We start from the raw sequence: 72,089 nt of genomic DNA, 5'->3' as shown, positions 1-72,089 counted from the left end.
GCAATTGAACACAGTGCAGGTAAACATAAGAGTGAAAGTTCTCCTGCTGCTAGCTAGCGGATATATTTGTAAACATGGGTTCAAAGTTGCGCTAACCAGGACAAATAAATACTGTACATCTTGAAAGAAATTAAAACCTATGGCTTGTCAACTTTAAAAGTGCTGTTTGAAAGGGATCATATAATGTTCCATGCAGCCTCATTAAATATATAGTAAAGTACTTTGTAAGTCATTAAACCTCACTTACGTTTAGGATAAGGTGCAAATTAAGACTTGCATCCGGGATCCCATTTTCATGCAATGGATTGGCTGCTTAAAACAGCCAATCATAGGCAGGTAAGTGCTCCCAATTAAATAAACAGGAGTTCTTTCTGCGCACGTGCACAAGGGTCTCAGTCCCCTGGCACCCTCACCAAGCAAATGCTGAATGGGAGTATACCATGTGGGTGCAGGCAGCTACAGAGTAGTTCAGCAAAAAAAGGTCTTATGCAAGCCAAGGAGCTGAGGGTTGAGGAAAGAGGCAAAGCTATTGCCCATATAATTCCCTTTAAAATATAAATTCACAAAACAACCCCTCAAACCCACCATTGTAATAAATAATGAATGTCAATAATGGATTTTTAAGATATGAAAATATAAAGGGTCCACTAAGCTATATTAAAGCATTAAACGGCATATGATGGGTGGAATGTACACGCCGATTAACCTTGCAGATATGTCCTTTTATCCTTAAAAGATTTTTAGTTACTATGGCAACAATACAACAGTGCCTGCTTCTGTATCACACGTCTGGCAAAAATTATGAACACAAACGATTATGTGATTACTTCTGGATGGGGTTTGGGCATCCATTTGTAGTAGGAATGCTGTTTCTAATGTAGCATGTACTTATAGAATTGTTACATTCAGCAAAGTTCAAATAAAAAAGCCTACAGGCAACTTCATTAACAACTGTGAGAATGATAGGCTAGAGGGTGCCACATAAAGAAACTGATAATTGTTCAGATACTTTATTTTTAGAGCAATTAAATTAGATATATCTCGGACTTCCCCTCCTGGAAAGCATTCGTTGTCTATGCAAAAGTAGACTGGCATATTAATGACAGCCTCATTATCAAAATTAGACATTTAAAACACACACACACAATTTATGCACAGATCTTGACAAGGAAACCAACACCTGGATACCGAGCAATGCTATGCAAATCAACATATTCGGATGTGGAAATATTCAGAGAATCCTTTACAAAACCCCACTGGGGGATTATTGGTTTGATGGAATTCTTTATTAATTAAAAGCCTAAGGCTCGTATTGTCCCCTGAATTTCAAACAGATGCAAGAAGGAAGCCTTATGCGTGAATGGCATGGGGCGAGCCCAACAACACAGAATTGTGCGACTGGCACATCTGTTATCAGTACATTTGGAAAGCATACCCTTGTATGCTCTCAAAATCTGACAAAAGACAGATCTGTCTCAGGAAAGTGAGGTGCAAATTAGAATCACACCTCCTTTTCTCATTTTGCCATCACCTCAAGCTTTAAAAACACTTAAAAAGCCTCCTTACCCAGTTTCTCATTTTCCATAGTCAATGAGAGCTTGGGTGCAGTAGTTTAAATACAATTGCAAATGGTAAAAGTTTCTGGATGATAACAATATTCCCATGGATACAATACATAGTTTTACTAGAATACAGGTTTCTAAATCTAGTAATGTTGTATTTAAAGCTATACTGATAAATTATTTTTTTTATGCTGGTGTGTGGCAGGTTAAACAGCCCTGCTAGGCTATACATCAAGATAATAAAACTTTGAAACAAGATACAATTCCATCTACACACTTGTAGATTTATAAAACAATGTCTCATTTATATAGCATTCCATATAGCTTTAGCCTTGATGCACAATACTAAAAGGGATAGTTTGGTGTCCCATACAGCCCTATCAATGAAGTATACATATTAAAGTACTATGAAAGTAATGAAGGGAAAAAAAAAAACCCAAAACGACTTACATTTTTGGGAGAAGCTGCAGCACACTTCCCCCTCTGTGGTCCTATTTTCACATGGGGTTCTCATTACTCTGGAACACTTGTGCAAGCCAGCATTGGATATGCCTGTGAAAAAGAATATAGAACACAAACACTTTGGCAGTCCCGCAGAGCACATCTTCAGCACCTCTGGGAGCTAGGGAAAGAGACAAATGTATGGGTGGGGGATTTTGCACAATACTTTTATGGATTTCCAAGGGAAGAAAATCATAATTTAAAGGCAACACTTCAAGAGATTTAGAAACTCTTCTTTTAGACAACACTATTAAGAGCAATTGTGTGACTGGTACACATGAAACAGAAGACAGTAGATGGATTAATACGTATAAGAAGAAATAATTTGTAAATTCCCCCTAGTTCTTACAGTGTTAATATCCAGGTAGTTTAGGGACATGAACGGCTAATGCTGGCAGCTCTGTCAGTCAATGAAGTTATGTCCTCAATAAGCTAAAACTGGAGTTTAGAGAAGAAGCTGAGGAGGTCAAGAGTCCACTTGGTTGAGAATGATTAGTAAATGGACAAGCATTGTTCTAGGAAAGAATAAAAAAAAAAAAGGCATTAAGCTGTCAAGGCAGCATGTTTGATGGTATCTTAAAATAGACACAGGTTTCTTATTTTTACATTTCCATTAACTGTTACTGTTAGATTATCATTCTTTCCTTCATCTAACTGAAAATGCCATTGTACAAGCAGTGGGGATCTTTTTCATTTCCTATGAAGCGATTAAGATTTAAAAACAGATATTGTGTATAATCAGCATATAATAAAAAACCTGCTCAAAATTAAGAAAGTTTAGTAAGAAGGGATAATCATAAAAGCATTTTAGGAAGTGAATCTACATTGATTTTGTTGTGGGGAAAGTAAACATTATTGTAAAAGTATATTGACACAGTAATTATAAAATGGGTAATATTTTAAAAGGTGCAGCACAATAATCTGACCAAGAGCTGGTATTAAGGCATGGTTTCTTGTAGGTAATGTGATGTACACAATACTTCAGTAAAAAAGTGATTCTGGTGCAAATTTAGAAAAGCAGTCTAACATTGGTTGATACCATAAGACCGTTTTAGAGGTGCATGTAGTTGACAGTGCTAAAAATGTTAATACTTTGAAAAGAACATGTTAAGGTATCCAGAAGTGCTCGAAACTCCATCAAACTGATGTGTTTTCAGTCCAGCGCAAACAGCAACCTCATGTGTATAGGTTTACAGATGTGCATAATTAGTTATACAATTCATTGCTCTCTTATGCCTCCTAATTCTTTTAGGCCCCTGGGTTTTACATACCATAATTACTGGAGTTTTTAATGTGTTTGTCAAACCATGATTGCCCTTTTCCATATTTTAAGAAGCCGCACAATCCGCAACATCCCGGTTACAGTAATACCCCACAAATATAGTTTTGTTTTATATACATAAAATGTATATATTTTTATGCACTCTTCCCAGTGCAATACAGACAGAGATTCCTTTGAAAGTCTCTCATACCTTAAGAATGAAAGTGAAGCGTCTCTTCCAGTGAGTGCATTGACATATCGGCACACTTATTTTAATGGGGTACCGGTTCCCGCACCGAGAGCAGTTACAGACGGTTGCTCGGCAGGGAGAGGCTTTTGTATAGATATGTTCAGCTACATCATAAGGGGCATCTTGACCGTTTTGTGGGCTTCCCTGTGTCTACATGGGAGTCAAGGGGTTACATTACTTAAACTCTACCCTGCTTACCCATTCATTTTAAACTTGAACGTCCACATCCCAATTTGGGCGAACTTTATGGCAACATTGATTATATTTTGTAGCAGTGCCTGCCCACAGTAGATGCCTGTGCCATGCTAAAATAATCTACAGACTAGTTTGATTTGAGATCTATGGAGTGGGAGACTATTTTCTTATTTGTAGTGTCCAATTCTATTATTTTTTTTTTTTTTTTTTAATAAAGTAGGAATCATGGGGTCTAACAACGGGGTAGGTGGGGACCATTTTTCAACACCCGTTGAGGTGTGACCACTGTACGAGTGTTATTGGTATGGTCATAATCAACTTTTGTGCAGGCACAAACATTCTTAACCAAGGGAAAAAAAAAATCCCATTCATTCAGCGTAAAATACTTTTGAAAGGATTAGCGGAGGTAAAATATTTTATCAAAACTAAATAAGGGCTATTGTTAAGACTACAAAAACAGTTCTATGGTATGTTGTACTATAAAAGTCCACTATACTGCCAAAGAGAGAGTTTATATATGACATGGAAATGACTATTTTCATTTTTAATCAACAAGTGCTACTGGTTTGTTACAATGAAATCTCTAAGGTAGCCAATAAGATCTCAATTTAATTTGTGCATTTCCCCCCTTCTGCTTTTTTCCCCTTGTCTGGAAGAGAAAATGGCCAAGTAGAAAAGAAGCCTTTTAAAATGTGTCTGCCTGAGTGTGTCTGAATGCAATCACAGCCTTTTATGTGCTGGAGCAGTGTGTAACAGCTGGGCCTGTTCACGCTAATTGCTTTCAGCATCAGAAAGAATGAACATGAACACTATAGGAAGAACTCTCTTTGGCAGCTAAATATTAATGAATTCTCCGAACAGTTGGCATATAGTGATATCCTAAGAAGTTTGATTTAAAGGCAATTAATGTTGCTGGTCAAAAATGACATGTGTTTTTCTACAGGTATGACATTTATAAACCACTCTTTCATCTATGGTTTAATAACTCTGTAGCTCTGGAATGACTACAAAAGGGCATCGCTTAAAAGCAAAGAAGTAGATTATTTTGTGAGTTTATACATTCTTCCAAAGTGGTGTAAAAACACTTATCTGAAACAATTTGCAGCCATTGTGCAAAATCTTCCTTCCTCCACGATCTGAAATTTCTTCCTACTGATTGGCTACTTCATTGGCATAAAAGTTTTGACTTCGCGCACACACATTGGGTCTAAACAAAACCTGTTTGTCTATTAGATTTGGTTAGACTAAGAGCTTCAATACATGCAAAAGAAACTTTTAGCTGTTTTAAACCTTTATAATTAGGAATACTAGAATATTTTTTTAAATTGTACATGTGATACTAACATTAAAAAATGTTGGAGTACCCCTTTATCATTGACATTGAAGGTGTGCGATCTATAAATTTCATGTTGTGAATCATCAACAATGGCTATAAAATAAGGAGAAGTTAATGTAATAATTTCATTGAAATTGCATTAAAGCTTTGTTGAAATTGACACTCGACACCGCAGCAACACCGAGATTGGCATCAGGGGCCATGTCTGAGGAATCAACGTCCGCCATACACTGTATGACGGCGGACACTTGTTTTAAACTTCAGCTGTGTCTTGACACTGAACACCCACCCCAGGATGCGCTGTGACTGTAGGTCTGAGTTTCGAGATGGCAGAACAAAATCTGTGAATCCAAGGATGTTCCGCTAGTTTAACAACCATAGCTGCGCTGAGGGACGAAATTTGGACCTTTTAATGTAACGGACTAAGGTCCGATTCAAAACTTTTTCCAAGAAGTCCAAAATCAGCATGACAGATGAGAGATAGTCCGTAATTAACACCATACCGAGAATGATTTCCAGATTTTATTGTATCACAGAATGGTGGCTGTCTTTCTACTAGCCATTAGAGTATCAATAACCAATGATGATAAACCTTTAGCGGCTAAGGTGTGCCTCTCAGAAGCCAGGCTGAAAGGACTGGATGGCAAATTGGTCCTTGTTGAAGGTCTTTCCTTGCTGTAAGATGCAATGGTTGATCGAGTGAAAGATGGAGGAGTCCTGGGAAAGATACCCTTTTTGGCCAAAAGGGGGCTATAAGGATCACCAGGGCTTTTTTGATTTGTATCTTCCTGATGACCCTTCCAATAAGTGGAACTGGTGGAAAGGCATTGTCAGACTCATCATATCTCAGCCCTTAACTGGATGTTGGAGTCCAGAGCACAGGAGTGTAAGAACGCATATAGTGACAGAAACACTTCACAAATGACACAAGCGGAATATTTGGTTATAGGTATATTAAACAAAGCAAAGTAGGAGGCATATCATGTATACAGACTACTGGGGAGTATGAAGGTAGAAAAGTCCAGGTAAGTATCCAAAAGGGTCTGGGACAGGTAGCAATCAAAAAGGGGAAATCCAGTAGGCAGTCCAGGTCAAACAGGTAACAGGCAGGCCAAAGGGCAAATCCAAAAGGCAGTCCGGGTCAAAAAGGTAACAGGCAGGTAAATCCTGCAAAAGGTGAAACCAAACCATTTATCACATTTCATATAATTTAATCAATTTACATGAGCACTTGCACTTTAAAAAATATCTATACTGGAACATTAAAGAAACATCTTCGTTGGACCCAGGGGTCCAGTACGACCATACCAGGAACTTCGTTTTGGAAACCAAGATCGCTTCAGGACAACTAATAAGATGCGCTTGATATTCTTCATCCAAATGTGAGTGCATTAGTTTATTGCGTAAACACTGGTTTTAAAGATATTACCCTATTTGGATATTTCTAGTCTTCCATGCACCTGAGGTCAAGGAACCAACATACATACTGAAGGGTGGTTAAATATACACGCTAAAGATTGATGGATATTGTGAGTGCAACCATTGAAGTCTTGTGTTAAAAACTCCAGGAACATTTTTTACTGTATCACACTTTTTTTCTTGTTCTTTATTTTTTATTTTTGAGAGATTTGCGATCGTGTGTTTTCAAGCACCCCTAGACGGAAGTCAATTTTGGTAGGCAGGTAAATCCAATAGACAGATCCAGAGTCTGGCATGAACTGTAGCTCCAAAAAACTTAATGAACTCACAACTCTGTTACTGGGAAGCAGGGACATAAAGCCTGTTCATTAGGTCAGGTGTGAATAGTCTAGGCTTCAGGTGAGGGAGGCAGGGTAATAGCATAACCAAGCACAGCTGAACAAAAATACACAGAACATTGATTATACATAGCCAGATAATACAAACATGGCACAGGATGCCACAAAGGACAGGGACGAAGGCAAGGAACACAGGGGATGGAGTGAGGAGCTGAGATCCTCAGATGTATAAGGGAAAGAGGGCAAAGGTACATAAAATAGACACAAATAAACAAGACAGCAAGCTGTGGAGAAGAGTTCAACTCAAGGCAGAACTCTTAAAGAGGAGGCCACGACTGGCAGTTTGCAGGGTTGGGGCTGAATCCTGACAGGCGTAGGCCAGAGAAAAGTCCCACCTCAGTAAGGGCATCCAGTGCAAGGGGTCGTCTCTTCTGGATGTTTCATGTGAGAACAGATCCACCTGGGGAACACCCCATTTGTAAGTAATCTGCTAGAACACTTCTGGATGAAGATGCACTTCTCCTTGGTGAATGTTTTTTTTCCCGACTGCGGAAATCTGCTTCCGATTTGGGTGTACCTTTGTTGTGAACTGCTGAAACATCCAGAAAGTGTTCCTTTCCCCATAAGCTCATCCGAGCTGTAGGATCTTGTAACTGCTTGCTCCTGGTGCAACCATTTTTGTTTAATTGTCTGAAAGGATTCTGACTGTGGCTTGATGGCTTTCCCAATGCCAGTGTCAGTGTTCTCCAGACTGCCAGAAGTTTGAGAACATTTATGTGGCATTTCGACTCTGGATCTGTCCAAGTTCCCTGGCCAATCATCTTTCCCAGCCTTGGTGGCTGGCGTCTGTGTAGAAAACAGTCCAATTTAGAGATTCCCAAGGCTGACCTTTCATGATCCACCATCTTAGGGACCAAAGAACTGTAGGGGAGAGGAGAATAGACCTCATGGAGCTCTGTTCCAAGCACGCAGGAGAAAATTCTACAGAGGGCAAATTCTGGCCAGGGTCCCAAAACGGACAGGCAGTCATAAGGCCCAGGAGAGACATGGGGGATTTGATGGAGAGAACCCGGTTACTCAAAACTAGATATATGAAGGTCTTCACCTTGATGAACTTTTCTCTGTGAAGGAAAATCTTCTGTATGGACAAATCCAGGATCATGCCTAGAAGCAGTTTTTCTCTTGTTGTGAATTGTTACTTCTTTAGGTTTATGAGCCATCCTAATTCTCTAAAGGATTCTGGTAGTAAAGGCCAGATGATCTAAAAGCAGTTCTGTTGAAGAGGCTACAATTAGCCAACTGTCCAGGAAAGCCATGATTCTGACACCTTGCAATCCTTTAGGCCGTGACAGCAGACAGTTTTATTGTACCGTATTTGCTCGATTATAAGACGACTCCCCCAAAATCTGTTTTTATTTTCCAACCTGCCCCCCCCAGTTATGGACATCTGCCCCCAGGCTTGCCACTCAGCCCCAGAAATGCCTTATACTCCCTATATGCCACTGTTCCCCATGATACGCCTCTTAACCCTCTATATGCCACTGTGCCCCATGATATGCCTTTTGACCTCCGTGCATTTAGGGGGTTAAAAGGCATATTATGGGGCAGAGTGGCATATAGGGAGGTATAAGGCATTTCAGGAGGCAGAGTGGAGTATAGAGGATTAAAAGGCATTTCTGGAGGCAGAGTGGCGTATTGAGGGTTAAAAGGCATTTCTGGAGGCAGTGGCATAAAGGGGGTTAAAAGGCATATCAGAGCACTCTTCCTACAGAAATGCCTTATGCCCCCATTTAACACTCACCCCCCCCCCCCACAAAGCTTACTGGCGCTTCTGACTCCCTAGCGTGTAGTGCTTTATGCCCCCCCCATTTAACACTCACCCCCCCAAAAACTTACCGGCGCTTCTGACTCCCTAGTGTGTAGTCGGGGCAGCGGGTAGACGTCTACGCGATTCGCGTAGGCAACTTCCACTGCAGCCGGGAGGAGGTGCCGTCAGCAGCGGGGGTTGTCTGCGTCCATCGCACAGACCTTCCCCGACTGTCAGAGGAGAGTTCCCTGCAGCGGTGCAGGGAATTCTCTGACAGCTGGAGGGTGTATGCGCGATTTTTGAAAGCAACGTCCACAGATCAAGACTAATCATAATGCGTGTCTGGAGACACCTAAAAGGGCAGTAGAGCATGCTGTTGCCCTCACACATTTAATAGCCACATCAAAGTCTACCACCAAGCAGCAATGTTTCTGGCTATATGATCAGTGCCTGGTATTGCAAGATCTTCCAGGGTGTGTTGAAGCCATAACCACTGCCCTAGATGTGGAGGCATAGCCATCTCTGGATAAAAGTTAGCTGCTTAAGCTTCAAATGCCCTCTTGACCACGGATTCCACAGAATGAGAGCAAATGGAATTGCTGTTTTTCGTGTAGCTTTAGCCACTAAAGCATCCACTCTCGGAACCTTACAAGTTTCTGAATCTTTAGTGCTGAAGGAAAAGTGCCTCTTGACCCTGTTAGATGTATTAAGGCGCTTTTCTGGATGACACCACTAATCAGACAATAGCAGCCAATGTACACTTGCTGGCCACTTTATTAGGTACCCCTGTTCAATTGCTTGTTAACACAAAAAGCTAATCAGCCAATCACATGGCAGCAAACAAATGCATTTAGGCATGTAGACATGGTCAAGACAACTTGCTGAAGTTCAAACCAAGCATCAGAATGGCGATTTAAGGGACTTTGAACGTGGCATGGTTGTTGATGCCAGGCGGGCTGGTCTGATTATTTCATAAACTGCTGACCTACTGAGATTTTCATGCAACCATCTCTAGGGTTTACAGAGAATGGTCTGAAAAAGAGAAAATATCCAGTGAGCGGCAGCTGTGTGGATGAAAATGCCTTGTTGTCAGAGGAGAATGGGCAGACTGATCCGAGATAACACAAAGGCAACAGTAACTCAAACAACCACTTGTTACAACCAAGGTATGTAGAATACCATCAATGAACGCACAACAGGTTCAACCTTGAAGCAAATGGACTACAACCGCAGAAGACCACACCGGGTGCCACTCCTGTCAGCTAAGAACAGAAAACTGAGGCTACATTTCGCAGATTCACCAAAATAAGACAGTGGTCTGATGAGTCGATTTCAGCTGTCACATTCAGATAGCAGGGTGAAAATTTGGTGTAAACAAGAAAGCATGGATCCATCCTGCCTTGTATCAACGGTTCAGGCTGGTGGTGGTGGTATAATGGTGTGGGAGACATTTTCTTGGCACACTTTGGGCCCCTTAGTACCAATTCAGCATCCTTTAAACGCGTCAGCCTGAGTATTCTTGCTGACCATCTCCATCCCTTTATGACCACAGTGTAGTCATCTTTTGACAGCTACTTCCAGTAGGATAATGCACCATGTCACAAAGCTCACATTTCAAACTGGTTTCTTTTACATGACAATGAGTTCACTGTACTCCAATGGCCTTCACAGTCACCAGATCGCAATCCAATAGAGTAAGCTTTAGGACGTGGTGACACGGGAGATTCACATTATGGATGTGCATGTCCATATGGACCAACATCTCTGAGGAATGTCTCCAGCACCTTGTGGAAAGCATGCCACAAAGCATGAACACAGTTCTGAAGGCAAAAGCGGGTACAACCCGGTACTACCAAGGTGTACCTAATAAAGTGGCCAGTGAGTATCAGACAGGAAATGTCAGTCTTTCGGCATGTCCCTGAAAGGTAGTTTCTTCTTCCATTTCCAGGGCAGCCCTAGCCACTGAGATGAGGCAACCGACTACTTCCACAGGAAAAAAATCCTCTTTAATTTCCCCTTCCTCTTTAGATCTGATTTGATGTAGAAACCGTTTCTGTTGATCCGGGTTCGAAGGCAGGAATCTTTGGAAGGGATAGGTCAATAGATCAGGCAGGTTAGTAATAGGAGAAGCTTGAGATGTTACGAAAATGCTGAAATGTTCTCTTCTTTCAACCACAAAGTAAACACTGCAGCAAAGTCCTGTTTGGCTTTAGTACAGGAGCAGCATACTTTCTGAGATGGATTCCTTAAAAAGTATTTTTACAGACTGCTCAGGCTTGATGCTTGACTTTATGGGGGTCTGTTCCTTCTCAGCAGGGAACTCGGCACCCTCATCCATCAAACTCAAATAAACAAGGAACAGGAGTAAAGGAATATCATGTATATTTAGTACCTTCTATATACAGGAGAGGATACTGGCAGAACAGGATATACATACTTGTAAGACAAGGAAATGTATCCTAGGCAAAACAGGTAACCAGAGCTTTCCTAGTAATCAAAGAGGCAAAATTGTACTCACCAGCTATATGCCCAAAGTAAATCTTAAATAAATCTTTAAATAAAGCGACTTCGACACTAGGGAACTCCCTTGCTCCAGAAAAAAAGGCTGATTGGAAGCCTTTATGCTTAGCTTAACTGTTTCAGGGCTAGAGATGCACACCTTAAGACAAATTCAGTGCATGTGTCCGGAATTGCCTCCTAGCACTCCGGAAGTGTGTACTTAACCCCTTGACGAGAAAAGTCATGGCACGTCATGACTTTAAACAGGTGTAGCAAGTGGGCTACGATCACTTTCTTCACTCAAGACCGGTATCAGGTGCCATGCCTGGCCCCTCCCTTGGGTGTCAGCATCCACCATACAGCACCTCCCAAGCTTCAATGGCGTCGCTGAAATGCCTCGATAGCGAGGCATTCGGCGACACAGAACACCCACCCCCAGGACGCACTGAGATATTTTGCCTCTCACAAGATGGTGGCGTCAAAAAAAAATATATATGCACATATATACACACACATATATATGTACACACATGTATAAAAAAAGTTTATTTCTATGAGTAAGTCCTAAAATTAGTGCTATTTCTTAAAACCATGTTAAATGTCCATGGGGTTTCTACTTTTAAAAAATGTATGATTTGATGGGGTTAATTGAATTGGCCAGGTTAAACAATGTCCCAAATAACACCTGGGGTGCATGTCAGAATTCCAGTTTGAAAAATGCACATGTCCCAAATGCAGCCATTTAGCCCCCAAACTGCCCAACAGACCCATGCATGGTTGGTATCACTGTACAAACACATATTGGTGTGTTTGACTGTGACTTATACCAAGAGCTATAAATTTATACCTGAAGCACAAATTGTGTGTGGGGGTACAAAAATAATTACTACCGTAAACTTTGGCAAAGGCTGATGGTAGAATCTTGTGCATGGGAAGCATTTGAAATAACTTGGGGTGCGTAGTTTTCAAAAATATATGATTTGATGGGGTAAATTGAGTTAGCCAGCTTCAAAGATGTTCCAAACAGCACATGAGGCAGAATGACCAGATTTGAGAAAAAATGGTTTTGAAATAGCAAAACGCTACTTGTACGTATTGTCCGATAACTTGCAGAAAAAATCATTAACACATTGGGTATTTCTGAACTCAGCACAAATAGAATCTATTTAGTGAGTTTTTTCATTAGCTTTTTTAGATGACAAATATTTTTCAAATAAAAGTGATAAATTTTATTAGCAATTTTTCATCATTTTATTTTTTGTAGGAAATTAGTTGATATGATCTAAAAAATAGATCATAAAAAATATCTGAAGAAAGCCCTTCTTGTCCTGAAGAAAAACAATATATAACTTGTGTGGGTTCACTTAATGGGAGAGGTGAAAGTTACAGCTAATCACAACCACTGCAAAAGTGTTAAAGTGCCTTGGTCAAAAAGGGTACAAAAATGAAAAAAAAACAAAACCCAGCCTGATCATTAAAGGGTTAAATTTTGTATGCTGGGTTTGCAACTAATTTTCAACAAAAATAAAAAGCAGACCCTTGTGTGATCTTGCTAGAGGCAACATGCGACCTGAAGTGGGTTTTTGGTGTTGCTGAATGCCTCGGCAATGGGGCATTTCAGTAACACTGTTTGGGAGAAGAAAGCAATCATTCATATCACAGAGGTTAAATGACTCCTACTAGATTAGTTCTGCTAATTTATTTAAAAAGGGAAAAAAAAACTAGCAGAATTTCCACTTTTTTTTATTCAACACAAAAAACCCTACTCTGATTTATGTAGGTTAGCCATTTCTGCTTTTGTTTAATGATGTTATCTGTTGTGTTTCAGGCACCAAGGGTTTAATTAACATAAAACTGGCACTTGCAATGCTTATTGTGTTTCAAAGCAAACTGGTGTTTAAAGGCACAACAAAATTAAATGCTAACTACCATAAATATATATTGTGGATGTCCTTAAAATATGTAATTTTAGTTTCAGGGAGTAAAAAGGTTTCTACAGTGAAGACCCCCCAAAGTCTCTGAACATTTGTGTATGTTTATGCTTTTGAGTGTGTTTTTTAATCTTGTCCCTACTTTTTCAGTAAGTAGTGTTCATTCACAAATGCAGGTTCCTATTTACCGACTCTTCAAATTTACATAGATGCTTCAGAACAGGTGTTGCAGCTAGAGGGTTCCTATACCATCCAAATCCAGTACAACATAAAAAGCATGCAGAAAAGATGTGTGACATGTGTTAATCACACAAAGTATTTAAACAAGTCGGATGAAATATAAAAGATCAATCTTTGTAAATATCTCCTTTTGCACTTACTAATTTAACTACGGTTTACAGGGTAACAACTCACCTGGCTGGCACTTCAGGTTGTGAAGAAATGGTCCCACTGAGTGTTTCACTAGAGAGAGGAAGTAATTAATATAGCGCCTTTCTCCTAGTGGGTCTGCTTTTTTTTTTTTCCCTTCTCCCACTATCTGTTTTCCTTCCCTTGACTGACAGTTGCTCTTTAACACATACAGAGCCCCCACCTGGGCAGAGACAGTTTGCATGCTGCAGACACAAGGTACTTTATTTAAAACATGCAATGCAGCTAGGGTTAGTTAACACTCCAGCTGTTAAGGCTACATTTCCAATGACAGAGTCAGTCTGGTAGGCTAAGCATCACGGGAAACAGTACTCAACTGTAGTGTCAGTTAGCTTTTATAGCATTATTGATTCGTACTTTGGCTGCTGTGGAATGTGCATCTCAGGTTTCTTAGCCATCCATTTGGTTGGCTGAACATGAGAAATGTAACAGCACTTACGAGTGTCAGATGCAATTCCCAACTATTGCAAAGCTACCAAGTGTCCTATTTTGGTTAGAAGCCTCTATGTGCTTTTTTACTAATCTTTTCTTGACTGCAACTCCCATGATGTTGAGCAGGCAACAATGCTAGTTTATAATTATTACTATTATAAAGTTCTCATGTTGTGCAGGTATACATGCCGGTCTGTTAGCTGCTACTACTACCATGGTCATATAATTTTCCCTATTAACGGATATCATTTGCCTCCCACCAGGAAACCCCATCTCCTGAGCCACCAAAGGAACACAATTGGGAGGTGGTAAGGCGCTACCGGCGTGGTAGAAAGGTGGGAAGGATACTTTGCCCCCCTCTCCCCAGGAAAAAAATCCTGTGGATACGGTTTACAGTATGATCACTAAAAAGTCCTTGCCATCACCATGCATTTGACAGCACACAATGTTCCACAGCCACATTCCATGTTCAAAAGATATCTCTGAAAAAGTCCTTGTTGACTCAGTCTAGAAAAGATTACAAAGCCATTTCTGAGGCAATGGGGCACCACCACTGCAGCAGAGCCAAGTGGTTTTGGGCAATGCTGACTGAATGCACTGAATTCCTTATTAAGAACCGGATATCATTTGTCAAGCAAAGAGAGGCAGTGTCATGTCTAGGTATTCTGAAGGACTTACTGGCCAACTATGCATGAAGTAATGAGCAATTGGCCCATGCTGCAAGACAATGATCAAACACAATTAAGCCTACATCAGAATGGTTGAACATGAAATTGAATGTTTTGGAACAGCCGTAAAGGAGGTCTGCATGGAGGAGTGGGTCAAAATTCCTTCACGCCGTAACCTGATCAATAACTGCAAGACATTTTTGATTGCAGATTTTTTTATTTTAATTATTTTTTTTTTTTTTAAACAGCAACATTGGGTGTTACATAAAGGGAACTTGGATTTTCGTTGTTATTATTTTCCACAAATTCATTAAAAAAATTTGTTTAGACCTAATAAACTGTTAAATTCAAATTCAGAAAATCAAGGGGTAATTAGGCACTAATTAAGCGCTCCTTTTTACTTTGTAGTCATGCAAACAGAGGAAAGCATGACTGTTAAAGATGTTTGTGTAATTGAGGGCAGAATAAAATAAAACCGTCTTGAAACACTCAGACATTCAACATTTTGTCGATGAGAAGGAATACCTTTATTTTGGTGTATATTAGCAGGCAACCTCCCATGCAATCAGGATTGGCTAAGGGGAACAAGTAGACTTGTGCACAAGGACCAAAACAATATGGACAAATTAATTTGTTTCAGTCTATTTAATTTCTGGCCCTTTTGGTTTGGATGAAATGCAGACAGTTTTATTAATTTGGAAATGAAATGTGTTGTCACACACACAGTCAACGTCTCCCTACATACTCCAACAACTTCCATGTCCCTGTCTTTTTCCACAGCTGTGCTGGTCTTGCCTCTCCTTGTTCTTTGCTAATGTCTTTCTTTCTCTGCTTCTCCCACCTATCCTCTGCAGATGGATTTGCGTAGAGGTGTAGAAACTTTTCTCCACATATCTGCATTATTCTGGCCTTTTGGAGTACTTCAGCAAAAAGATGGAACCACAGCACTCACCCAGAGGGACAGCATATGCCATCAGGGGAAGTGTGCACTGAGGAATCGCCTTTTTGTGGGAGCGCTCAAGGAGGACACGTTAAAGTGAATAGTGGGCAGAAGCGGACCAAGAAAGAACAAACAAGAAGCGGCAAGACAAGCACCAGAGTTGCAGAAAAGACACAGAAGCAGTTGGCGGAGAAGGTAGGGAGTGACAAAACCAACAAAATGCAAATTAAAATTATGAAAACTTTGTTTTGGGGAGGGGGGTTTCTCCGCTTTTTCAGACATACAACCAAAATTGCCAAATTTAGTTGAAATTTTAATTTGCACGAATGCACAAACCTAGGGAACAATCACCTGCGCACCCAACACTTGTGCTTTTTGTCAATTGCCTGGCCTGAGGTTCTTTTTTGCTTACCTTTAAAAGATTCCGGAAACAACTGCCTACAGCTTAATGCGATAAAGGGAGGGAATCATGTAGCTCATAACAAATTAAGGTGCCCTAGGTGGGTTTCTAACACATCGCCTGTTTAAATATTTAAACAGTGTTAAATAGATTTAGTGTACTGAACTGGGAAATGTAGGATTTAAGTGATAATAAATCAGCTTTAAATAAGGATCTGATCATCCTAAAATAATTTTCAAGTATAGTTTCAAAAGCAAGTTTGTATTCCTCTAGAAAATGCCTTTATGTTTAGTTTGAGTTTATGATCCACTGATTTGATACTTGCAATTGTACTAAAAGCCCTCTAAGTAGCTGCTCAGAAAAGGAAATAGATAGATAAGCAATAAAAAGTCAAACCACTCATTCCCTTCAACTTTGTTTATTGATGTACCGAACATGGAAAAGTACAAAGGATCCAAACACAAAATAAAACATGTACAATCTGTTAAATACTCAACAGAATATATATTCTAGGTCAACAGATGTGTTTAATAAAGTCATACAGTACAACTTCAAATAAATACCAGCCTCACATTTTATTAAGTGCTCTTAGAAAACACTGCAAAGTGAGGCCCAATTTTCATGCTCTTGGCCATGCTTGCTTAGTAGGATTGTTGTCGGTAAGGACAACTTTCAAAACTGCTAAAAATCAATGTATACATATACCTATATATGTCTTTGGATAAACACTTGTCCGATATCAGCCTGGAAGCGATCAACCTCGTAAGGTAGTAGCAGAGGAAAACTTCAATTTTATATACTAGCATTGGAAACTGAGCATGGAAATTTGCCAATACACTTTGACACGCACTTTCACAGGATATGTACTGGACTACCATAAAAAAGGTATATATTAGATTAACTACAGTTTAGAAAGTAAACAAAACAAAGTAAATAGCATTTGCAAAGGTAATTTACAGATGTGTAATGCATAGCACTTTGCTTATTCTAAGGGGAAGCATCTTAATGTGTTCCAAAGCACAGGATGTAATTACAGTTCTCAATGCATCCTGAGGAAGGCACAAGGCCCTCAGTTTGTGAGTCGGATGCTAATCCAGACTATGTGGAGTCTTTCATTTCAACCTTTTGATTTTCCCCCAACAGTGATTTATGCATCATACAAAAGTTGAATTTTGTAGCATACAGGTTATGTTTTTTTGTTTTTTACTTTCAATAAAATAAATAAAATGGACAACAAAATTGTACACATACTCAGTTTATACCACAAACATACCGAAAACAAATGTAACATCACAAAGCTTTTGAAGCGAAATTTATCTACATACTCAAAGCAAAATCAAGAACTGACAAAAGCCGATGCATTTTAATTCAAGTCCTCAGGACCAAAACAAAAACAAAAAAATACATACCAGTGACAAAGTAATTACACAGAGAGGAAAAAAAAAAAAAAAAGAAAAATAACCAAGACAAAAACTCTCAAAGTTAACATCACTTAGTATAAGTAAGCAAAAATAATCTGGAAATGTATACAAATGAGGCCTTTCAAATGACAAAGCTAAGAGACTTTTAATAGCAACCTAGTTAGTCCAAAGCTGAAGACGCTTAGCTTGGCCATTTTCAAATTCTCCCAGTGTCTTATTTACAAAACCAAAAGCTAGCCTTAACAAAACCATCAATATTCCTTCATTTATAGACAAATTTTCCAACTTTGCAGCTCCTTTTTTGGCAAATATTATTGCAAATATATATAAAAAAAAAAAGTCAACAAAATGAAATTTTCAAACAATACTGCAAGTACATCACTAAACACTATGAGCGCCTTCTGAAGGGAACGCTTTAGGAAGAACAGATTTCTTTTCCCCCAAAACCTTTTGGCAATTTCAATCTCTTGCCAGCTCATACGTTTACACCGTTTTCTCCCCCCACCCATGCCATTTGTTCCAAAATCACAAATTTATGTGAGCTACTTTATCACATAATAACCAGGATGACTAGTTTATCCATAATCCTTTATACACTAGAACCAAAATGGTCCTGTTAATTCTGAATCTTAATATAAAGACCAAGAAAAAAAAAAATTAAAATTGAACATAAAACTGAAAATAAAACTCATTCCTTTTATCTGAAATCTCTCTTCATAGCTAAACCATTGTCCCAACCCACAAAAATACTGATCACGCACAAATATCCTGGTAAGTTTTAAAAGCTCACAAGGTTGTCATATGAAGTAGATTTTGCAAAGTATTCAAGTCAAAATATTTTGTTCCAGGACCAGTAAAAAGTTTCTCCAAATTTTTTTATTTTTATTTTTTATAAAAATAGACGCTTTTTTTCTCATTTGAAACCCACATCAAAGAGGTTCTTATCTCTTTGGCAAGGTACTGCTTTATGAAAAGTTTCCAGTATTCTTACAATAGGCTTTTATAACTGAGCCCCACCCCGACTTTTAACCCAAACAATAGTTACAAAATAAATATGGTTCCGCACTTCATAAATAACGAACAAGATACATTAACTCCCAAATAAATAACACTTTTGGTAGATCAAAACAGCAGTATATCACCATGGAATGCATTATTCCAGAAAAAAAAAAAAAGAAAAAAAAAAAGCCTTTAACTTGCAGGTCTGAAGGCAAATATGTAAAAACAAAATTAAGTATATCCCCATCACTGAAATAAAATTTAAAAAGGTACCACTCTTTAATAGAAGGCATTACAATGCATTGAGACAGGTAACAAACCTGTTGCCTAGAGTCCATACGCAAACATAAAATAAGAAATTCAGACCAGCAACAACAAAACGTCACTTGTTCTAAGGATGCCAAACCATTTTGTTACTTTACCTATTACCTCACCCTAACACACACTTCACTTCCAAACGGACAAAAGACAGTTCCCAAGATATAAAGTTTCTCAACTTGCCTTTGCCGCTTGTGTGTGTTACTGGGAATGAGTGTTACTTTAAGCTTTGTGCGTTTTGCTCGTTTTGAAAGACACCTGCAAAACCCGGTCCCCCAAGCGATACCCGTTGAGGCTGGCGATAGCCATTGCAGCCTCATCATAGTTTGTCATAGTCACAAAGCCGAATCCTTTGCACTTGTTGGTGTTGAAGTCACGGATGACCTTCACGTTGGTGACAGCTCCAAACGGACCAAACATCTGCCACAGGATGCTCTCATCTGCGTCGGGCGCTAGGTTGTAAACAAATATGCACCATCCCGTGCCTGCATGCCCAGGGAAGTTAATCCCAGCCAAACTTGTCATGCCGTCAATAGTCATAGGAGAGAATCTACTACAAAAAAAAAAATATTAAACAAAACCAGTGTTAGTGGGAAGGGCGCAAATCACATATGAAAAATTGCAGGATGGCATTCTGATGTACTCTTCAAAATAAAAGGTCTCAGGACAATACAACAAAATCGCTCTAGTATTAGATATCTATGCAAGGATGTGATGGAATACACAAGGAAAAAGCACTGTTTGGGCAAAAACATAATACGAGACAAAAAAAACACTGTACACTGAACATGCATAGAAAGTGCAGTACTATCACCTCGTAAGAAATACCACTTAATGTTTGTATTTATAAATCGTCCTTGACAAAAAGCACATACCTTATAATAACAAAACAAACACCAGGTGAGTACGTAATAACATTGTGTTGAGGGGAGAACTTATAGAACATTTTAAATTATGCTCTCAGAGAACACATTCTGTTTCCATACTACAGAATATTTTTGTGACATTTTAAGTTTATTTACATAATTATATAATACAAACTATTGCAGCATAATGATAAATTGATAAATTCCGGTATCCCACCAAGCGGCTCTTAGTCCAAGATGTTGGAATAGGCCACCCGTATTACCTAAAGCAGGGGTCCTCAAACTACGGCCCGCGGGCCACATGCGGCCCGCGGAGCGCATTTACCCGGCCCGCCGGGTGTTTTTGCCTGAGGACATCCATGTGTTCCGAAAGATGCTTTCGGAACACAAGGATGCCTCTGAAGTCCCTGCGGCACGCGTTTACTTTAAAAACGCGGGGACCGCCGGGAGCAGGCGCACGCAGGGACGTCACTGACGTCCCATGCGTGCACTCATGGCAACCGAGTGAAACAGCAGGCACCAGCAAGCGGCTTTTAAACACTGATGCGGAGGAGAGAGAGGGGCGCCGAGCGGTTGCTTGTTCTCCCCCGCATCAAAAAAAAGAAGACAGCCTTTAAAAGCCGCTCGCTGGTGCCCGCTGCTTCACTGCTGGGTGCCGAAATATGACGTCATATTACGGCGCTCAGCAGTGAAGCAGCGGGCACCAGCGAGCGGTGCAGGAAGGAAGAAGCATCGTGCTCCCGTCGCTGGACTTCAAGGTGAGGGGGGGTATATAATGGCTAGGGGGGAGAGGGTATATAGTGGGTAGGGGGAAGGATATATAATGGGTAAGGGGGGAGAGGATATATAATGGGTAAGGGGGGAGAGGATATATAATGGGTAAGGGGGGAGAGGATATATAGTGGGTGGGGGGGAGAGGATATATAGTGGGTGGGGGGGAGAGGATATATAGTGGGTAAGGGGGGGGGATATATAGTGGGTAAGGGGGGGGATATATAGTGGGTAAGGGGGGAGAGGATATATAGTGGGTAAGGGGGGAGAGGATATATAGTGGGTGGGGGGATATATAGTGGCTAGGGGGGGAGGGTATATTTGTTGATTTAACTTTACTTGTTCTTCATTTTAAATATTGTATTTATTCCCGTTTTGTTTCTTCACTTCAAAATAAGATATATGCAGTGTGCATAGGTATTTGTTCATAGTTTTTTATTTTTTTTATTTTTTATTTTTTTTTTTTAACTATAGTCCGGCCCTCCAACGGTCTGAGGGACCGTGAACTGGCCCCCTGTTTAAAAAGTTTGAGGACCCCTGACCTAAAGGATACTTTCACAATATATATATATATATATATATATATATATATATATATATATATCGACGCGGAAAGACATGCACACAAACAAGCAAGCGTAGCATGCAGACAAGATACATTTTCCAACTGAAATATCCAGTGTGACGACTTGACCACAAAAAAAAAATAGAGGGGGGAAAATAAATTTGAGAAGGGAGGCGAAAATCTATTGTGGTTTTACCTCTTTATTCCTCCATAAGCCATATTGAGCAGATTATCCAACCTGCAAAACACATTTAGCAGATTGTTCAGCCTCAGAAAACGTTGCCCCTTTCCAATTGAGATAGGAGCAAGAGCTTTTATTGCAGTTTGATAACCCGTGATATTCATGGGCAACCGAATATAGTTTAGGGGTTCGAAATAAACCATCGATCCATATGTAAAAAGCAGGGACACAAACACAATGTAAGAAACATGTACGAAAACTCTCTGAAACGCCAAAGTGAATAATGCCAAGACAACCAAGCCAAATAACTAAATGTACCAACTTTAGAAGAAAAAGCCAAGCACAATGCAAACGCGTGGATTCGTAAAAGAGTTTAAGTCCCTGAACCTATCCAGCGCTCTGGTGTCGTGCCATAACATAAACCAAGGTTTATCAAAATTTATGTAAACACATTAGCGGAAATTGGTTAAAGAGATTGAGAACTTTTTCAAAGCCAAAAAAAACTGCTGCATTGCATTCACCCAAAAATGCTAAATGATACAAATTTGAGCAGAGTAAAGGCATTGATGAAAATGTACAAGTTTCAAACAGGTGCAAGCCACAAGCCCTAAAGAAAATATATCCGAGTTAACATTTGTGGAAATGCATACAAACAAGCTGCGTAACCATAAATACAATATACACAAATTATATCAAAAGGTAAATACGCATACCAAAGGCAAAATCATCCAATAAGTTAAGGCTAGCATACAAGTCCCAACAGACTAGTCAAAAATAGTATAGCTACAGAGAACCAAAACGTTAGTTTTTTTGTTGTTGTTTCAGTATATGCACTTCTCTCTGCTCAGTAAGTGATTGCTTTGTTTTTATTTTTGATGCTTTTGTACATGCGTTTTTTATTATTATTCATACTGTTTGTATGCTATTGTTAACTTACTGCTTTGGGAGCTGGCTTTAACATTGTGTCTTTACATTTTAATATTTGTAGTAAACTGGTTTGACAGGCACACACACTATAATATATATATATAAAAATTTACAGCACTACGGAATTTGAAGGCTCTATATAAAACAAATAGTATATTGTTCAGCACCCTGGTCTGACAAGCTTAGGGCTCTTGCCAGCACTGTTGTAAACTGTCCTGCTGTCAATACGTTAATGGGCAAACCAAGGTATATGATGTCATTAAAATGAACCCTGACAAAACTGTAGACACTGCATATTTTAAAATATTTGGGCTGCATTCTTATACTATGTCATTTATGTATTTAAGAATGGAAAATAAATACAAGATTGTGCAAAAGAAGCTATGTTACATATTTGGTAGGTGTAGCTCTAGCTTTCTGATGTGGCCAAGTCACAAATCCTGCTGACTGAAGCAGGTGATGAGATGCTGCGCACACATTGAGTGTTTATTGATGGGGGGGGGGGGTGACCGCACCCTACATTGCATCATGAACACAGAACAAAGTTCTAAAAAACAGCACAAACTAGATTTAGGATTTCAGCTTGGAACCTTACTCCGGACCTTTTTCAACCATGCGTAGGCCCAGAAAGACTGGAGATACGAAACCATGCTTTAAACAAAGTGCTTTTTAAATGAAAAGTATGCATATGAACAATGGAAGCTGCTTGTTCACACCTCAACACCTTTACAGATATCAAACCATGCATCTATTCTGTATACAAAGTCAACCAGAGGTAATCTGAAAACAGGGGCCAATGATCAGGGTCAGCTGCCCCAAAAAGCTGTGCTAAAATCAGCCGTTTCCTTACGCATTCTGCCCACTGCCTACTTTAGGCGCTGTTTCACCTCTAGAATCGTAAGCAAAGCTGCAGCCCTTTCAGTTTATATGGCAACAACCTATCATCTACTTCTGTCACAAGTGTTACTGGAAGACATTGTTCAAGAAATAATCAAGCTCTGTTATGGAAGGGTATGGGCAGTATAATGAATCGTGTTTAATACATTTAGTTTCATTAAATTGAGCAGAGTAGGTGGAACAGCACCTTAGATATTTTTAGGGCTGAAACTAATCGATAAAATCGATAATCGATAATGAAAATCGTTGTCAACGATTTTCATTATCGATTAATCGAATCGATTTTTATCAATTATAAAAATTATAATCCGACCTCAAACAGAGATGGGATTATAACACTAGAATCCAGATCCCCACAACGCTGCAGGGGACCTGGATTCCCCTCACTGTCGGCCGGTCTCTCACTTCCGTCTCTCTCCCCCTCCAATACACCCCTCTGACTCCTCCCCCCTCCCATACATCACTCTGCCTCTCTACCCGGCTCAGTTACTGACTTCATAGAAGCCTCAGCGTAAATGAAGGGGAGTAACGGAGGCTGTCTGTGCGCATCGTTTAGACCCCCACCGGCTGACAGAGGATCATCCTCTGACAGCCAGTGGGGGTCTGCATCGCACAGACAGCCTCCTTTACTCACCTTCATTTACGCTGAGGCTTCTATGAAGTCAGTAACGGAGCCGGGTAGAGAGGCAGAGCGGTGAATGGGAGGGGGGAGGAGTCAGAGGGGTGTATGGGAGCCACCCTCCCATACACCACTCTGGCTCCTCCCCCTCCCATACAGCACTCTGCCTCTCTACCCGGCTCCCTGGTGTCTTGTGAACCTCCGTGGCTGACAGGAGGCAGAGTGGAGTATGGGAGGGGGGAGGAGGCAGAGTGGAGTATGGGAGGGGGAGGAGCCAGAGTGGTGTATGGGAGGGGGAGGAGGCAAAGTGATGTATGGGAGGGGGAGGAGGCAAAGTGATGTATGGGAGGGGGAGGAGCCAGAGTGGAGTATGGGAGGGGGCGGAGGCAGAGTGGAGTATGGGAGGGGGGAGGAGTCAAAGTGGTGTATGGGAGGGGGAGAAGCCAGGGTGGTGTATTGGAGGGGGGGGAGCCAGAGTGGTGTATGGGTGAGTTATAGTGGTGTATGGGGGGTATTATGAATTTCAGGGCATATAGGGGGTATAAGGCATATCGATATTAGGCATATCAGGTGGGCATAAAACATATCTGGGGGTAAAAGGTATATCAGGGGGCTCAGTTGCATATCACTGGCATATAAGAGGTATAAGGCATATATGGGGCAGAGTGGCAAGCTGGGGGTCAGATGTGCATAACCGGGGGCAGTTTGGTAAATAAAAAAAATTTAAACAAGGCTTTTTTCTCAGTTTTTATTAAATATGAAAGAGTTAACATGAATTAATATTTACTAATAACTTTGTATTAAAACCTAGTTTGAGAAACACTGTTTGGGTTCTTGTAGGTCTTATTATGTCAGTAAAATAAGAAGGTGAATAGCGAGAGGCCATTGCAATAAAGAGATGAAAGTGTAAATTGTACGTTTTTTATTACATTATTTTAAATTGGAATTTTTTTAAAATAATCGTTAGTTGCAGCCCTAGATATTTTACAGTGCTACAAATCTGCACCTTATAATATATACCCTCCTGCATCTCGTAATTGTCAATGTGTCACATTAACTACAGTGCCATTAAATACTGCTTTGTTACGCACCTCTACATGACATTTTGAGAACTCTGTTATTGAAAATGTACTTTATAATACAATTTGAGTTAATACAAGCATACTACTATATTTCACTTATCTTCCCAATGCAGAATATAGACTGTTAAATGGACAGCAGATATTCATTAATACTTACAATATGGGGTGGGTTTATTTTTTAGACTGAAAAATGAAATTACAAGATCTAGTAAACGATATCTGTCTTTTCCAATCCATTATTCTTCACATAGCCAGCTAGAAGGATTGCCTGTGTTCTTACATTGCCCAACTGTACCTGGGCCGACCAGCAAATAGACAAACAGTGGCTAGATCAGATGCATCAGGGAAACTTGTTCAAGTCTCTTTAGGAAAGTCTACCTCCGGTGCAATCTGCACCACTAAAATGTCTCCTCTGCATTTAACTAATATACATAACACCGCTGAAAAATATATCAAGCGGTAGGATCATCATTTATGATTGCATTGTAGGGCTGCAACAACTAATAGATAAAATCAATAATGAATCATTTTATCATCAATTAGTTGAATAGATTTTATCGAATATAAGATGAGGGTTTTTTCAGAGCAAATGCTGGGGGGGGCAGTGACATCTCAGGGGGTATAAGGCATATCAGGTGGGGCAGAGTGGCATATCTAGGGTATAAGGCATATCTGGGGAATGTAAGGCATATCTGGGGAGGGCGGAGTGGCATAACTGGGGGGTATAATATCTGGAGGTATAATGCATATCTGGGAGGCAGTGTGGCAAGCCAAGCCTGGGCTCAAATATGCCTAACTGGGGGGGGGGGGGGCAGGTCGGGGAACAAAAAAATGCATTTCTCAAAGTTTTTTTATTCTGCTGTTTTCAACATCCTGTTCATTAAATTATTTTAAACGGGAAAAAAAATTGGCCAACTAATCGATTATGAAAATAGTTTTAGCCCTATTGCATTGTTCACTCAAGTTAGTTATATTTCCTCCAGCAGCAGAAACGAATGATGTTTTGATACTGCTGGCACAAACAAGCTTAGAAGATCTTTCTGGAAAGACACTGCCTTTTCGCTACAACTATTGTCTGTCATAAAAAGCCCACAGTAATTCCAACAAATTTGCATAAAATTTGGTCCCTCTCCATCTGATACACTGAAGTGGCACAGAATAAATTGCACTATATTACGTTGCCCACTGATCCATGAGTGGGGAAAAACAAAACATTTATATCTGAAAATTATGGATGCATCTATCAAGACATAATGCTCAATATATCACTCCAGCCCTGTGGAAAGCACATATTGTAGTCCATTGTGCAGAGTCCAGTGTATTACTGCAGTAGGATCCTTCACAGTTAAGTTAACTCCTCTGCTACCGAAAGCAGTCTCCATTGAAAACATTTTTAGCATCAACAGATTGATAAGCAAAATGTTAATAACTCAGACAAGATGTTTCATGTTACAAAATAGAAGACAAGAAAATGAATCTACAGCCTTTCAACCTGCAACAAACATAAAAGCTCTAACAGGCAATACAGGTTTGGGGAAGGCGAGGTTGACACGCTTTCTCAATGTAGAAACAAGGCCAGAGCCATTTGGGACAGTTTGTTACACTGGTGATCAAACATTCTAATACCAACCTAAAACGTTGAGCCTGCTGAGCAAGTGGTCCAGGGTATCTCCTGTTTGGGGACTGGTATAACTGGGAAAGAATGGTGTGATTCACTTTTTGGCTTGGGTTGTTTGCAAACTTAACAGTGATGGGCTCTGTTGCTCCTGGAGGCTTTTGTCCATTGAGGCCTTTGATTGCTTCCTCTGCCTCAATCCTTTTGTCAAAACGAATGAAGCCAACTCCTCTTGATACACCTATATATAAAAATAATTAAAAGTGGCAGGTAAACTAAAATTATTCACACAATGTTTCCTTAGCAATTTTACACTTTTAAAACTGAAACATGATATTTTCAAAACGGGGAGTTGCTTGCAAGCAAAGTCATTGCTGGAGCCAGTATCTTTCGTCAAAACTTTTAGACTCCTATAAAATAGTTCACAGAACAAAACATAATGGCAGTGAAAACGTAACCCTTTGACGACAATTGACAGTCCAGGCACGTCACACAAAAACAGTTACACAATTGACGTGCCTGGCACGTCATGACTTTAAACGGGTGTAGCGGTTGCTTTCTTCACCCAAACGGTGTTGCTGTAATGCCTCGAGGGATTCAGCAACACCAAGATCGGCGTCAGGGCCATATCTGGGCCCCTCCCCGGGGCGTCATCATCCGCCATACATTGTTTGGCGGCGGACACCCGTTTTAGAAGAGCTTCAATGGTGTCGAGGAAAAAGGGATTGAGCGACACCGAAAACCCACCCGAGGACGCACTGGAGAATGGTCACAACTGCCACTGCAAGAGATTTTGTCACTGGCAAGATGGCGGCGTCCTTTACATTTTTTTTTTTTCCACGTTTCCAAGAGGGTCTCTCCTGAACCTCCTAAGAACTCTGGCTCCCCTTGCAGGTTGAATACAGGTACTGCATACAAGCCAATGGAGCCCAGCTTTCTAGTGAATTTAACCTTCCAGTTTATATTTAAAAAAAATAAATAAGTACATCCTTAACCCCTTCGTGACAAAGGCTGATTTTACTTTTTGTACCCTTCGTGACAATGGGCGTTTTAACATTTCTGCGCTGCTTGTGTTTAGCTGTAATTTTCTTCTTTCGCGTTTACTGAACCCACACAAGTTAGATTTTTTTTTCAGGACAAGGGCTTTAGATGACATTGTTTTGATTGCATCATATTATTTACTATTAAAAAAAGTATAAAATATGGTGAAAAATTGAGAAAAAATGTTTTCTAACTTTTAGTTGAAAAATCTTTTACTCATCTATAAAAGGTAACGAAAAAACCTGCTAAATAGATTCTACTATTTGTCCTGAGTTTAGAAATACCCAATGTTTTTATGTTTTTTTGCTTTTTTTCTACACGTTATGGGGCAATAAGTACAGGTAGAGTTTTGCTATTTCAAAGCCATTTTTTCCAAGTCTGGTAATTCTTCCCCCATGTGCCATTTCGGGTATCTTTGAAGCTGGCCAATGCAATTTACCCCATCAAATCATATATTTTTTTTTTAAACTAGACACCCCAGGGTATTTCAGATGCTAGTATTTTAACTCTTTCCATCCACCATATCTACTACCAGTCTTTGTCAAACTTTGTGGTAGTAATTTTTTGCATTTGTTTAGTCACACACATTTTACTTCAGGTATGAATAAACAGGTTCTGGTATATGTCACTATCATAAAACACCCCAATATGTGTTCAGCAACATCTCTTGAGTACAGCGATACCCCACATGAATGATTTTGCCTGGCTGCTTGGGGGCAAAAGGGCCACATTTGGGGCATGCACATTTTTCAATGTTGAACTTTGGCATTTGGGGATCCACTACATTTCAGCGTGCCCAACAAAACCATATATTTGTGAAAACTAGACACCCCAGGGTATTTTAACTCTTTGCATGTACACATTTTACCACCAGCATTTTTTCAAAGTTTGCAGTAGTATTTTTTTGTGTGTATTTTTCTCCCACACACCTACTTTATGTATTAATTTACAGCTCCTGGTATATGTCGCTGTCACACAACACCCCAATATGTGTTCGTCAACATCTCCCGAGTACAGTGATACCCCCACATGCATGTGTGGCCACCCCTCCCCCCGTGTTAATTGGGACATTGTTGAACCCGGCCAATTCAATTTACCCCATCAAATCATACATTTTTTAAAAGTAGACACCTCATTGCCATTTAATTTGCCAGTATTATAACTCTTTCCATGCGAGAATTGTTTTAAGCTAATGTGCTAATTTAATTTTTATATATAAAGTTTTGGCCTTTTTATTTTATTTATTTTTTTACTTTTTTCAACTTGAAGGTTTCCCTGATAGTGACATCAGTGGGAAATTCTTGACATTTTACTGTTTTATAAACAATTTTTTTCTAATTATTAATTTAATTTTTTATTTTATTTTTACTAATCACACTGATTAGAAAGCTGGGCTCCATTGACTTGCATGGTTGAATGCAGTACCTGTATTCAACCTGCAAGTAGAGCCAGAGTACCTGTATTCAACCTGCAAGTAGAGCCAGAGTTCTCTAGAGGGTCTGGAGACCATCTAGCAAACTTTTTCATCTTTATTATGTTTTTACCGGGCGGCCGCCATCTTGCGGATGGCGAAGATCACTTGCAGCGGAGCGGTCACAGCCCTTCCTTGGGTATTTGGCGTCGCTGAATGCCTCCTGATCCAGGCATTCCAGCGACACCATTGAAGTTTAGGAGGTGATTGTTGATCGCCTCCTAAATGCTTTTAAAACGAGCGTCCGCCATACAATGTATGGCGGATGTTGACGCCCCGGGGAGGGGCCAGACAGGGCCCCTGATGCCAATCTCGGTGTTGCTGCGGTGTCGAGTGTCAATTTCAACAAAGCTTTAATGCAATTTCAATGAAATTATTACATTGACTTCTCAGCAACACCCATTTAAAGACATGGCGGTCCTGGCACGTCAATTGTCACTAACCTGATGTTAGTGCATGATGTGCCAGAGCCGGCAATTGTCATTAAGGGGTTAAATAAGTGCTATAGCTTCAAACCATTCTCGCATGAAAAGTTAAAATACTGGCATATTAAAAAATTTATGATTTGATGGGGTAAATTGAATTGTCCAGGTAAAAAAAAATGTCCTAATTAGCACACTGGGAAGGATGACCACATGTCAAATTTACAATTTGAAAAATGCACACATCCCAAATGTGGCATTTTATCCCCCATACAACCCGCCATACCCTTGCATGTGGGTTATCACTGTACTCAGGAGATGCTGCTGAACAGATTAGGTTGTTTGACAGTGACTGTCAGGGTCCACGGAAAACCCCCCAGGGAAGTCACTCACCTGAGTACCCGCCGACTGCGGGTACCAGCTCCCACGCCGCCACTCTCACCGCTCCTGCCACGATGCCGGTCTCAGAGAGCGCACACGCCCCCACCTCTCCTTATTCACTCCTGAATGGAGAGGGCGGGGAACACACTCCACCGTCAGCACGTACAGGGGGAAGGGCGACCTCTGGTGGTAGATTTAAAAATGAGCACTGAGAATCATTCAGTGCTCAGTTATTGTGCTGTTAAGAGCTACATTGTTGTTCTCTCCTGATTCCTGTTATTAACCCTTTGGCTATTGATACCGACTACGCTGCTCTCTCCAACCCTGACCCTTTGGCTATTGTTACCGACTACGTTGCTGTCTCCTATCCTGACCCTCTGGCTATTGTTACCGGCTACGCTGCTAAACCTTTGGTTTGATTTGGACTTTGCTGGGTTTTCCTGCATATCTGGTTCCTCACCTTGATCCTGACATAATAACTGAGCCTGTCATGGAACCCGCAGGATTAGCTGACACTATCACTGCCCTTACACAGCAGTTGACCAGTTTTCAACAGACGCTCCATGATCTGCGGGCTGACCAACAGCATCTACGGCAACAGGTGCATCACCTGCAGTTACCGAGCAAGTTCCACCTACTCCTATGTCAGCACCCCCAGTCGCTGAGGGCGCTACAGCCCTCGAACCCCAAATCCCATTACCGGAACGGTTTTCAGGAGATCATAAGGCTTATCGTGTTTTCATCACGTCCTGTGAGATCCTGTTTCGCCTTAAACCCCGGACCTACCCTACCAACTACGTCAAAGTACATACTGCTATAGCCTTACTCTCTGGTGAACCTCAACTCTGGGCACACCATCTTTTACACAGTAATAGCCCACTGTTGGACTCTTGGCATTCCTTACGTGAAGCTCTGGATTCCCTCTATGAGGACCCCTTCAGAATGTCCTCCGTTGCTACTACTATACGTGCCTTGAAACAAGGCTGGCGGCCAGTAGAGGAATACATCACAGAGTTTTGGCGTCTGGGCTTAGAGTCTAACTGGAACAAACCAGCACTCCACGACCAATTTTGCTGGGGTTTATCGGAGGCCATAAAGGATGAATTAGCCCGCACTTCTGTTCCGTCCTCTTTGGAAGAGTTTGTGCGCCTGGCCACACAAATTGATAGAAGGCTCCAGCAGAGGCGATCCGAGCGACAAGCCACGTCTTCTAGCTGGACACCTGTACGTACCCTTCCCAGGGCACCCTCTCCTCCTACAGAGGAACCCATGCAGATCGGCATAATACAAGGACCACTCTCGGCTGCGGAAAAAGAACGTCGCAGAGCCCTGAACCTCTGTATGTACTGCGGCAGACCCGGCCATACCTACAAAGACTGTAGAACCCGTAATCGCTATCCTCAGGGTAAGAAACCAACCACCCTGTTTCATGTTAATTCTGGAAAAAAACCTTGTCTATCACCTCACCTATCCATTTCCGTACCGTTGCAGCGGATTAAAGGGGAGATCCGTCTCCTAGCCACGATAGATTCCGGCGCCAGCTGAAACTTAATTGACGCCAAGACACTTCAGATTTTGAACATCCCTACACGTTGCAAGAAAAACCCAGTCTCTATCCAACTGGTGGACGGAAGCCCTCTTAAGACCGGCCCTATTGTCAGGGAGACCATCCCTTTGACCCTCCAAATAGGGATTGGCCATATCGAGACCATCCAATTCGACGTTGTTCCCTCTCCGGTATCTCCTATTATCCTGGGCCTCCCATGGCTTAGGAAGCATAATCCTTGTTTCAACTGGGAGACTGGCGTGCTTCAATTTACTTCCACTCAGTGCACCATCCGTTGCATAAAGACTGAATCCATCTGCCACAGACAAGTTATGCTTTTACAAGAAATTCCCCTTCCCTATTATCAATTCAAAGATGTCTTTGAGAAGAAAAGTGCCGATAAACTTCCCCCCTCCAGACCGTATGATTGTCCTATCGACCTTTTGCCAGGTGCGGCTATATCCCCTTCGGCCGTATCTATCCCCTCTCAGAGCCAGAACTCGTCTCATTAAAAGAATATATAAAGGATAACCTGGCAAAAGGTTTTATACGTCCTTCCGCTTCACCTGCGGGACCCGGCATCTTCTTTGTACACAAGAAAGATGGGGGTTTGCATCCCTGTGTCGACTGCCGGGAACTCAACATCACGGTGAAGAATCGCTACCCGTTACCCTTAATCTCTGAGTTACTAGAGCATGTGCGTTCTGCCAAAATCTTCACCAAGCTGGACCTCCGTGGTGCATACAATCTGGTTAGAATACGGAAGGATGACGAGTGGAAAACTGCTTTTCGGTGTCGCTACGGACATTTTGAATATCTAGTGATGCCGTTTGGCCTATGCAATGCTGCAGCCACCTTCCAACACTTTGTAAATGATATATTCCACGACATCCTAGATCATTTTGTAATAGTGTACTTAGATGATTTGGTGTACTCTCAGTCACTAGAGGAGCATCGGAAGCATGTGTGTCAAGTATTGTCTCGTTTAAGAAAACACGGACTATATATTAAATTAGAAAAGTGTGTGTTCGAAGTGCAAAGAATTGAATTCCTCGGATATATACTATCCCCAACAAGTATTGAGATGGATCCAAAGAAAGTCTCTGTAATTCTCAAGTGGTCAGCTCCTACAGGCCGTAAGGGTGCCCGACGGTTGTTGGTTTTGCTAATTTTTTATCGTAAACTTATTTGTAACTTTTCCCACATAATACAACCTATTACCACGCTCTCATCAAAGAAACAAAGATTTAACTGGACCGAAGCGGCTCAGAAAGCCTTCGATCACCTAAAAAAGAAATTTTCTTCCTCCCCCATACTCCAATTACCGGATTCTCAAAGACCCTATACACTGGAGGTTGACGCATCCGACACCGCCGTCGGTGCCATCCTTTCCCAGCGACAGGACGTTGACAGCCAATTGCACCCAGTAGCTTTCTTCTCAAGGACTCTCACACCAGCCGAGAGAAACTATTGCATCGGCGAACGGGAATTGTAAGCCATAAAGCTTGCACTGGAGTGGCGACATCTCCTCGAAGGGGCCCTTCACTCCATTACGGTCTTCACGGATCATAAAAACCTAGAATATCTTTGATCCGCCAGACGTTTGCAACCACGGCTAGCCAGGTGGTCTTTATTTTTTACCCGATTTCCGTTACATATTACCTACTGTCCGGGTCCTCGCAACACCAAGGCAGACTCCCTGTCCAGAATGCATGAACTTCCTGCAGCAGCTCCGCCAGATCAGGATACCGTTCTATCCTCTAACCACTTTTTGGCTGTAACTTATTCGGTTTGGGATTCAGTACATCAACATTCTAGCAGAACTAGCCCACCTGAGATTCACGGATTACGTCATGAAAAGGGTTTTTATCTTTACAACAACTTTATGTTCCACCTGAGGATCGTTTACAGATTTTACAGTCATTTCACGACACTCCCGCTGCTGGTCACGGGGGCATCAAACTCTTGACCTGATCCAGCGCTCATTCTGGTGGCCCGAGATGAAAAAAAGATGCAATATCCTTCGTGAACTCCTGTGGTACCTGTGCCCGCTCCAAAGAGATCCATCAAAAAACAGCTGGTCTCTTAGAATCCCTTCCTATTCCTTCGGGACCCTGGACTGATATTACAGCAGATTTTATTACTGACTTACCGTCTTCCAATAATCAGACTACGATCATGGTTGTGGTCGACCGCTTTACGAAGATGGCGCACTTCCTCCCGTTTAACCATCTCCCTTCCGCCACCGAGACAACCGCACTGTTCATAGGTGAAATCTTCCGCCTTCACGGCTTACCCACGAGAATAGTTACGGATCGCAGCTCCCAATTCACCTCACACTTTGGGAAGGCTTTCTGCGAACAGTTACACGTTCACCGGTCCCCATCTACGGCATTCCACCCACAGAGTAACGGCCAGACGGAACGCACGAATCAAACTCTGGAACAGTACCTGCGCTGCTTCACTTCTTATCTCCAAGATGATTGGGACCATTACCTACCTTTAGCCGAGTTTGCTTATAATAACCATACTCATCTCTCCATTAAGATGTCCCCTTTTTATGCCAATCATGGATGCCATCCTGCTATGCTTCCGGGCTCTCCCATTTCATGTGCTGTTCCTTCAGTATCCGAACACGTTTGCAAACTCACCAGAACATTCGAAACCCTTCGCGAGACACTACAAAAGACTCAACAACAACACAAACGTTTTGCAGATCAACACCGTACTGAAGTCCCAATATATCATATGGGCGACATGGTCTGGCTATCAACCAAACACCTCCATCTCAACTATCCCTCTAAGAAGTTGGGCCCAAGGTACATAGGACCTTTTCGTATCTGTCATCTCATTTCCCCTTTGGTGGTGGAACTCGAATTGCCAGACACCATGTCTGTTCACCCTGTTTTTCACGTATGTCTCCTAAAACCATGGAAGGAGAATCCCTTTCCTAACAGACGACCTGATCCTCCTGCTCCTGTCCTGATTGACGACATTGAAGAATATGAGGTGGAGGAGATTCTGGACTCACAACGACATTACGGTCGCCTCCAGTACCTGATCCGCTGGAAACAGTATGACCCCAATGAAGATTTATGGGAATCAGCTCACAAAGTCCATGCTCCCGACCTCATCTCTGCTTTCCATCGTCATCTGAATGGCCCAGGACCTTCTAGAGTCGCAAGGCCTCCACTCAGGGGGGGGTACTGTCAAGGTCCACGGAAAACCCCCCACCGCAGTCACTCACCTGAGTACCCGCTGACTGCGGGTACCAGCTCCCACACCGCCACTCTCACCGCTCCTGCCACGATGCTGGTCTGAGAGAGCGCACGCGCGCCCCCCACCTCTCCTTATTCACTCCTGAATGGAGAGGGCGGGGAACACACACCACCGTCAGCACGTACAGGGGGAAGGGCGACCTCTGGTGGTAGATTTAAAAATGAGCACTGAGAATCATTCAGTGCTCAGTTATTGTGCTGTTAAGAGCTACATTGTTGTTCTCTCCTGATTCCTGTTATTAACCCTTTGGCTATTGATACCGACTACGCTGCTATCTCCAATCCTGACCCTTTGGCTATTGATACTGACTACGCTGCTATCGCCAACCCTGACCCTTTGGCTATTGTTACCAGCTATGCTGCTGTCTTCTATCCTGACCCTCTGGCTATTGTTACCGGCTACGCTGCTAAACTTTGACGTCACCGTGCAACTTTATTAATAACTGACAATTGTCAGTTAAAGCGGTATGGGGGCATGCTGCTTAGATGCCTGTATATCAGACCCCCAACATATACCATTAGAAAGGTAATCATCTCACCTTTCCAATGGTATAATGCATGTTAAAAAGAATAAAAAATATTAAGTTAAAAAATAAATGTACAAAAAAAAGTAAAAAAATTTGGGGGTCTCTAAAGGAAGATAAATAAAGATAAAAAATTGCCTAGAGACACCCAAATTAAATGATCTAAACATTAACTAGTTTAACTTATTTAATAAGTTTCAATATTCTAGCTAAATGATCACTGTGGTAGCCAATGTTACCACAGTGATCATATAGCTATGAAAAAAGTCACATTCCCTTTTTAAAAATGGCCGATACTAAATTTAAACCCCATGATCCCTTTGATCATGGGGTTAAATTTAGCCAATGGTAGGGGAGGGCAATTTTTGAAATCCTGATGAACTGTAAATATTAAAATCAGCCATTTAGCCTGTGCAGTACGTGAGTAACCATCTCATCCCTGGAGCTCCTTGCATTTTTACTGCTAAACTTATTTTTGCTGTAAAAGTGATTTTTTTTTTATCCCTTTACCATAATTTCTTTGGGATTGTAAGGGGAAAGAATGGTGTGCTTCTGCGAGTGAATGTATGAAAAGTATGGTGTGTGCTTCTGCGATGGAATGGAGATATGAAAGGCGTGTGAATGGTCAGTAATTAGGGTTGAAGCCTTGACGTGGCATTGCTGCTCATGTAAGAAGTTAAATTATGGCACAAAAAGTACACATTTGCAAAAACAACACCCCTTGGCGCATCAAATGAGGGGCTGCATGTGTTTCTAGTACAAACCTGGAGTTCGCAAGACACAAATGAACATGTCGCTATGGTTAGAAAAAAATTTCTAGCCAAAGCGACATATTCCATCATTATTTGTGCACTCAACTTTTGTCCTAGAAATACATGTAGCCCCTCATTTGAAGCGCCAAGGGGTGTAGTTTCTTGAAATGTGTACTTTATGTACCCTAATTTAACTTCCAAAGTACCCTAATTTAACTTCCCTGATGTCTAGACCACTAACTTCAGATATGGCAGATTTGAGAATCTTGTTAAAAAATTGTCTTAAAACATTTAGGGGTGATGGCTGCATTTAGACAGCTCTAGACACCTGGAAAGTTAAATTATGGTACATAAAGTATATATTTTCAGAAACTACACCCCTTGGCACATCAAATGAGGGGCTGCATGTATTCGTAGCACAAGACTGGAGTGCGCAAGACATAGATTAACTTGTCGCTTTTAATTAAAAAAATAATAATTTTTATAAGTGTGATATTCACTTTGTTGTGCACGTCAGATTATTGATACAAATAAGACCTCATTTGCTGCAGCTGGGGGTGTAGTTTCTAAAAATATATAGTTTTGTTGGCATATTTTAACATCCCAGGCAGCTAGAACTGTTAAATTGACGGCAGCCACGCATTAAATTTAAAGATGTCTTTTGTGATAGTCTAGTAAATTTAACTTTTAGCTATAAAATATTAGAAAAACAGTCTACTGTTCTCAGTTTCTGTTTATTTTAGACCGGTTACCTACTACAAATATTTAGCAACACAGGTTTTGATATTAGAGATTAGAAAAATAAAATTACAAACTAGTTTTTATTGAGTCGGAAGTGAAAAAAAATACACTTTTCCCCATTTTTGTCTTTATTTTGCAAACCTAATGAGACATACATATATAAAAATGGTATATTTGGAATCTGCTGGGTGTGCTGAAAAAAACAATATATGGTTTGTATAGTTTATTCCAAAGAAATGTACTTCTAAACGCGTTTAAACGAGAGATGCACCAAAATGCCGAAAACCAGCTTAGCACCCAGGTGGGAAATGGCTTAGCAGCCAAGGGGTTAAAAACACTAGTACTTGAAATACCTTGAGGTGTCTAGTTTTCAAAAATATATGGTTTCATGGGGTATATTGCATTGGACGGCTCAAACATGTCCCAAATAGCACATGGGGGCGGAATTACCAGATATGGAAAATATGGTTTTGAAATAGCAACTTTACATTTTTGCCCTGTAACGTGCAGAAAAAAAAACACAAAAAAAACCCCCAAACATTGGTTACTTCTAAACTCCGAAAGAAGAAAATTACAGCTAAACACGAGTACCGCAGAAATGTTAAAACTGCCATTGTCACGAAGGGGTTAAATACTGCGTGTTAAGTATATCTGGCAAACACAAGACACCCTACGGAAAACAGCAAAATTAACTATTTGCAGAAGATTTCAGAAATAACTGCTGTGGATCTAATTATAAGGCATAATAAAGCAGAGGTTTAACCCTTTTCTCTAGGTAACATTCAATTCCCATGTTCTACGTTTCATATTGTCATTGACTTGCAAGCTGCATATATCCATAAATCGTAAAAGTGAAAGCACACAAACTATATCAATTTTTAGAATGTATGCAGTATTTACAAGAAAACAAACAAACAAAAAAAAACACGCTCAACACATTCGCATAGAACGGTGTACGAGTTAATCAATTCACCAGTAAGTTTTGTGAACGACTTGAGATTTTGACAGGTCTGTCAAATCATACTGCTTCTACAAGCCAACGTTCAATAACGCAACCTGGATATTTGCCTTACTACCAATTACAAACATAGGATTGGTGTCTAATCTTTGCCTCGAAAAGCCAGCTGTGCATTCCTGCAATAAATTTCACTTTCTAAAAAAAAAATACATTTATTAGCATTTTAGAAGGAGCAAAGGGACTATTTTCACGCAACAGCTTGGAAATGAAGATTATAGCAGCTGTAAATTTATTACAAGCCATGAAACAGCTTTCAAAACTGCACCTTTAGGGTGGAAATGACTCAGGCTGGCTCACTACATTCAACAATCTATTTTCGTGCATGCATATTTATGAACAATTCCAGCAGAAAATTGCATTTTCTGGCCCACATATCACCACCTTTGATATGTTCTAGAGGCAAGATTGCGGTATTTGAGTATGTCACAACTAGGCAGCTTACAGAGTATGTATACACACACACAAACACACACTATACATATACTCAACACATTATATAAAATCAAATAAACTTACCTGTTACTTGGTCAACTAGGATACGCGACGTAATAATTCTCCCATACTGGGAAAATAACTGTTCCAGCTCCTTCTGGGTCATTGTTTTTGGAAGTCCTGAAACATATAAATTTGCATCCCTAATGGAAGCTGAGCTTGGGCGAGCATAGGATACCTGTAAAAAAAAAAAAAAAACAGCCAACAGAGAAAGCAACTGTAACAAATTTCAGTAACTAAGAAATGCAAAAAAAATAGTACCAATGGCTTATAGCACAAAATATTAAATTAATTTAAGGACAATATTAGTCATTTATTTAAAGTCTACAATTTAATACAAAAGCACCACCAAGTACAAGAGTTAGAGATAGTGACAGAGTGAACGACAATGAGTGAAGTATTGCGAGAGAGTGAATGTGGGCACTGGGCAACGAAATGCCCCTGAATTTTCAGCCGAACTAAATGGGCAGGGAAAAAATAGTTACCTGCGCACTATCCCAAACACCTGTGCTTATATAGACAAATGGAGGTTTTTACTTTCACTCCAATGGCCATTAAAATGGAAGCTCGCCTGCCACGTCACGGCAAACCTCTTAGGCGAGTCCTACACTATACAATTCACCTCGCTGCTGTGAGCTAAAGGTAAAAATCTCTAATGAGACAAAGAGGGGTATTCTCTTAACCCCTACACATTTATTAGCCCTTAATAGGGACCACATGGGGTGGGCGGCAGCAATAGTAATACTATAGCCGTTGCTGCCGCCCAAGAATGATGGGAGTTTGAGCACAGGGCTCTCTTTTGTGTGTTTGTCTTAATTTTATATCTCACAGCCAGGTTGCTATTGCTGCCGCCCACCCCATGTGGTCCCTATTAAGGGCTAATAAATGTGTAGGGGTTAAGAGAATACCCCTCTTTGTCTCAGAGATTTTTACCTTTAGCTCACAGCAGTGAGGTGAATTGTATAGTGTAGGACTCGCCTAAGAGGTTTGCCGTGACGTGGCAGGCGAGCTTCCATTTTTATGGCCATTGGAGTGAAACTAAAAACCTCCATTTGTCTATATAAGCACAGGTGTTTGGGATAGTGCGCAGGTAACTATTTTTCGGTGTTTGTTCTATGTATTTTGGGCTGATGAATACTATAGCCGTTGCTGCCGCCCAAGAATGATGGGAGTTTGAGTGCAGGGCTCTCTTTTGTGTGCTAGTACACACATTCCAACACCATACACTAATATGATACACACGATAATGCCATACTGTAACAAACACTGGCAAACACTATACATATATAAAAATACACTAATACTATACAAACATAGAAACACTGAAGCTGACACTACAATACAGTAGACATACAGATGCTATACGCTATACATATGCATACACGTACTGAATTGTTTTATATAGCGCCGTCAAATTCTGTACAAATGTATGTGGACAGGACATTAGTATGTAACATAATTTGACCTAGAGACAACAGGTGCGGAGGGCCCTGCTCAAACAAGCTTACAATCGAGATGCAACAATAGAGCATACACACAGACTCCAACACTATACATACACACACCCAACAACACTATAGTAAATGCATATTATTATATATACATACATATATACATACATATACACACACACAGATACATGGTGCCAGACGGGCTGGTCTGAGTATTTCATAAACTGCTGACCTACTGGGATTTTCACGCACAACCATCTCTAGGGTTTACAGAAAATGGTCCGAAAAAGAGAAAATATCCTGTGAGCGGCAGTTGTGTGGGCCTCAATATATATCACACACGTGTATAAACCGCTTTAAACTTCATAAAGCAAAATTATTATAACTTACAGGTGTTTCCATGCTAGTGCTCTATGATAAGGAGATTTATATTTGCAATTTTGCATCAAAAGATTATAACCTCTCCACCGCATATAATTAGGCTTCTATTACATTCCCTTTGCTACACACCCTGTTATTCATAGACTTGCAGAAACTTATTTATGCCACATGTGTATCAGTGTCCACACGATGGCTGAAGCATCTTATCTTTTCCTGCTCTTTTTTGGATACCAAAATATGATTAAACTACTACATCTTTTCACATACAAAACTTTCAACTAAGTGGATCAGTTATCTCTATTCTCAAAACCTGTGTTAGGAGTTAGCAAAACCAATCTATTGATCAAAGAGGTTAGCATGTACCCATTCTGTTTAACACTTCTTAATGCAGTGGACATGTATTGTAATCTTTTCCCACATATTCCTATTAAATTCCATACTGAACATATTAGTATACAGTAGAATACATTCACAAAGAAGCTCTGCAAAAGATTCCCTCATCCAACATTTTCTTTGTTCTCTGGTCAGAAATATATCACATCATTGTGAATAGTAGGTTCTTTACAGGGATTTAAGGGGGGAAAAAAAGCTTACGAATACACGCACAATGCAATATAAAGCAAGAGAGGATGGACAAGTTAACATTGAATTGAGTCACTGAAAGAAGCCGTGGGGGGTATAATTAAATAAAAAGATGTATTCTGCAGAGATCCGACATGCTTCTGATCGTTAAACTCATGCTGGTATAGATAGAAAATATACATGCTTCCAGAGATTAATCTTTATATTCACACTGTGCCTACCACAAAAATATTAAACACTTCGAAAATAGAAAATAGCTTTTTCATTTCAAACTTCTCCACACAAAAAAAATCTTTTTAATGTAAACTGGAAAGCTTTCTCCGAGTATGACCTATGGCAGAGACACTCCTTTCAGAGGGGTCAACAGTCACCGCCATCGCATTTTGGAAAAGGGGTAGCAAGATATTCAAAAACTCAGTCAGCACAATTACTAGGACTTCACATTTTGCTAATTTCCAAGCCACTCCATCCCATCAGTGTGCTATGTGCATGCAGCCCTTTGCCACGCTCTGGGAATATCCACTTCCCAAGGCCTTTCTGGCATTCATGTTAAATTTAGTCCCCTCTGTTTGCCCTAAAATCCTACTTGTCTCTAGATTATTTTAGTGCCTGGCACACTGTTAATAACCCACGTAATTATCTTAGGCCTCTCACCGCTCTTTGGTATCAAAGACCACACAACATCGCAACCCCAAAACACATGCCTGGCACGTATGTCACTGAATGTTTTGGCTGTTTTACCACTTTTTGCTGGGGTTTCCTTCTCTCCCTGCTCCCTCTCCAGAATTGATGTAACCCTCAGTTGGACTAAGCTCCATCAAATGACTATTAAAGAGTTTCATACACAAATATTTTATTTTTATTTCTTGAGTGCGTGGTACCAATAGTGGATGTGATAAGAACTGCCTCCCTGACCAAATGATAAAAGCATTAATAATAAAGTATCCTTGGACTTGAGGTATTTGATTAATCCAGAGAGAAGCGTCTGACAGTATTCCTGTAGCATGTTTGACTTGGGATCAATCCGGTTTAAGTGATGTTGTATTGTTGTATATCTGTGCACGAAATGCTCAAGTCTTCCACATGAGTTAATTGGGTGAACATTCACCTTCAGGTGTGAGGAATTCCTACAGAGCGTGTAAGAAATAATCCAGCTAGAATAGCAAGTGGCTGATATTTACTTTCAAAGACATTTTCGTTAATGATCTGTTTACATACAGCCTACTCATGAAACATACATGTTAACCCCTTCAGGTCCGGGACATACCTGGTAATTCCTGGTTACAGGTCACCGGTAGACCGGGACGTACCAGGTACGTCTCCTCCAAAAACCGCCCCCACATCACCACAATCGTGGTGATCGTGGGGGCGCTGCTGCTGCTGTCTGCCCAGGAGTCTGGGCAGACAGCACAGCCTCTCTAAACCCGCCCCCAAGCCCACGATCAAGCTTGTGGGGACTAAATATCAGTCAATGCTGTGCTTCAATGGAGCATCAGCATTGAAAGAGTTAAAAAAAAAAAATTTAAAAAATTAAAACAAAAATGTGAAAAAATAAAAAAACAAAACAAAAAACAGCACTGACCTGAAAGTCCAGGGTGCTTCCAGGTCAAATGCTGGGCTGATCAGATCGCTCCTGGCCAATAGGAGTGATCGGATCATTATGGCAGCCCACGGATGACCCTGCTCTATAAAGAGAGGGGTCATCTAGGTTAATTATGAAAAAACACAAATTATTAATAAATAAAAAAAATCATAATTATTACCTGATGACTTGTCGGTGACATTTTAAGTCGCTGATTATTGATCAGTCTCCCTGATTGATGTCAGCAGCCTAAACCTGTCACTTACAAGTAATCTGATAAAAAAAAAATATTAAAAATAATTTAAATGCACATGTTCCAGTTTTGCCCTCATAGCTTCCTCAAAAAATGCATGAACCATGCATGCGAGGCCTTGTTGGACTCATGGGATGTTGGTGAACAAAATGTGTTGTTTTCTTCCACTGTTGCACTTATGGTGTGCAAGAAATTCAGTGCAACATTGAAATGTATGTGTTAAAAACACAGTAAAATAATTTCCCTGTGAAGTTTGGCAGACATCAGTGAAGAAATGGCTAGCTGAAAACTGTCAAAACTACCCTAGTTGAACACCTTGACTTGTCTACTGTTCATAAATATATACTTTTATGGGGTAATTTACAGTGGGGGCTTCCAAAATGTCCCAAATGGGATATGGGCCCAGTAAACCAATTTCTGAAAATTCCAAATGTGAAAACGAAAATGTGCATGTTCCAGTTTTGCCCTCATAGCTTCCTCAAAGCACATATTCTATACAAAATATAATAAAATCTAAAGCAGCATTGCAACATATGCAAAAAAACAAAAAATATATAAAAATGCCTCAAAATTTGGCAGCAATTGGCGATAAAATCTACTTATCTACTGTTCATAAACATAATTTTGGGGGGATAATCAGTATCTGTGACAACTATTGCAGTTATTAGACTACCATGCCAAATTTGAAAAAAATTACATTTCAAAAACGTGATGCATGCCTTGCAATATTTGCCCTATACTGGTCAAAATAGATAAAAATCCTGGCCATGTTGGGTGGTTTCCAAATCAGGACAAGTTAATGAATATATTTGGGATATTTTTTTCCATTGGTTCAATGTGTGTACAATTTGTATGTATACAAAACAAAAAAATTCGTTTTTTTTTTCATTTTTTCCCCACTTTTCCAGTTTATTTCAAACAAAACAATGTACTACCCAGATTAATATGGTTTCAAATGAAAGCCCTACTTGTGTGGGTGCACCAATTGATAAGAGAAATTACAGTTGAAGAAAGACATAGCAAAAACACAAAAACGGCTCCGGTCCTTTAGCGACACCCTAGCTTAAAAATCCCGGTCCTGAAGGGGTTAAATTGCAACGTAAAGTCAATAGGTGTTGACAAGTGCGAAGGTATAGATCTAAAAAAAAAATCAATGATACCTTGTAAGGAGGAGGGCCAAAAATGTGCTATTCTTTAAAGGGAGGACCCCCCCCTAGGGTTTACAAACAGACTGACATGACACTCAGTCCCAATTAAGTAAACTCATGCCGACCACTTGTAAAGTGTTGACATACACAGTTGCAATGCGAAAGTGGTAATCAAGTCTCAAAGGTCCAGAGCCACAGGAATGTTACAAAAATTATAAAGAGGGAGCAAATAGAGGCAAAGGTAAGACAGTCCAGATGTTGAGAAAGGATGCCGAGTGTCAGTAACAAGTATTGAAGTTAAAGGATTAAGAATCAAGAAACGTGTGGTATCAGGACACAGGGCCACCAAGTAGCACTGACAGAGTTAAGAACTGGTTAGCAGCACTCTGGTATGTTATATAGGACTTCCTTGTAATTGGTACAACTGGGAGGCATGATTAAATCTACCTTGTCCTCTCCTTGGTGAAGCTTCACTACATGGGTTCTTTCAGGTGACTGGGGAGCCCATGTGGATCACCACAGGTAAGCAGGCCAGACACTACCCTGCCAGACTGCCCCAAACATACTGGGTGCCATAACAAATAACCACGCTGACACTCAATTTATCTTGATTGGTTGTTCATTTTAATCCTACCTGGTCCATAATTCAGGAGACATGTAAATGATCTACGTAAAGATAGTGAAAGCTTCAAGGCATGCCATGCCATCATAAAAGTTGTGCCTAAAAACCTATGATTGTATGGTAGCTGTGCACAATGCCACTCGATCGTTCCAGTACTGCCTGACTGGTTAACCAGGTGATCCAGTTCGGACCAGAGTAGGGCTGAAACAACTAATCGATAAAATCGATAATGAAAATCGTTGACGATTTTCATTAATCGATTAGTCTATTTTTATCGATTATAAAAAGGTTTTTGTTCCCAAAGCAAATGCTCTGAAAAACTCCTCTCCTTATATAATCCGACCTCAAACAGATTGGATTATAACACTAGAATCCAGATCCCTAGCAACGCTGCAGGGGACCTGGATTCCCCTGTCAGCCGGTGGGTGTCCGTACGATGCGCACAGACAACTTCCGCCTCTCCCCTCCACTTCCGCTCCTACGATGCAGTGGCAGCATCACCTGATGTAGAAGCCCCAGCGGAAGTGAAGGTGAGTAACGGAGGCTGTCTGTGCACATCATGCAGACCCCCACCGGCTGACAAAGAATCGAGGTCTCCTGCAGAGGATCATCCTCTCTGTCAGCTGGTGGGGGTCTGGGCGTTACTGCCCTTCACTTACACTGAGGCTTCTATGAAGCTGCAGTGAAAGTGCCTGTCAGCAACAGCAGTTCACAAAACACCAGGGAGTCGGGAGAGAGGCAGAGTGGTGTATGGGAGGGGGAGGAGTCAGGGGGGTGTATGGGAGCCACCCTCCCATACACCACTCTGGCTCCTCCCCCTCCCATACGCCACTCTGCCTCTCTACCCGGCTCCCTGGTGTCTTGTGAACCTCCGTTGCTGACAGGAGGCAGAGTGGTGTATGGGGGGGGGAGGAGGCAGAGTGGTGTATGGGAAGGGGGAAGAAGGCAGAGTGGTGTATGGGGGGTATAATGAATTTCAGGGTGGTGCAGGGCATTTATAGGGGGCGGAGTGGCATATCAGGGTGCACAGTGGCATATAGGGAGGTATAAGGCATAAATGGGGGGGGAGTGGCATATTGGAAGTTATAAGGCATATCATGGGGCACAGTGGCATATAGGGGATATTAGGCATATCGATATTAGGCATATCAGGAGGCATAAGGCATATCAGGGGGCTCAGTTGCATATCACTGGCATATAAGGAGTATAAGGCAAAACAGGGGCACAGTGGCTAATCAGGTGGCACAGTGGAATCTCTGGCATATAGGAGGTATAAGGCATATCTGGGGGCAGAGTGGCAAGCTGGGGGTCAGATGTGCATAACTGGGGGCAGTTTGGTAAATAAAAGAAAATATAAACAAGGCTTTTTTCTCATAACTATTTTTCATATTTAATACAAAACTAACATATGAATTAATATTTACTAATAACTTTGTATTAAAACCTAGTTTGAGAAACACTGTTTGGGTTCTTGTAGCTTTTATTATGTCAGTAAAATAAGAAGGTGAATAGAGGCCATTGCGATAAAGAGATGAAAGTGTAAATTGTACGTTGTACGTTTTTTATTACATTATTTTAAATTTAAAAAATTGCATTTTTTTATCCGAAAAAATAATCGGCCAACTAATCAATTATTAAAATAATCGTTAGTTGCAGTCCTAGACCAGAGGCAATCCATGGGAACCACCATTGACTCAGCTACACACAAAAGACTTCCTATACTTCACATTTTCACTAAACTGGTCAGCAGCAGCCATAGACAGGAATAATAAATCTGATATCTGCCAAAACGCAGACTTTATTGCATAGGGCAGGCAGCCTATGGTGACTACTGGCAGATATTGGGGGGCAACTCCCATCACCATCAGCCCAATTTCTTTTTAGCCTTAATTGTATTTTACTATATCATGGCATTTAAATATTTTCATGGTGCATAGCCTGCTATAAGCGGTGTATAGTCCTGCCAACAAAGCAATACATGTGGGGTATTTCCATAATATGGAGATGCACATGAACACAAGTTTACCATTAGCAACCAGAAATTAAGCAATATTTTGAAAAGCAACATATACCTGCTAATATTTGCAATAAAGTTACATGAGGTATTTTCAAACTCAAGACACTTAAATACCATATTTGCTCGATTATAAGACTTTATTTCAGGCGGGGGCAGGTCGGAAAATAGAAGGAAATAAAACCAAAATATTTTTCTCGATCATAGCTTTTATAAAAAAAAATTGTTTACATGAATTACAATTTACTGGTAAAACTTTTCCTATAGGGTCGTCTTATATTCAGGATCTTTTTCCTAAATTAATATTCAGATTTGGTGGGGTCGTCTATCGAGCAAATACAGTATAAGATTCAATCCAACTACTTTAGTGCCAGACTATTTGTATGACTTTCTTTTATTATTCATACATAAAGGTTGGATAATACATCTAGAAGCGGTTTGAAAGAATGTTTTCCTTAATTTGTTGCTATAAAACACATTTTATATTGGACAAAACACAACATATACATAGCGGTTTTGTAAGCAAGCTAAAGACCTACTTTAATTGTTTTGGTCTGAAGTCTCAATCCATTTAGGGTATTTATGGCCTTTTCCGCATCCTTGGGGTCAATGTAGTTGACGAAACCATAACCCAAGCTTTGTCCTGAAATAAAAGAAAATGTAAGATAAATACACTTCAAAACTTTGGTTAAAATGTCAATTGGGAAAGAGATTTTTGCAACACATACAAATGTTCAAAACACTGCAGCTGCCCAGATGAGAAGAAACATGGTATTCAAAATAATATATATATATTGTGTGCACTGTTACAAAAGCAGCATCTTGGGAAAAAGACTGAAGAAATCAACTAAAATGTCTGCTCCTTTAATGGCACGCAGTAAAGTGCACGGAGGTTTGTGCAAATTGACTCAAATATACAAACAGGTGTAGATATTTTGCTATAAGGGTTCTTTTATGTCATTCCTCTGAAAGTAGGCAGCAAAATAATACGCTGTTGCACATTCTCTGAAAAACCGTTCTGAAGTCAATGGCAATACCAGCTGCCAGTAACATGAAAACTAAGCATGTTAGTTCTACATGCAATTAGCTTCAATTTCACATGCAGCAAAAATGCATTGGAGCCCATGCAAAGTGGACTAACGTGTATTTAAAATACATCTGGTCCCCAAAATTGTACTTTTATTTTAAAGGAATACTTAACCCTAAAATGTACATTGGAGCCAATTCTACAAGAACTCTAGTGTTTCTGTGGGCAATGGGTAAAGAAGATTAAATTTCATTTTTCCTTGCTTCAATCAACTAAACATAGTGTAATACAATGGGATCAGGCTTAAATCATACAATATTTAGCATTCTCTTTCAGGTTGCACATTTACATTAGATGAAAATGGGATATGAATAAATCCAGTGCTGCAGACACATTATGAATGCCATCATTCTAGGGTCAAGCATGTTCTTGTTTTAGGTTTTTTCCTACATTATTCTCAATATAGTATTGGACAAAATAAGACCTTATACGAGCAGAGTAGTAATCTATATTATAAGATGGTTTTTCGAAGCAAATGCTCTGAAATATACTCCTCGTTTTATAATCCGCCCTGTCATTTACAGCAGTTACTACTTACAGTCCCTCCCTGCAGTCACTCACTGTCCCCGCCCCTTTCTGCTTCCCTGTCCCGCCCTGCGGTCACACTGACTATTGGCCCCACCCCTTTCCTTATAGCGTCCACACTGCTCAGCAAGTCATCTAACAGCAAGCCTAAAATTACCGTATTTATTCGATTATAAGACAAGTTTTTTTCCCCAGAGCAAGCTCAAATAGATCTGACTATGAGACGACTAAGATCCAGATCCCCCGCAGCTGCAGGGGACCTGGATCCTCCTGTCTGTCCCCCCTCCCCACCCCACTTACCGGTGCATCTGAGTCCCCGGTGTGCAGCCGGGGCAGTGTGTAGATGTCTATGCGATTCGCGTAGACAACTTACGCTGCAGCCGGAAGGAGGTGTGGGGTTGTCTGCGTCCATCGCGCAGACCTTCCCCGGCTGTCAGAGATCAGCACCGGTGCGGGGAATTCTCTCTGACAGCCGGGGAAGGTCTGCGCCATGGACGCAGACAACCCCCGCTGCTAGCCACACCTTCTGGCGAATCGCGTAGACATCTACACGCTGCCCCGGCTGCATGACAGGGGAGTCAGAAGCACCGGTAAGTTTGGGGGGGGGGGGGGCAGGGGAGTGTTAAATGGGGGCCATAAGGCATTTCTGGAGGCAGAGTGTTCTATGAAATGTCTTTTAACCCCCTTAATGCCAATGCCTCCAGAAATGCCTTTTTAGCGCTCTATACGCCACTCTGCCTCCTGATATGCCTTAAACCTCCCTATATGCCACTCTGCCCCATAATATGCCTTTTAACCCCCTTAATGCCAGAGTGGCATATAGGGGTATAAGGCATATCATGGGGCACAGTGGCATATAGGGGGCATAAGGCATTTCTGTGGCAGATGTGCTTTACTGGGGGGCAGGTTGGAAAATAGAAGGAAATAAAACCAAAATATTTTTCTCAATCATAGCTTTTATATTAAAAAAAAAAAAAAAAAAAAAAAAAAAAAAAAAAGTTTACATGAATTAACATTTACTGGTAAAAATTTTTTCCTATAGGGTCGTCTTATATTAAGGCTTTTTTCCTAAATTAATAGAGCAAATACGGTAATATTTGGCCTGCTGAAAGTTAGGGGAGGTGGGATGTGTAGGGTTAATTAAATGCCGAGGACTGAGGGTTAATTTAATAAAGTTAACTTAAGGTGCAGTTAGAGGTAAGGGGGGTCAAGCTAAAGGGGATTTATCCGATCACTAAAAATAAATCGGCCAACTAATCGATTATGAACATAATAGTTAGTTGCAGCCCTAGCAGAGTACTAAACGCTAACAATGTGGGTTATTGTGATGCAAAGTATGAAACAAGTGTCCATAAATCTTCTTGGCAGCCAACTGAATGCATTTGTGATTGGACCATTCCTGTGATTGCTGTTGATAACACCAATTCCCTTTTTTAACCCCTTAATGACAATTGCCGGTTCTGGCACAGCACGGAAAAACAAGTCGATTACGACAAATGACGTGCCAGAACCGGCACGTCTTTAAACGAGTGCAGAAAGCAATCTACGTTCGCTTTCTGCACCCAAACGGCGTTGCTGTAATGCCTCGAACCTCGAGGCATTCAGCAACGCCACGATCGGCACCAGGGGCCATGTCTGGCCCCTCCCCGGGGCGTCAACAACCGCCATACATTGTATGGCGGCAGACGCCCGTTTTAAAAGCGTTTAGGAGGCGATCAACGATCACCTCCTAAACTTAAATGGTGTCGCTGGAATGCCTCCGGAGAGCGGTCACAGCCGCCGCTACCGGTGATCTTCACCATCAGCAAGATGGCGCCGGCCGGGGAAAAAAAATTAAGATGAAAAAGTTCGCTAGACGGTCTCCAGACCCTCTAGAGAACTCTGGCTCCACTTGCAGGTTGAATACAGGTACTGCATTCAACCATGCAAGTCAATGGAGCCCAGCTTTCTAATCACAGTGTGATTGGTAAAAATAAAATAAATTAGAAAAATATAGTAAAAAAAAAACCAGTAAAATGTAAAAATAATTTCCCACTGATGTCACTATCAGGGGAACCTTCAAGTTGAAAAAAATGTGTAAAATTTTTTTTTTTAAAAAAGGCAAAAAAATATATATATAAAAAATATATTTTTGTGAGCAAGTCCTAAAATTAGCACATTAGCTTAAAACAATTCTCGCATGGAAAGAGTTAAAATACTGGCATATTAAATGCCCATGGGGTGTCTACTTTTAAAAAATGTATGATTTGATGGGGTAAATTGAATTGGCCGGGTTCAACAAGGTCCCAATTAACATGGGGGGGGGGGGGGGAGGATGGCCACACATCTAATTTCCAATTAGAAAAATGCACATGTACCAAATGTGGCCTTTTAGTTCCCCCCCAAAAATGACAAACCCATGCATGTGGGGTATCACTGTACTCAGGAGATGTTGCTGAACACATATTGGGGTGTTGTGTGACAGCGGTATATACCAGGAGCTGTAAAATCATACATAAACACAGGTGTGTGGGGGAAAAATACACACAAAAGAATACTACTGCAAACTTTGAAAAAATTCTGGTGGTAAAATGTGTGCATGCAAAGAGTTAAAATACCAGCATTTAAAATACCCTGGGGTGTCTAGTTTTCAAAAATATATGGTTTTGTACATCAAAGATGTACCAAATAGGGCATGGGCAGTGGATCCCCAAATGCCAAAGTTCAACATTGAAAAATGCGCATGTCCCAAATGTGGCCCTTTTGCCCCCAAACAGCCAGGCAAAATCATTCATGTGAGGTATCGCTGTACTCAGATGTTGCTAAACACATATTGGGGTGTTTTGTGATACGGTAATATTTGGCCTGCTGAAAGTTAGGGGAGGTGGGATGTGTAGGGTTAATTAAATGCCGAGGACTGAGGGTTAATTTAATAAAGTTAACTTAAGGTGCAGTTAGAGGTAAGGGGGGGCAAGCTAAAGGGGATTTATCCGATCACTAAAAATATAGTGACATATACTAGAACCTTTTAATTCATACCTGAAGTAAAATGTGTGTGAAAAAACAAATGCAAAAAAAATTACTACCATAAAGTTTGACAAAGGCTGATGGTAGAATTAGTGCTTGGAAAGGGTTAAAATACTAGCATTTGGAATACCCTGGGCTGTCTAGTTTTCAAAAATATATGATTTGATGGGGTAAATTGCATTGGCCGGCTTCAAATATACCCAAAATGGCACATGGGGGGAAGAATTACCAGATTTGGAAAAAATGGCTTTGAAATAGCAATACGCTACCTGTACTTATTGCACCATAATGTGTAGAAAAAAAGCAAAAAAACATAAAAACATTGGGTATTTCTAAACGCAGGACAAATAGTAGAATCTATTTAGCAGGTTTTTTTCATTACCTTTTATAGATGAGTAAAAGATTTTTCTACTAAAAGTTAGAAAGTCATTTTTTTCTAAATTTTTCACCGAATTTTATACGTTTAATAGTAAATAATATGATACAATCAAAACAATGTCATCTACAGAAAGCCCTTTTTGTCCTGAAAAAAACATGTAATGCGTGTGGGTTCAGTAAACGGGAAAGAAGAAAATTACAGCTAAACACGAGCAGCGCAGAAATGTTAAAACGGCCATTGTCACGAAGGGTACAAAAAGTTAAATCAGCCTTTGTCACGAAGGGGTTAAAGGATATATTGTGTATTTGAACCGTTAGACAATGTGCAGTTAACACATTGCAGTTTTGTTTTTTGAGATCATGTGCCAAAGAGAAAATGCTGTACTGATTGCATCTAGAAGTCTAGGGTCTTCTCTACTTTTGCCGTCAACATTCCTATTGCAAATACCCATCTTGTACAGGGAGATAGAGTGTTTTGTTTTTTATAGAAATATACCTCTGCAAGCACTTCGAGGACATTCACAGCCTGAAGCAGAAATAACCAGATGTACAGATAACCACTCTCTCCTATGGCTCTATTGTTAAGATGTGGTATTGGGAAGAATTGTGTTGAGGAAGGAAAAGAATAGGCTGATAAAAATAGCATGGCTGAGAGGACATAATCCAGCCAAGATGATTATACCTATTGTATCATATCCACCTCTGTCATTCTGTGACAGGCTTAACACTACAACAATTTCTTGCTGTTTGATACAGAGACAGATGCTTAAATGAATCTGTCGTAGCTGAAGATGGGAACACCACTTAGTGTGGCAAAAAAATAAAATAAAAGTGAAATAATCCATGCGGTTTCATCTTCATAACAGTAACCCTTCTGGAACATTGGGCATGGGCAATTATAGTGTGAAGACAAGGAAGCTATCAGTACCATACACTATTCACAAGATCGTTCCTTTTAGAGACACTTATAGAACTACACTATAACACCACCAACATTCGCCAGAAGCCTATAAGGATGTGTACTAGATGACTTTGCAATACCGTGCGAGACTGCCCTATTAGTTCAAAAAATTAATCGGCTTGTCAAACCTTCTATCCCCAAATTATGTATTATCTAAAGACATTTCCACTGCAACTAATTTTAGATGGTTTCTGTAAAGGTTTTATACAGAGCCAATAATTTTAATACAAAGAAAGACTGCATCATTAACCTTTGGCATGCCAGGGTCATGATACTTTTTCTCCCATGGGGGGTGGCCAGTTTTGTAGCTTTGCTATAGTTATATTTAGGTAACAAACTTATAAACAGTTTCTAAGTTGCCATGTTTAGCCAGGGCTGCCCACACAGGAGCTGCTGCGCTACAGTAAGGACTGCGTGAAACCTTTCTAGATCAAGGCAATCTAGCGCCTGCATTTTGTTGAGCCAGAGGTTAAGCTTTTTATTTACATCCACACATTAAACCCACCTTAGTAATTCATATTTTATATATGTATACTGCACATGAAGCCCATGCAGATGACCGTACATGATATATCAAAGGGCAGACACACAAAGGGTTATAACCATGCTATAGAAACAATAGAGACAGATAGTACAGCTATCCACAAGTATGATGCCCTTTCTTACAACTACTTCCCTTATTCTAGTTGAGAGTGACTAGTGAAGTTCACAAAAGCACAACAGCCATTTATTTAAAAATGCATTTACTAACGGGGGATTTTACAGGAGGATTGCACCTGTGACGGCACAGCCACAGGACCCTGCATGCCACTAAATTGTAAGCTTGTCATAGTCCTCATCTCTGGAAGCCCAAATTGTTGTATGTTACACACTACCAACTTCTACAGAATATAAAAAGGTAACAAGGTGCAGATTACTTGTTTTCATTATTTTCTTACTTGGAGGAGCTATGATTTTCAGAGCAATCAGCAGCAGTCTCCCCTGAGAGAGCCTCAGCATTTAAATGCATAGGACATCTGCTGAGGGAGGTAAGAGAAAGCGGAGAGAGTCGATGGGCAGCCCTACTGCATCACAGAAAGTGTTTTTACTTAGCACTTGCTATAGGGAGCCCGCTGAATGCAACTACAAGCAGTATATAAAGCTGGCACTCTTCCCCAGCACTTATTTAACCCAGGCTTCCTACTCCACACAGCATCATACCCTGCACACAACTTTGTAAAACTTCTTATCTGTAAAACAGTGAATAGTGTCATCATAGATTCACAGAGGAGCAGATGGCAGAGGAGTTCCCGTGTAATGGTTAATAATTAGAAATTGCTTGGAGTGTGCAGAAGCTTTCTTGTATTCTTTGCTGTTCACTTGTACTATTTCCACTCAAGATCAGTTTTACAAATTATATATATATATTTCAATGTAAGAGCCAGGAACAAGCTGATCCCTGTTAAAATACCTCTGCCCGTCATTTTAGTATAAAATTTAAATGCTAGAACTACACAATCCACAGCAATCAGGCTATAAGCATTAAGTTATGAAAGAATGGAGAGCAGATGACCAGTTGTAAGAAGTTCACGTTACATACAGAGCTTTTGCCTGAATTAGTGTACTTTTCTTTAGGTATTTGGCTTAAAAGGAAAGCCTATGAAACCAAAGGGAGGTGAAAGAATCCACGTACGATTCCAGCCTTGCTAAAGCGCGCACAAACGTTTCCATTCTCCCGGTAAAAACGGGTGTGTGGGAAATGGGTATTTTCTTTTAATGTTAGGAAAAGGAAATAAGTTTCACTGCATTCTGACCTGGTATTTTCTCAAGAGTTTAACATATCAGTGGTGGGCAGCTGTTAAACTTACTAAACAATGCATTTATTACACTAAAAACATGTTTCAGAAAAAAATCTAATTTAATTGTACAAGTCAATGATCTGTAAAATCAAATAATTCCTAGCAACTATATGTCGAGATATTGCAGCAGGTATGATGCAGCCTATTAACAGAATCACAAATAGGGTGGTGCAGGCCACTAAGGGTCATACCGACTCCCTTCTCTGTTGGGTTGACTTAAATTTATATATATAATATTATATATTAAGTCGACTAGTATCTTTAAAACTAGAACTGTTCATTTTAAACCATTACAAATACTTTGCTATGAGGGTAGCAGACAAGGGAAACAGTCTACTACTTCTGTGGGAAGGCAAACAAGCGTATGGCAGTTTAAACATGAATAGGATAGGCGTATGGCTGCCCAGAATCTAAGACCAAAGATCGATTAAAGCAAGTCTTTACAGCAGGAAAGAGCACAGCAGCTGGGCTGGAGAGTCCTTATATGCCATCAGAAGTGCCATGCCTTAGTGCCTATACACATGCGTCTACATATTTACAAGCTGAATGCGCGCACAACTGTAGTCAGTCAGACGCAAACAAGTACAACAAGCCTGGAAAAGAGCTAAAGAAAACAAATTACTGAAGCAATAAAGAGGATGGAGTGAAGTCCATTGGGATATACAAACAAGGTTTTGCTTAGTAAGGTAAAAAAAAAACAACAAAAAAAACAACAGGTGCACAGGGATAATTGTAAAGAATGAAAATGGGGGTTCTTGGAGAAAAAGTAATTTGTATCATTTGATGTCCACATACCTTCTATTTAAGCCATTGCCAGAGTTTGTAAATCCGCAAAGCGTGGCAGAAAAGAAAATGCAAGTGAATCAGCAGGGGTGGATAATAAAGTTAAACACACAAACAAAAACACTCGGAAGTGTTCAGTTTTCCGGAGCATCACTTTTACCGTGGAGGGATGCTATGCACAAATTCAAGCAGAGATGCAGTGCCAAATTCCACTTTATAAGGAAATACAAACACTGGGCTTTCAAATAGTACATACAAATAAAGGGCATTTTGTGGTTTTGTTAAGGTTAAAGGGACACTCCAGTCATTACATGCACTTTAATATATACAGTTTTTTGGTGCCCCCCTTGCAAAAGCATTGGGGTATTTTGCAACCACTCCCCCACAATATGCATTTGCTGCCTTCCCCCACCATTTAGCCATTTTCCATGCAGGAGCTCTTCCTGCTTGTGATATACTTACCTCCACATACAACTGCTTCACAATATCACTTACACTGTTGCTTTATTACACCAATACAGAAACATTCCTGACAGCCCATGAGATTTATAATTTGAGTCACAGAAAAGGCTTGCAACGAGTCCATGGTCAAGCCCTCCAAGTATCTGTCAATGTTTAACCCACCCCTGGTGTTTACTACTATTCAAGGAAGTATACTGCCAGTGTAATGAAAGTTTTACATAATGTGCCTTTGAAAATGTATTGAATTTTAATACCTACTGCAATAAAGATACTTTACTGGGACGTAGCAGTCTTACGAAATTAGAAACAAGCTGTAGATCACGCAGCAGTTTTTTTTTTGCTGTGATTGTAAGTGCTTATGGGTGTCTATAGGGACATATATAGCACTTGCTTTTTCCAGTATCCACACCCCTAAAAAGGAGCACAGTCTAGAATGGAGTGCACCTAAACGTGGTTTTCACGCTTTTAATAAAAATGTAGATAGTAAAAGTATAGTATAGAGGGGTTGCCTTCAGACTAGATGTTGTAGACCTATAATGACAATAGCTCTGTCCTACAGCCTATTAAATCTACAGGTTAGAAGATACTGGGCTGGATATATGCTGTTGCCAAGGGTATCCAGATATGTTACATGACCCTGCTGGGTGCCTCACAGCACTCCCCTAACCACACTCCCACAGGAAAGCATAGGGTGCCAGATTCACCATAGCTTAAGATATGCAGCGGCATTGTTGGTCTTCACACGGCAGGAGGGGAGTAGTGTATGTATACTGTAACGTCAGAGTCAGTGTGTATATATGTATAGCGCTAGAGTCAATGAATGTATACTGTAGTGCAGGGCTCGACCAATCCCAGGCGCCACGTGGCCATGGTGACCAAGAATAGACCAGGGGCGTCCAACGTGTGGCCCACGGTCCAAACGCGGCCCGCCGGACTTCAATGTGCAACCCGCGCAAGACCTCGCGGTGCAGCACGGTGTGCGCAAGCCGGCCGCGAGGTGAGGTGGTAAGGCCACCTTAATTGTTATATATATAATATATTTTTTTATTTTTTTTAAAGGAGTTAGCCGGCCGGCTTACACACCGTGTGGCTCAGTGGCAGTGCCTCAGTGAGGCTCTTCGTCCCGCCCCTTTCAAGACGTGAAGCTCAAGGGGGTGGGCTCACAGAAGAGTTTGCGACGGGGAGAGGATCGTCACGTCTGAGGAGAGCGGGAAAAAAGAAGCGAAAGTATTTTTTAAAAAAGTAATAGTTTAGGTTTTGAGGAAAGTGGGCCTATATTTAAAGGGGGGGGGGGTATTTCCCTTGGCTCCTGGATTCAGCCCTGCTGTAGTTTTAGAGTCAGTGTGTTTGTGTGTATCTGTATAGTCATGTAGCGTTTATAGATATACTGTAGTGTCAAAGTCAGTGTGTATATGTACCGTATGGTCTGAGTATACTTTTATATCAGTGTGTATGTAGTGTGCTAGAAAGAAAACATTTGTTGACCCTGAGATACAAGCATTATGCCTTTTATTAGCCTGCAATACTTGTCAGTTTATAGGAATCAGATGTATAGTGATATACTGAAATTCACATGCAAAAATGACCAGTAAAGTAACCATTGTCTAATAGTCATCACATCTCTCCCACAGACAAATGGCAAAAGGTAGAACTCTCCTGTATTTCAAGGAAATCTCACCCCGATTTACCCATTAAAAAAAATTATGAGGGTAACTAGCCACACAGAGTAACGTGTTGAAAATCAGTTGAAAATTAAGAAAATGCTCCCATATGGGGATTTTAAATAAAAAGTTTAGATTTTATTCTTTGGTACTTTAAAATTAATGGAAATCATTCATCCCAATCTGGCAAGCTCCTCATAATTATCAAAGGATTTGGTTAAATGCAATCTTATATGGACTCTAAATCCAATAACCTCTTAATTGATTCTGTTACAGCCATTAAGAGATTGCAGGGGGAAATGCACATTTGCTTCAATAGTATGTCTGTCAACTACTATCACTAAGGGAACAAAAATCTCTTGCTCTGATTTACAGGAAGATAAAGGTGGAAAAAATACTTGTCCTCTGAAGGGGGAAAAAAAAACCAACTATAATATAGCCAACTAGCAGATGTATTGAATTCTGACAGACTGGCTCCTGTCAATATTGTAATAAACAGCACAGTCTGTTTAAGCTAGTCAAATTAGATTCAATGCCAGGCATTTCTAATGATCCGAAGAACAGCCGGACGTAAATCAGAGGATTTGAAACATTTACTGAATTAGCTATTATGTCTATACAAGCATGTTAAAATTACCCAAATTACCCTAGCAACAGTTTGCCTTTCATGTCAGAAAGGATGTATACAATCTGTACAATTGTGAGAAATATATACTTTTTAGCGTGGTCTTAACAGAGCATCAGTTAAAAGCTAAGCTTCTTCAACTTTACCCTTCAATGTCTGTGGAGTCTAAACTCAAGATGTTTCATGGGAGGTGGTTCATCATGCTGGACTGACAAGGTGGTGGAAAATAGCAAGTTTCTTCTAAAAAGAGTGGGCAAAATTGGCAATTAAACCACTTAAAGAACCCCCCCCCATAAAAGAACATATTTAAACTGTTCTTGGGCTACCTTGGCCCTCTGAATTAAATCATGTATGCTTTACAAAACCTGCATATATGCATTCATAGCTGCAACTGAAAGATTGATATGACACAAATCACAGAAACGCCAAGATCTAAAGCAGAACTAAATAAGCTTCCAAGACTGAAACTCCTTCAGAAACGTCAATCTTAACAGCATGTGGTGATGCTTTAATATTTTCACTAACAAGCCTGGAATACAGTGCCAAAACCCATCAAGACTACTTTTGTTTCCTTTAAATGTGTAAAGCTCATGCAGTTAAGCCTTAGAGCATTTTATCATGAGAGGTTCTTTTCTCAGTGACATGCAAGTCTTTCCGTGATGCAGCCAGTGCAAAGTCAAAAGTCCTCCATTACACGAGACAGAAACAAGCTTCAAATAACTTTTATAGCTGCCATCAACTTTCATTCCGATACTAGGAATACACAACAGCTTGTGGATATTGGCAGGTAATCTATTTAACTTATACGATAAATTTACTTATTGCCCGTTATTAATTCTTGGTTCATACACTCTTACCGCACCCACCAATGGCCAAGTTCAGAAATAAGCACTCTTACAAGTAGGCTGCAGTGCCAACACAGGCTAACTCTAGCAAACTGTTCATCATGGAAAGGTAAGGCCAATTAAACATTTTTACACATCCAGATGTGCAAAAACATGTTTCAGTCATGATGCAGCCTCCACGATGGGTGCACAGGATGCTATAGGATAATCACAAGGGCCAGTTGGTGAGATTAGCCTCCAACGAACAAAACAGTATCCGTGCCTCTATTAGTATAGATAAGCATGCGCCATCTCCCCAGGGTTACTCCTAGTACTGCTTGAGCATGACATTTGCAGACAGACACCTCTGCTAAACTACCGAGGCTGAAAAGGTAAGGTTTGTGGGGGTAATAAATATTTCACTACACTGGACGAGTACAGTGTACGTATGCATATACACACGTCTAAGGAGAAAGGGGAGGGGTAGAAAATTACGTATGTGGTGCTACATGGGGGTAACAATGCTGCACCCATAGGTTGCAGAAAGAGATAGAATGAAAACATCTATAAATGTAAAGCATTCTATGAAAGTTGTATTGCTATAGGTAAGCATAGTATACTTTTTTTAGCTATAAGCTTACAAGTTATTTCTTGATTAAAAGCAGTTTACGCGTGACACAAATATGAACATGAGAAATTAAATGTATCTGTTTATTTTTAACACTTAGAATGAGCTATAGATTGGAATTTCTTTATGTTAATACATATTTTCATATTTAAAAGGCACCACAATTAAACATGTCATACAAACATAATAGTCTCAAACTGATCTACTGCTACCCAAGACTGGCGCCGTTTTCTAACTCCATGCAGTTTGCATGCCATGCATAATGGACTCCAATGAAAATCTTGCTTGTTCTAAGAATTAGAGCCTTTAACTCGGTATAAATAAAGTAAACAAGTAATGTTCCACTTTTAGGGAGGATGCTGTGCTGCCAAATCAACAGCTAGAGTGAGTTTAAATGTCTGATGCTATCACTTTGGCTTTGTGATAGTCCTTCAAGGCAGGGCCCGACAAATCCCAGGCGCCAGGTCGCCATGGCGACTGAGAATTTTGTCATGGCGCCTAGGTGTTTGTCAGCCTGCTACATCCCCGAAAAAATGCCCCCATGTCACCACAGTCGTGGTGATCGGGCAGACCAGCACAGCCACTCGGAGCCTGTCCCCCGAGCCTGTGATCACTCCCACGCAGGCAGGCACATATCAGTCAATGCTGTGCTCCAGTGGAACATCAGCATTGAAAGAGTTAAAAAAAAAATACATCGAAAAAAACCCCCCAAAAAACAGCACTGACCTGAAAGTCCAGGGTGCTTCCAGGTCAAATGCTGTGAGTTTAGAAAGTGGGCCGATGATGATCAGATCACTCCTGACCAACTGTTAGTTTTATGAAAATCCTGGCTCCTAACTTTTTTAGCTGGCGCCTAGATTCACAACAAATTTGTCAAGCCCTGCTTTAAGGGCAGTTTCAAACACTATGGCTGCATTAATTTAAAGAGGAACTCCTTTTTATTACAATACACATTTTGCAAAAACACTATTGCTTTGTCATTTTAAAGATGTTCTGGTTTTCAGATAGTTATGTATTTTGTCACTGTATGATTTAGCTCTTATCTTTTCCCAAATGCCCTAACTCTACTATTTTGTAGTCCGTAGAGTGACTTAGTGTCAACTAGCCAGACACTAATTAAGGGTCTTAGACTAGGTAAAACACTAGATTGTATGTAATGGTGCCAATGTCTTGTACTTTTTGAATGACAATTTAGTACATGTGTGGGTCCCAACGTGGACACTTTCATTGGACCCATTAGTTAAGGTACCTGACAGACAGACACACACGGGCAGTTTTGAGCAGCTACTCGACTCATACAGCATAATACTCTCTGGCTATTTCCCCCGTTGCATAGCCAGAGAGCACACTAATCTAATAGCAGTAATAAATAAAAATAATAAAACCAATAAAAGGATAATAAAAAAATGATAAAAATAATGTAAGCCAACAGACCATATGAATTACTATAAACAAAGATATACACAGGAGAAAGGAAAGTATTGCACTGAAGCATACCTGTAATTTTGTCCCTTACTAGTTTACAGGACTCTATCTCACCGATGCTTCCAAACAAACTCTTTAGTTCTTCCTGTGTCATATTCTGAGGCAGGTAGTTGACTATTAAATTGGTCTTGCTGTCCTCTGTGTTGCCAGAATCAACTGGTGATGAGCAGTTGTTTATATTGTTGGGACAATTGGCTGTGCTGTTGCAAGTGGGCCCATTGGACAACTGTGTTTCCATGGCAGCAATTACCTGCTGGAAAAAAAAAGATGAAGGGGACAGATGTCAATGATTTGTATCATAACAGGAGCATCCGTGGCAATCCAATACCGTTTTAGTACTGGCCTAAAATACACATTAAGCCTTAAATGTATTTGATAAAATTGTATTATATTTAAGGCCTTGTGAATTATTCCAATAACTTAATAGCTGGCTGAGATTTTTCAGTACAGCTCCACATGTTCAATGCAATCTGTGCTTCATCACTACCATTTCTTAGTGGTTTAGCACAGTTTCATATTACCCATTTCATAGAAAAATTGATTAATGAATTAAAATGCTACAAGTGCAAAAACCCCAAATGAAATTAAGACCTATTGCCTTAGAATATTTGTTTAAAAACCCTGTAAACACTGTTGGAATTCCTGCAATACTCTATTGGGGGTGCTGTTATTGACAAAGCAGTGTAGAAAATAATGCTTCAGTGAGGCAGAGCCTGTGTGTGTGTGTGTGTGTCAGAGCCTGTCCTGGTGTGTGTGTGTCTGGGTGGTCAGCGTGGCAGAGTTTGTCCTGGTGTGTGTGTTTGGGGTGGGGTGGGGGGGGGTAAGTGTGGCAGAGCCTGTCCTGGTGTGTGTGTCTGGGTGGTCAGCATGGCAGAGCCTGTCCTGGTGTGTGTGTGTGTGTGTGTGTGTGTGTGTTTGGGCATCTGTGTGGCAGAGCCTGTCCTGGTGTGTGTGTGTGTGTGTGTTGGGGGGGGGGGTCAGTGTGGCAGAGCCTGTCCTGGTGTGTGGGGGGGGGGGGGGGGGTCGGTGTGGCAGAGCCTGTCGTGTTGTGTGTGTGCGCGTGTGTTTGGGGGCCGGTGTGTCCTGGTGTGTGTGTGTGTGTGTGTTTGGGGGTTGGTGTGGCAGAGCCTGTCCTGGTGTGGGTGTGTGTGTGCACATGTGCAGGCATCTGTGTGGCAGAGCCTGTCCTGGTGTGTGTGTGTGTGTGGGCATCTGTGTGGCAGAGCCTGTCCTGGTGTGGGTGTGTGTTTGGGGGTCGGTGTGGCAGCACCTGTCCTGGTGTGTATTTGGTCATCTCTTTCCTGGCACTTTACTTACTGTAGGAATAAATAGAACCATGTCGTTTTTACTTATCCACAGATAAAACCGCTCTCGTGAATTTGTAGTCACTTCAGAGAACAAAACTTTCTTGGCCCAGAAATCAGTGAGAGGAAAAGTAAAGCCTTTGTGTTACTTACTCTTTCAATCTGCATATTGTATTAAAAAAGGATTAGTGGCACTAAATTGGGACTTTAGGCGTCCCGTGTATGATGACTTTTTTTAGTGTAGCGATTACTCCCAATCCCATAAGATTCTAGCTTTGTTCTACTGTTTCAGTAATTTAGTATTGATAGAGCGACAAAAGTTTGCATTATACAGCTAAAAGGCCATATTTTTTCAGTGAAAAATGAGTGCGGCCCACGCACACATACATTTCTGATGAAGTGGCCCACTGCAGAAAACACTTGGACAACCCTGTGTATAATGAACTGTAACATAACTTACTAATATTTATATTTTGGGGGTTACTAAGTATTCTTAGTATATCATTTAACATTTTTACCACTTGTCTTGTCATGTGACAAGAACTTAAGGGCTGTTGCCACAGAAACTGAGAAAAGTCAACACAGCTGATTTAAGAGGTCATTTTCATAACCTTCGTAACCATCAGAAGGCATGTAACAATTATTTAAAACTGAGAAGCAAACAGGAGGAAAAGAGCACATTTGGCTACAAATCAATGCTGCTTAATGTCAAAAAATAAGCTTCTATGGTTTATAAACCAAAAAATATCCTCACTGTGAGGATATCGCTCCATCAGCCCCTTGTCTCATCAGCTGTCAGATGGCAACAGGAAAAAAAAACAGATACCTCTCTGCAGATACACTGTTTCCCAAAAATTGAAACGGGAAATAAAATTAACTCTGGCTTCAGAGATACTAAATTTAAAGTTTACTGGTTATCTATGGTTTTTAGAGTCGAAAGTTAAAAGAAACTAATAAATATTTGTTTTAAATCAAAATGCACTTATTTCAAAACAATTGTTTCTACTTGTTTTCGGACAGCTGCATATTTATCACATGTATGTTCTATTTCTGTTATCCCAAACTACTAGACAAATATACAAGCATATACAATATGTCATGCTCTCCAGTGGTAAACAAAATGTTTCAGCCAACCACAAAAAAAAAAAACTAATGAAAATCTATTTAGGATTTAAATAAAAAGTGAGGGTGCGCATTTATACACTAAAAAATAAAATAAAAAGTTGTGATATAGATTTCTTAATATACTTTAATTCTTAGCATTCATTACCAAAGCCATAACATATCTGCTCTGTGTGGTGCTTAGGCAAGGAAAGTCACCCAAAATATGGTGACCTACAGGTCAGCAGACAACCGTCTTTTTAAAACAGAATAAACCCACTTTCATAAATTACATTACTGTGTACTGCACTAGATACTGAAAGATACATTTCTCTCCATGGGACTTGAATGATACTTTTAGTTTTAAAAATAGTACTGCACAAACTCCATTTAAGCTAGGAAAGAGGCTTCCTGACACAGCTGTCAGATATTTGCCTCAAAAAATGGTACACAGCAAAATTTTGCAGGACAACTGTCCCTAAAGGCTACCTGTGAAGTTTTATTGCAGTTATCTTGAAATTTAGGCTTAGATTTAAAAATACATTTAGTTACACATTAGACAGGCACCAAGCCACACGTTATATTGATCACAAGGTATAAAAATAAACAGGAAAATAGAGCCTTAAAGGAGCCGTGTCAATTGTATACAAGAATGCTAGGGAAGAAAGATCCACAACGTTTTGCTTCATTTAGCAGCTGGATCATAATTTGATGGAATATGTTACTATACAAGACTGGACTCCAAACAAGATTCCAAATGCTAACCCCCCCAAAAAAATATATATATATAGATAATATAAAATTGGGCAATCCTACTGCAGGGAGTGTGAACATCCACCTTCTGGGGACATTAAACACAACAGTCCCAACAGATCCCCGCACTAACGTAATACTTCACATAGATCTTCCACAACAGAATCAAATCCATTGCAGAACATCTTAAGGAGCACTCTCTTGGTGTAGAGACAAGGGTAAAATAGGATAAACTTAAAATGCCAGCATGATATCCCACGCACCAAAAGAGGTGTGTACAAATTAGGAATTGCACAACTAAAATTCAGTGCTACACAAATCTATGACATGAAATCTGGATTAGTGGATAGGAAAATAAATCTGTGGAATAAAGGCTTGCCTAATTGCGCATGTATTTTCATTTTCAGGTGGCACAAAATATATCTTAAGCCAACATGCAAGCGAACAGCTGCGCCAGGCCGCACGTGCTGAAATAATAGCATTGCTCTGGTATGGGACCATCTGCTCTGAATAAAAATGATACTCGCGTGTTGAAGTTTAACAAAATAATGAATATTCCATTGATAGGATCAACACAACTGTTTAGAGAGCATGGACACGAATGCCTGTTATGAAAGCTGATCCCTTAATTTAATTCCCTTTTAGAGCAGAGACATTATTGCAATGCATAATGTTTAGAATCAAATTAACCACAGAGTAAAGCAGTCTTTGAGACCATACCAAAATAATATTTAATAGAGTAACATTAAAACATTTTTCTATAAGGTGATTGTTGGGTAGGTGGATGCGGGTTAAGAAAGGCATTGGTAAATTGGGATTGCAGGGGACTCGGAATATACATTAAACATGTTAGGGACCCCTGGGCTCAGACTTTAATAGGTCTTGGTTCCACATCTTTCCCCAATAGCAACAATTGATTGCTATCTCACTAAATGGGGTAAAAAAACAATTTCATTATCCCTTCTGAATTTTTGGTATGGCCTCTGTACATTAAACATATTAAAGTAAATTTAAGAAAAATCCCACAGACCCCAGTCCAAGGCTCTGCTGCCCACGAACCACTTCTAAGCAGAGAAGCCACATCACACAGTCTGACTGCCATGTTAGTTTGGAGATGCCGTCTGCAATATGGACACAAAAAGTACCGCAAGTTAGATTAGCAAGGAAATACAACAGCAAATCAGCCCATACATTTTTACATGCTACTTATGCTCAGAATAATGGCAATACCAACCTAATCAACAAGCGTTCACATAACATTTTGTCTATATAAACACCACAGTATAAGAGCTGGTACGCTGAAAAATGGTAGAATCAGAGAAATACAATAATGGCATGTATTAAAAGCTATACTAATGGTAGAGTTTGTACATATAAACCATTTAGAACGCAATGTATTAAAAAGTTAAATCACAAATAACTGGTATACACCAGATATCTAACACTTCAATGCCTCGGGCCACTCTTGAAGCATGAATGGGTAGGTTGGTTGATTGTTAAATAAGAAAATTGAGATTCTGGTATTTTCAGACAGGCTCAAGATCATACAAATGTTTGAAAGGCATCAAGTTGGACATCAACTAGAAGTATGTGCAAGATGAAACGTCCCAACTAATTCCCATAGTTGTTCCCCTCGACAGTAGGGTAAGACTACATACTGGGTATAATTTACATTAATTGCAGGGTTCTGAGAAATTACAAGTCTCCCCCTTCCCCCCATTGGCTTCTCTATAATGGTTCAGTGCTTGGGCGTCTTCACTTGAAAATTATTGACTACACCACAGGCATAAGACAGTCTACAGGCCGAGGGCTGAATTGAAACCCCCACACGACAGACAAACAACTTAAAAGAGTAGATTAAAATAGGGATGCACCGAAAATGCCCCCCAACCATTAAAAGAAAAAAAAAAACACTAAGTAACACACCAAAGTTGGGGGGGGAAGCAAGATATATATTATATATATACACACACACACACACACACACACACACTAAAACCTGGGCATGATAGGTGTCTGATTACAAGCTCCCTATGCCATGCTACCCCCACACACACTTACACATCCATGCTATTGCACAAACATTCATTCACTCATTCATGTACTCATTCATTCCCTTGAACACGCATACTTGCTCATACACCCTCCCCCACCCCCTTACCTGAACTGCAGATCTCACTCGCACACTTCTGCAGGGGCCATGCGGCTTCCGTCTGTGTTGCTCTGACTCTGTGCGAGCAACTTCTCTTGCCCCGCCCCCAGGGGAAGAGAAGGAACGGAGTAGAGTCATGTGACGTGCATTCACATGACTCCACTGGGTTCCTGTTTTTCCTGAACGAAACGAGACGTTGCTCGCACACTGTCACACCGGTAAGCAGCCCAGCCCCTGCAGACGATTATTTTCGGCCGTTTTATTATTTCGTCATTTTGCCAACAATGCCCTTTTCAGACAATACATAATCTGTGCATCCCTAGATTAAAACTAGCTAAAGACTTTCATGCAGATTTTCAGCTCAAGCAGCCCCCAAGCTTTCCTTCATTCAAGACCGAGAAAGTTCACTTAAATTACAGATTACGCAATGATACTGCATAGTCCATGTATTGGGTTTTGAAAATGAACCGCATACACCGCAGTTAAAAGCAAAGAGAGTAAGTCTGAAAACAGTAAATACAAGCACATTGTTAATTTGAGAACAGTGCATGGGAAATGACAGAACCGCAAGGGAGAAACTCAAGAATATATATAAGAATATATCAAATAGTGGCTCTCAATGACTTCAAAGAACATGAATAGCCATCTTTAAGAAAAAAAAAATCTTCAGCTCTGTTGGGTTTCTGCCTTTTCAGACTATCACTAGTACAGTTACAATCTTACATGATCAGATGAATAACCACTGGGCATGCCATGACTTGTGCACGCTGCATCAGAAGTCAAGCATCACGCAGCAAATGCTACACTGGCCTCTTTGCAGCTGTTAAATGCAACGTACAATGAAGTCAGCATAACTTCACTATGTATTTACACGTTTATGTATTCAAATATAATGCATATTTTGGCTGCTCCTGAATGTTAAATACTGTGAAGCGCCCTCCAACTTTCGCTCTCAAAGTTTTCAACAGCGAAGCTTTGCCAAACCGCATAACGTCACTATAAACGTCAAGGGAGGATTACTCCCAAATACACTGTAAATGTAAAAAAAAACAAAAAAAAAAAAACTTTATAAAGAGCTGCCATAGAAGAAGAAAAAAAAAAAAATGTTAAAAGATGAAGCCACCCATGACCTTTCACTGCTTTTCCTTCCTTGGACCACTTTTGATAGGTACTGACCACTGCTGACTGGAACAGCCAAGAGCTGAAGTTTTGGAGATGATCTGACCCAGTTGCCTAACCACAACAATATGGTCTTTGTCAAAGCTGGCCAGATTCTTACACTTGCCCATTTTTCCTGCTTCTAACATCAGCTTTGTTAATTAAATGTTCACTTGCTGCTGAATATATCCCACCCACTGACAGGTGCCATAACAAGATTATCAGTGTTATTCTCTTCATATAACAGTGGTCATAATGTTATGGTTGATTGGGGTGTGTGGTGTGCATGTATATATTTGTGGGGGGTTTTTTTGGGGGGGCGGCACTAAAGCATATTTGACATTCAAACACTAGAAGCTGAGTAACGTACAAAATTCACATTTAAGTCATTAAAGTTATGGCAATGTGAAGTAATAACCTCTTTCCAAGTATTAAAACTGCTGGTTTTTAGGACCGGAGACATTATCCTGAAACTTTAGGTGTAAATTTTGACTCTGCCATTCCAAAATTTGAAATATTTAAACATTCTAAGGTAGGCTTCCTTGTCTATTTCCTTTCTTGCTGCAGGACACAGGTCTGCAGCAGCTTCCAGACGGATAACCCCATTTTCTCCGGTATAATAGTCAATTACAATAGAGAGTCTATAGTATCTTCAATGATATCAAGTTGTCCAGATTTTGACAAAGCAAAGGATCCCAAACTATGCTCCTATTTGAATGATCACGCAGGCTTAATCCCATGATGGCAGGTTTACCAGCAATCGTGGCTCACATGCCACAGGTAGCTTCAGAGACAAAATCTTAATATATTTTGTCCCCACACTCATGTGGAAGCCAGCCATAAACCCGCCTCATGCTGCAAAGACACTCGAGTGTAATCACGCAGCATTAAACCCCTCAATGCGGCAACCCCATCTGATGTAATCACATAATTTTAGGGGGGTCAAGGTTTGTCTCATCAGTCCCCACAAGCTTATAGGGAACAAATCAGTGATTAGCTTTTATGGAGCACCTACATTTGCTGCTCAGAGCCAATCAAGAGTGGGCCGAATATGATCAGATAACTCCTGACCAATAGGAATGACTATTATTGTGACAGCCACCTGATGACCCACCCCATCAGTGACAGCTGAAAGAGAGAAGGGCCATCCAAGTAAAAACAAAAAATAATTACTTTCTAAACACTTATTGTCACTTACAAGCCATCTCATAGTGCTTACATTTATTATTTTTAACCTAATAAAATGCTATGTTGTCAAATATTTGAGACCGTTTAGGTGTTGCTAACACTATACACTAACTGTAGCATAACCCCAACATTAACATCTAACCGCACCTAATCACTAACAAGACACCGGTGCTACCCCTTACACTCTCCCAAACCTAAAAACACCAGGTATATTCACTAAGCTGTTGGCTCAGATAATTGAAAACACACATGTAAAAAAGTAAAAGCCCCAAACCCAGGGTGGGATTTTAAAGCAAAAACTCAAACATGTACACAAGAAAAAAAAAAAATAAAAAAAAAAATATATATATATATAAATAAATTTGCCAAAAAAAAAAAAATAAAAAAAAAAGCCCAGCTTGTCCTGAAAAAAAACGTGAAATAGAAACAGCAAAAACAAAAAAAGTGCGCCAAAGTAATGAGTATGTAATGTTAGAGAAAAGTGTGTTTATAAAGCAAAGATGTCAAACATTAAAAAGCACAGGAGTGATTCTGTGAGATTTTACTGAAAATTAAAGAGCACTGCAAATGTTAAACATATTTGAATCCTACAGATTAAAATGGTGAGGAGTGATTTTCTAAGAACTTCACAAGCATAGCGCGATTTAGTGTTGCAACCTTTCAATGACCTTTTAGTTAAGAGTAAAGACTTACACACTGCTCTGCTGGTCAAATAACCCTCTGGCCATTACACCTATAAAATCTGTACGAAGGGAGAGAAATCCACGCAAGAAGTGACAAGACTGTCTAGATTTTAAACACATCAAGAAAGGGAAAAATACTATTAAAAATGTTCCTAAGTTTTGATTTCTAATTGCAATAATAAAACAAAATATAGGCATGTAAAAGGTGTTTACATCCTTTCCTTCCTCCCGTCTCAGATCAATGCTTTAGGGCTGCAACTAACGATTATTTTCATAATCGATTAGTTGGCCGATTATTTTTTCGATTAATCGGATAAAAAAATGAATGTACATTTTTCATTTATTTAACCCCTTCAGGACCAGGATTTTGATACTAACGTGTCGCTAAAGGACCGGAGCCGTTTTTGTGTTTTTGCCATGTCTTTCTGCAACTGTAATTTCTCTCTTATCAATTGGTGCACCCACACAAATCATATATTGTTTTTTTTCAGCACAAGTAGGGCTTTCATTTAAGCTGGGTAGTACATTGTTTTGTTTGAAATAAACTGGAAAAAGTGGGGAAAAAATGAAAAACATTTTTTTTTACAGTTTTGTATACATACAAATTGTACACACATTGAACCAATGGGAAAAAATTATCCCAAATATATTCATTAAGTTGTCCTGATTTGGAAACCACCCAACATGGCCAGGATTTTTATCTATTTTGACCAGTATAGGGCAAATATTGCAAGGCATGCATCACGTTTTTGAAATGTAATTTTTTTCAAATTTGGCATGGTAGTCTAATAACTCCAATAGTTGTCACAGATACTGATTACCCCCCCAAAATTATATGTTTATGAAAAGTAGATAAGTCAAGGTGTACAACTAGGGTCATTTTGACACTTTTCAAACAGGGATTTTATCGCCAACTGCTGCCAAATTTTGAGGTATTTTTATATTTTTTTGTTTTTTTTTGCATATGTTGCAATGTTGCTTTAGATTTTATATTATATTTTGTATAGAATATGTGCAACTGCAGAAAAAAACACCAAATTGTGTTCACCAACATCCCCCGGTTCCAACAAGGCCTCACATGCATGGTTCATGCATTTTTTGAGGAAGCTATGAGGGCAAAACTGGAACATGCGCATTTTCGTTTTCACATTTGGAATTTTCAGAAATTGGTTTCCTGGGCCCATATCCCATTTGGGACATTTTGGAAGCCCCCCACTGTAAATTACCCCATAAAAGTATATATTTATGAACAGTAGACAAGTCAAGGTGTTCAACTAGGGTAGTTTTGACAGTTTTCAGCTAGCCATTTCTTCACTGATGTCTGCCAAAGTTCACGGAAAATTTATTTTATTGCGTTTTTAACAAATACATTTCAATGTTAAAATGTATTTCTTGCACAGCATATGTGCAACAGTGGAAGAAAGCACCACATTTTGTTCACCAACATCCCCCGGTTCCAACACGGCCTCACATGCATGGTTCATGCATTTTTTGAGGAAGCCATGAGGCCATAGCTGGAACATGCGCAAGTTTTCAGGAATTGGTTTACTGGGCCCATATCCCATTTGGGACATTTTGGAAGCCCCCCCACTGTAAAGTACACCATAAAAGTATATATTTATGAACAGTAGACGAGTCAAGGTGTTCAACTAGGGTAGTTTTGACAGTTTTCAGCTAGCCATTTCTTCACTGATGTCTGCCAAACTTCACAGGGAAATTATTTTACTGCTTTTTTAACGCATACATTTCAATGTTGCACTGAATTTCTTGCACACCATAAGTGCAACAGTGGAAGAAAACACCACATTTCGTTCACCAAGATCCCCTGATTCCAATAAGACCTCACATGCATGGTTCATGCATTTTTTGAGGAAGCTATGAGGGCAAAACTGGAACATGTGCATTTACATTTTTTTTTTAAATATTTTTTTTTCATCAGATTACTTGTAAGTGACAGGTTTAGGCCGCTGACATCAATCAGGGAGACCGATCAATAATCAGCGACTTAAAATGTCACCGACAAGTGATCAGGTAATAATGATTTCATTTATTAATAATTTGTGTTTTTTCATAATTACCCTAGATGACCCCCCTCTCTTTGTAGAGCAGGGTCATCCGTGGGCTGCCATAATGATCCGATCACTCCTATTGGCCAGGAGCGATCAGCCCAGCCCAGCATTTGACCTGGAAGCACCCTGGACTTTCAGGTCAGTGCTGTTATTTTTTTTTTATTATTATTATTTTATTAATTTTTAATTTTTAAATTTTTTTTTTTATTATTTTTCACATTTTTTTTTTTTTAACTCTTTCAATGCTGATGCTCCATTGAAGCACTGCATTGACTGATTTAGTCCCCACAAGCTTGTGGGGACTAATATTAACCCCTGCAATGCTGCGATGGGGGTCATACACAATCGCAGCATTGAAGGGGTTAACTGAGGAAGGGTGGGGGGGTCTGGTCTCCACACTCATGTGGAGACCAAAGAACCCTGTCTCCCTGTCCCTGAAGCTGCCTCTGGCAGCTGGGACACAATCTCCAATAGACTGGAGATTGTAGGGGAGGAGTCTCTCTGATCAGTCCTACAGGACTAATCAGAGGACTTCTGGGGGGTCGTTTTTGCTGTTGCTGGTCTGCCAGGCAGACCACCAGCAGCAGAGCCCCCTACAAAACGGGAATTAACCCCTTCAATGCTGCGATCGCGGCATTGAAGGGGTTAACGCTGCACTGACGCTGGATGGAGCGATCAGGCAGCAGGGGGGTGTTGGATCAGGTCCCCAACACTTGTGTGGGGACCCATTCAACACCCCCCCCTTCCATGAAGCTGCCTGTGGCAGCTGAAACCGCGATTGCAGATTTTTCTGCAATTTCTGCCTACAAAATCACTCCGTGGGAGTGATCGTGGGCTTGGGGGCGGGCTTAGACAGGCTGTGCTGTCTGCCCAGGAGTCCTGGGCAGACAGCAGCAGCGCCCCCACGATCACCGCGATTGTGGTGATGTGGGGGCGTTTTTTGGAGGAGACGTACCTGGTACGTCCCGGTCTACCGGTGACTGTTAACCAGGAAGTACCAGGTACGTCCCGGTACTGAAGGGGTTAAAATAATTTAATAAACAAATGATGTTAAATACAAACAGCATAATAAAAAAAAAAACTGATAAAATGCATTTCTTGTCTTTATTTCCCAACCAGCCCCCTCAATTTATGCACATTTGAGCACAGGCTTGCCACGCTGCCTCCCAGACATGCCACTCCACGCTGCCTCCCACATATGCCACTCCACGCTGCCTCCCACATATGCCACTCCACCCTGCCTCCCACATATGCCACGCTGCCTCCCACATGCACATTTGAGCCCAGGCTTGCCACGCTGCCTCCCAGACATGCCACGCTGCCTCCCAGACATGCCACTCCACGCTGCCTCCCACATATGCCACTACACGCTGCCTCCCACATATACCACTCCACGCTGCCTCCCACATATGCCACGCTGCCTCCCACATATGCCACTCCACGCTGCCTCTCACATATGCCACTCCACGCTGCCTCTCACATATGCCACT

General features: G+C 40.5%; 1 protein-coding gene across 9 annotated transcripts; it reads right to left on the bottom strand.

The window, feature by feature from the left end:
* Positions 1–18,928: 18,928 nt before the first annotated feature.
* Positions 18,929–66,584, bottom strand: LOC149285324 (ELAV-like protein 2). 9 transcript variants are annotated; one of them, XM_089495471.1, is made up of 8 exons: positions 66,553–66,584; positions 62,006–62,015; positions 60,204–60,444; positions 46,468–46,571; positions 37,920–38,073; positions 26,245–26,470; positions 21,105–21,146; positions 18,929–19,256 (listed from the first exon to the last, which is right to left on the bottom strand). In XM_089495471.1, the coding sequence occupies exons 1-8, from the start codon at positions 66,582–66,584 to the stop codon at positions 18,929–18,931; spliced, it is 1,137 nt and encodes a 378-aa protein (XP_089351597.1). The 9 variants fall into 9 exon arrangements, with proteins under 9 accessions (XP_089351597.1, XP_089351598.1, XP_089351590.1 ...); XM_089495472.1 differs by lacking the exons at positions 62,006–62,015; positions 66,553–66,584 and adding an exon at positions 64,346–64,465 and having other exon boundaries at positions 18,929–19,259; XM_089495464.1 differs by lacking the exons at positions 62,006–62,015; positions 66,553–66,584 and adding an exon at positions 64,380–64,455 and having other exon boundaries at positions 18,929–19,259.
* Positions 66,585–72,089: the final 5,505 nt, after the last annotated feature.

This window comes from Sceloporus occidentalis, unplaced genomic scaffold (assembly GCF_023333645.1).
Source record: "Sceloporus occidentalis isolate IW3139 unplaced genomic scaffold, rSceOcc1.0.p SCAF_80, whole genome shotgun sequence".
NCBI classification, from domain to species: Eukaryota; Metazoa; Chordata; class Lepidosauria; order Squamata; family Phrynosomatidae; genus Sceloporus; species Sceloporus occidentalis.
This window is presented reverse-complemented; position numbering and strand designations above follow the sequence as displayed.

Bases quoted from the DNA above. Each gene is read 5' to 3' on its own strand.
- LOC149285324 (XM_089495464.1), bottom strand. From the start codon at position 64,451: ATGGCAGTCAGACTGTGTGATGTGGCTTCTCTGCTTAGAAGTGGTTCG. The intron at 38,074-46,467 runs GTAGGTCTTTAG...TTTTTTTTACAG, and splicing joins TTCAGACCAAAACAATTAAA to GTATCCTATGCTCGCCCAAG. The intron at 19,260-21,104 runs GTAAAACCACAA...TTTTTTTTGTAG, and splicing joins GCTTATGGAGGAATAAAGAG to TAGATTCTCTCCTATGACTA.